At 38.6% G+C, this 72,089-nt stretch overlaps 1 protein-coding gene across 2 annotated transcripts; it reads right to left on the bottom strand.

The window, feature by feature from the left end:
* Window positions 1-34,781: 34,781 nt before the first annotated feature.
* On the bottom strand, window positions 34,782-71,318 carry LOC127635836 (protein turtle homolog A-like). 2 transcript variants are annotated; one of them, XM_052116079.1, is made up of 22 exons: window positions 71,071-71,318; window positions 63,591-63,683; window positions 62,910-63,104; window positions 53,427-53,576; window positions 52,297-52,448; window positions 51,709-51,826; window positions 51,302-51,443; window positions 51,068-51,213; window positions 49,716-49,858; window positions 49,360-49,500; window positions 48,297-48,413; window positions 44,476-44,626; window positions 44,276-44,387; window positions 43,751-43,935; window positions 43,142-43,359; window positions 42,879-42,963; window positions 42,056-42,223; window positions 41,848-41,884; window positions 39,506-41,737; window positions 38,559-38,740; window positions 37,735-37,898; window positions 34,782-37,149 (listed from the first exon to the last, which is right to left on the bottom strand). In XM_052116079.1, exons 2-21 carry the CDS (start codon window positions 63,655-63,657, stop codon window positions 37,741-37,743), a joined length of 4,899 nt encoding a protein of 1,632 aa, XP_051972039.1. In that variant the 5' UTR covers window positions 63,658-63,683; window positions 71,071-71,318; the 3' UTR covers window positions 34,782-37,149; window positions 37,735-37,740. The 2 variants fall into 2 exon arrangements, with proteins under 2 accessions (XP_051972039.1, XP_051972038.1); XM_052116078.1 differs by having other exon boundaries at window positions 34,783-37,200.
* Window positions 71,319-72,089: the final 771 nt, after the last annotated feature.

The raw sequence follows: 72,089 nt of genomic DNA, 5'->3' as shown, positions 1-72,089 counted from the left end.
GGTGAGAGGCATTTAAGGTTGATCTAGTGATGGTGGCCGTAAATCTGCAGGAAATTGGCTTGGCTGCTTCTTTTACTGTGAGACAGTTTAAGATGGTGTGCATTTTTGTACAGTAAATTACAGTAGATCCCATTCTTTTTCTGCATCCATGAGAATAAGCTCATCATATGCACTCTCCATAAACATTTTAATCTCTAATGGTGTCAGTTCTTTAAATCCATTCTTAGATTAACACATAAATGTAAAACATGTAGAGCTAAAAAGATTTTCTCACCAATACCAGGAGCAGCTTGTTATCCTTTCTCTTTAAAATAAAGCAACGGTAACCACCCACATTTTAAGCAGCCCAGTTTCCTGAAGTATTTTTCCCATTAATTTTCTATAAAGGTTTTCAAAAATGCCTTAAACCAAACAAACCAGCTCCAAGATGAATTACAACAATGCAAAATTTGATTCAAAGCAAAAAAAATAATAATACAAATTCAGTGTAATCGGAAAATACATCACAATTTAGAACTAAAGCTTTGATTATACATTTTAAGTATCTTATATTTGAAGCTTATATTGAAAGCACTGCAACTACACATTATATGATGTTCCCCTTCTGTCACTCACTCGACATTGTGTCAATGTAGTGACACTAGGGGACACTCTTGAGAGCCCCAAAACACCTCAGATCTTTGAGAAAAGACCAATGAGAATTGGTGAGTGGAATTTGCATGCTACTCCCCCAGACATACGGGTATAAAAGGAGCTGGAATGCCCACTCTAATTCTGATTTTTTTCTTTGAAGCCGAGCCGTTTTGTATCAGTGAGCTGAATCCCACTGCTGTTTCATTCACCTCTGAAAGAAGCGTATGCTGTTGTATATATGCCTCATTGCAGCAGCTTACGCCACGCGGCTAGATGATTGGTTCCTGTGTTCGGGGCGCCGTTCATGGCCACGCCTGACTGACGAGGTCGTGGAGGGCACCTTTTGCTGCCCGAAACCGACTTTGCGGTTCATCCGCTCTCACTACCCTCGATGGCGGGACGGCCCAGAGGTACACGAAGATCCATCAGGTGGATAAGGCGGTTGCGGTGCGCTGGATGATCCTGCCGCCACCTGGCAGGATCATCCAGCGCTCCCCTCCAAGGGCTATAGGACTACGTCATCTCTGGTGACCAAAGCCTGAAGTGCTGCTTGACAGGCCGCCTCCGCCCTGTATGTCATGGCCCTCCTGCAAGTACACCAGGCCATGGCACTGAAAGAGCTGCATGAGGGTAGTCCTGATCCCGATGTGCTGCAGGAGCTGCGCTTGGTGACTGACCTTGGAAGGCTCCTAAGCATCCCTGAGATGGACGACCGCATACTAGCACACACTCAAGAGTTGTTGTGCACACACAGGGACCTGGTGCTCACGCACCTCAGCCATCTAGGGCTTTGGGTTAACTGGGAAAAGAGCAAGCTCTCCTGGGTTCAGAGCATCTCTTTTCTCGGCATGGAGTTAGACAGTCTCAATGATAGCGTGCCTCACAAGCGAACGTGCGCAGTCGGTGCTGAACTTGCCTGCCATCTAATCCTCTGGAGTCAGCAGCAGCTGAGGTCGCTGCGAGCCACTCACATCCCGGGTAGCCTCAACACCACAGCGGGCATGCTGTCGCAGAAGGCGGCTCTCAGGGGAGAGTAGAGACTCCACACCCAATACCGAATACCTTTATGAGATTTTACAATCTCCAGGTTGAGCCAGTTTCATCCCGTATATTACCAGGTACGAACAGGTAAATTGGTAATACGGAACAGCTGGCCAGGTGTATCAATAGCATATAGCACCTTTCCATGAGGCGAAGATGGGCTCTGCTTCTCCCATGCGAGTTCATGAACCCGAGAACCCTGGATATCCTTCATCCCTAGCCCTGTGGCTTGCGAATTCGGTGGAGGAATTTGCAGCCAGAGCCACTATGGGTGCTAATATGCCCTGTAATGGGATAGGTGCTCCACAGGTGCCAGATACTCCGGTACCCCCTGTAATGTATTTTCCACAGTATGGTCTCCCTTTTTGTAGACCCGCGTCTCCCTTGGGCAGCGCCCTCTCTTTCAGTCACTATTTGAAAAAAGTAATTTTTTATCAAATCTAGAGAGGTCCCATTTCCAGCAGCCAGCACTCCAGCACCTTATCCTTGATTAATCATATAATTGCTAATTTGGTACTAGAAAATCACTTGCCATTAAATCAAACACAGTTGAAAGTTATTGGGTTTGTTAAATGAAGCTTAACATTGTCTTTGTGTTTTGTTTTTGAGTTGCCACATTATGCAATAGACTGGCATGTCTTATGGTCAAAATTAGGTCAAAATAGCAAAAAAGAAACAGCTTTCTCTAGAAACTCATCAGTCAATCATTGTTTTGAGGAATTAATGCTATACAATGCTTGTAATCAACCCCCCAAAAAAAAAAAAATAAAGATTTCATACAAAGGTGTACACTACAGTCTTCGAAGACAAAGTACATCAGAGTCTCTAGTTTGAGAAATAGATGCCTCAAATGTCCTGTCATTGAAATCCATCCATCAACACCAGTTTCATGTACAACAGTAAAGAGAAGACTCAGAGGTGCAGGCCTTATGGGAAGAATTGCAAAGAAAAAGCCACTTTTGAACAAGAAAAGCAAAGAACATTTTAGAGTGGGCAAGACAATGGACAACAGACAATGGACAACAGATAATTGGAAAAGAGTGTTATGGATCTTAACCCCATTGAGCTTTTAAAAAATAATAATAAAAAAGCTTTTTTTGAAATGGATGACTTGGACCGAATAATAAAGAAAAGTAGCCAATATGTGCCCAGCAAGGGAACTCCTTTAATCCTGATTTAAAAGCTTCCCAGGGTGATACCTCAAGACCTTGGTTAAGAAAATGCCAAGAGTACATTTCTGCAAATTCTAAGCTTAGGGTGGCTACTTTGAAGATGCTAAAATATAACATATTCTTTATTTGTTTTGCAACAACATAATTCCCATAATTCCATTTCTGGTAGCATAAACCTTTGCTTAACAACCTCAAAGCTCATAGTATATCTGGCTCAAATGGTTTAATATCACACAAGATCAATTTCACCATGGAGAAATTGAATTTTACTTCTGGAAGCCTCCTGTTTGTGCTCTGTAAATTAGAAATGTTTAGACATCTGAGCATTGTAGGAGAGTTGTGGAGTCAGGTTGACTCCATGAAACTGCCTCTTGTCAAGAGGGTGCAATCAAATATAAGTGAAGTCAGATATAATGTTGACTTTTGTAGACTTGAACAAACAAATGTTCATTGAACAATAACTGCATGTGGTTCTGAGATATAATCAATAGCTTTGGGAACTATTAGGGAATTAGTTAATATAACAACAAGGTTTGATGGATAATCATTTTCATCAAAACCACATGTTTGTGGTGCACAGTAGCATAATTGCACTACAGTGAGAAATGTCAATAACACAAATTTGCTGTCCATATAGCTCATTTGACAGTAGAGTTTAGCTTATTTAATGTTTTTATTTAGACCAGACCAGTTAAATGGTCGGTGACTCAGCTCATTCAGTCATTATTGTGACATTTATTTTTGTTTATCTGCAATTCTGTGATAATCTCTCATATTGATTTCACAATGGTTTTGTTTAAAAACCTAGTCAGCTGCTATGCTTCCTTTTGCCTACATAGGCAGCTGTCTTCTATGGCAGTATCCTAAAAGAGACGGAACCTCAAAAGTGACTGATTTAGAATGCATAGGCAGCAATGTGCACTTTGCACAGGAAATTTCATTGATTCCTATGAAATTTCCTATTAGCATGTTGCTAACAATTAGACTGTCTGGCACAAAGCAAGGCACCTTTCTGGAAATTGTACAATTCCTTAATAAGCATAAAACTACATAGCTTAAATATAGGATAAATTGCTTGATTGTTTAATTAAATTATTTTCAATGTTTAGGGATTGAAAGAATTATAACAATATTTATAATCAAAATGTATTTTAGTTCCTTTGACATCTTGTAATTGCTGTTTTTACTGAGCTCATAGAATACATTCTCTCAATGATTGAAGCATCCATGCAATGCAGTTTTAAGGGCTGTTCACACTGAAAATGTTTTTTGCATGTAAACATGCGCTGGACAGATGTTTTCAGCATTTATGCCACTCCTTGCTGTTTTTTCAGCATCTCGCCCCGTGTTAGGAATTCCTTGTCGTGTTTCACTGTTGCCCTCTGTCTGCCATTTTTGTCACCTTTCCATTCCTTAGTTTTCACTTTTGTCCCTTGTGTAGCCCCTTAGTCTCTTTGTTAGCCTTCGTGTTCACTTGTCATTGTTAAAGAACTACACTTCCCAGAATCCACCTGCCATCATCACTGCCATTTTGTTCATTGTTCTCACCTGTGTCTTATTCAGTCATCACTCACTGTGTATTTAAGCCCTGCTTTTTGTTCACTCCTTGTCGTTCGTTGAATGTTTGTTGTTAGCCTGGTTTGTGTTCCCTGCCCGAGTTCTCTGTCTTGTTCCTTCATGTTTAGTTTTTAGTTTTCAGTTTTCAGTTCTATTTTCCCCATTGAGGGTTGTTCCTTTGTGTTTTTCTTGCTTGTTTATTTAATAAAGTGAAACTGCATTTAGATCCGCATCTCCTCGTCTGCCTTGCTGCTCAAGCGTTACACCCAGAAGTGCCAAATATTTTAGATGCTGGTCAATTTTATGATGTCAAGTTTCAAAGAACTTCAACATTTAAAAAAGACTGCATTTTGCTGTACCCTTTGCACTGAATCTAGTTTTTTTAGCACAAGTACGCATTCTGTTTGAATGGTGAGAATCAGAGGGGTTACCAGGATATCATGTTTGGGGGGGCAACATAAACAATTGAAAAAATCGGCGCAAAATTAAGCTATACTACACACAATTTGTTTTAGTGCATATCTTTTTCTAAGCCAGGAACCCAGAGATAGGCACAGGGCCCCTATTAGACTATAGGGCTTAAACTGGATTTTTGTTGTGTCAGACCTCACTCATCTGCTAGCGATGGAATAATATGCACAAAACAATCCACTTTTAAATTGTAATTTATCATCAGATGCAAAGGCGTTTCCAGCATTGAAGGACATCCGGGGCTTAGCCCAGACAATTTTATTTTCACACTAGCAACCACTTCTCTGTAGTCCAAAGCTGGTGAGAGGGTATTCTTTGAGTTTTGCTCTGGCTGGGCCTGTTTCTACAGTTCCTAAACCTTCCACTCTAGTACTATCCTCAACATCCTCTCTCCTCCCTAAATCATCTGTGATGCAAAAGAACAGATACAGCACATAACTTATTGTAAATCAGCTTCAAACAACTAATTCATCAAGTGCTACATATGTCAAATTGTAGACCAATACCATTGAAGAAAATGTATTTGGAAGAGCAGATCAGTGGGATTGCCCTTAGATCTATCATGATTCTTGAATTTTCATGTACATTAACATAAAGTCATCACAAAAGAGTTATATTATAGTGAGTAAAGTGAGGTAAAAAAAATATTGAATATAAATAATTTATATTTTTTGACATAAATAGTCAAAATGATGTATAAGATCCTAAGTTAAAGCAATACATGAATGACTTTAGTCTAAGTTCATTGACACACTATGGCATCGAACTGTGTATAATTCTCATCTCTATGAGAATAATTCATCTGTCAAAATCCTTTCATTAGGATCATTGAGATAAACAATGTTTCACTTTGAACTTTCTCTAAAGTAAAGTGACTTATTAATTGTTACCAGTTTCCATGCCTGATTCTGGCACAGCTGCTGCTCCTCAGTCTGTTGCTCATCTTTGCTACACTCTGCAAAACCATTTAATCAAATCAAAGTGTATATTTCCTACAAACTAATATCACAAAACAAGTCACAGATACATTTTATGTTAATGCTTATTGGTTATCTTTAGCGAAAACAACACCTGATAAACAAGAAAAGAACGCTTCGGATGGGGCTTGAACAATGGTTTCCAGCGTGAGAGGCAACTGCGTTAACTCAGAGCTACCAAGCTGCATCAATCTAATCAAGCAGGTTAGAGGCTACAACTCTTAAGATTTAGCCTACTGTGGGTGAAAGCCAGCTAGATGATGATCTTAAGACTTTAAGGACAAAAACAAATGTGAATTCTTACCCACTGACTTCTTTTGGAAAAATCCCCAAAGCCTCATTTGCTTAATTTATGCTGTCTTTCCTGCTAATTGCCGTTAACTCGCCACTAAGTAACGTTAGTTGATGTCAACGACTGTGCAAGCTCCTCCTCTACCTGCTGCATATTCAACAGAGAGGAAGAAACGGAGTCGCCCATAGGCTACCGACAGCAAAGGAACTTATTCTATAGGCTAGATTATGCGTATGTCTATTTTTACAGGCTGTATGCAGTATGTGCAAAGCCAAAGCACAATGAAATAAGGCAATTTATGATTTCGGGGGTTTACATAGGCTTTTGTCCGGTTGCATATTTGTCAGTGAACTATTCAAAATACATTCGGGGCTACACTCAAAACAACAGATGGACAGATTATTTCTCAAATTCTCAGGGGAGGCAGATCTTATCCTAGGGGAGGCACTGCCTCCCCAGACCCACCCCCAGACATGCCCCTGGTGAGAATTTTTCCTAAATTAGGCATTTTAGGAGAAAGAGTAATTTAAGTTGGAACAGCCTATCTTTTGGAACAGTGTCACCTTTTATTAGCTTTCACATTGCTCTAAACAGAAATGTCATCAATATATATATATTTTTTTTTTATATATATTATATATTTTTATATATATATTTTTTTTTTTTCAATTCAAGAGGTATGCCCTCTGAGTTACCATAGTGTCATAGACCTGAGCTTTAATGCACTACCCAACATTAGTGGTGCAGTGGTGGCTCAATGGTTGAGGCTCAGGGTTACAGACAAGAAGGTTGGGGGTTCAAGCCCCAGCACCACCAAGATGTCACTGTTGGGCCCTTGAGCAAGGCACTTAACTCCAGGTTGCTCTGGGGGGGATTGTCCCTGTAATAAGTGCACTGTAAGTTGCTTTGGATAAAAGTGTCTGCCAAATGCATAAATGTAAACATAAGAATTAATAATAATTATTTAAATGTGTTGGGTCTAAATTGTGTTTCAAAATATGACGACTGCATGCTGTTACTAATCACCTTTACTGAACAGGGATTGTAGGATATGTGGTCTTTTTCTTTTCTTTTTTTTTCTTAAATATTAGATTTATTAGATATTAGAAAAAATGGCCTATTGTCTTTTGCAACTATTGTAATTGTATGATTATACACACAAAATATATGGGGTCATGCAAGGTAAGCAGATGTGAAAGAGTCATTGACATGGAGCAGCCCATCATGTGTCTCTGTGGTTCTAATTACTGCAGGATAACACTCGACGTTGTGTCAAATGAAGTGACACAAGGGGTCTTCCTTGGAAGCCTCGTGTACCTCTGAACTTGAGAAAAGGCCAATGAAAAATTGACAGACACAATTTGCATGTACCACCCTCGAACGTACAGGTATAAAGGGAAGCGGGCATGTGTCTGTCAGTCAGATTTGTTCTTCGGAGCCAAGCGGTTGTGTATCAGCAAGCTGAGTCTCACTAATGTTCCACTCACCTCTGTGGCAGAGCACTGCTGTTGGATCTACGGCGCATTTCCAGCTTGCTTCCGTCTGAGCTCGGGATGAGTTCGGCTGGCCTCATGGCTATTCTCCCTTGAGGCCCTGGAATTGGATGACGTCATCGGCGCTGCATCAGAGATCATCACAGCTGCGTCTGATGCTGATGACTCATCTGGGCTGCCACCTTCGGTTCTGCTTGCCCAGTCTGAGGCTGACGCGCGGATGTCCGCTATGCTTGGACTGAAAACTCAAAAATCCTACTGTCCCGGCTCCCCTGATGCAGTCAACTCGCCTCCGGACCCATGACTGCTCAGCCCTGGCAGGCCAGCTCTGACGAGTTCCAAAAACACCTTCCCAGGACCTCTTCCTCAGTCTCTAACCCGCCCCCTGCCGGGTGCATGGAGCAAGGTATGTGCATTGAGTCTTTTCTGAGCACCCAAGCCTCGGTACGTGTTTTTGCTTCCCAACACGGCATTACCTGCTCCCCCACCGTGAAGCCCCACCCAGTACTTCAAAAGCGATCGTCCCTCTAGTGCCACTTTCGCGGAGTCTGGACACATGGTTTTTGCTGTCCAACCCGTCGCGTTGGTTGTCCAGGACCATCCGACCATCAGTTAAGCGCCTGGCTCCCTCCTCGTTTCAGCGGTATTCACTCCACTTCCATACGCGGCAAAAAAGCCAGTGCTTTACGGGCAGAGATCACGACTCTGCTTCTCAAGGATGCGATAGGGCCCATCCCTCCAGCCGAGATGAAGAAGGGTTTCTACAGCCCTTACTTCATCATACCCAAGAAAGGCTGTGGGTTACCAATCGTGGACTTGCGAGTTCTCAACCGGGCCATGCACAAACTCCCATTCAAAATGCTCACGCAGATACAGATTCTAAACTGCGTTCGACAGCTAGATTGGTTCGCAGCAGTAGAACTGAAGGACGCGTACTTCCACGTCTCCATCTTGCCTCAACACCGACCCTTCCTATGGTTCGCATTCGACATCCAGGCATATCAGTACAAGGTCCTCCCCTTCAGCCTGTCCCTGTCCCCTCGCATCTACACCAAGTTTGGAGAGGCAGCCCTTGCCCTGCTAAGGGAAGTGGGCATCCGCATACTTAATTACCTTAAATATACTTAATTCTGGCTCACTCTCGAGACTTACTATGCGCTCATAGGGACCAGGTGCTCAGGCTCTCTAGGGCTTCAGGTCAACTGGGAAAAGAGCAAGCTCGTCCCGCTTCAGAGCATCTCTTTTCTCGGCATGGAGTTAGAGTCATTCTAAATGACAATGCGCCTCACGAACGAGCACAAACAGTCATTGCTCAGGTGCCACGCTCTATTCGAGCCCAGCACAGTGGTTCCTCTAAAACAATTCCAGAGGCTCCTGGGGCACATGACACCCTCAGCCATGGTCGCGCCGCTTGGGTTGATGCATATGAGACCGCTTCAGCACTGGCTTCAGACTCGAGTCCTGAGATTTGCATGGCACCACGGCACATACCGTGTGGTAATCACCCGCTCCTGCATCAGAATTTCAACCCTTGGACAGACCTCTGTTTTCTGCGGACCGGAGTCCCCCTGCAGCAGGTGTCCAGATGTGTCGTGGTCACCACAGATTCCTCTCAACAGGGTTGGGGCACCGTGTGCAATGGGCATGCTGCCGCTAGCTCCTGGACAGGACCCTGGCTGCGTTAGCACCTCAACTGCCTAGAGTTGCTGGCTGTATTCCATGACACTAGACCTACCACTGTAAACAGCTGTGCCTTATTCTCGGCTCCTCAGTGCAAAAACCTGAATGACAGACACATGACCACTTCCCTTTATACCCATATGTCCGGGGGCGGGACATGCAAATTCTGTCCGCCAATTTCTCATTGGCCTTTTCTCAAGTTCAAAGGTACGCAAGGCTCCCAAGGAAGAGCCCTTGTGTCACTTTATTCGACACAATGTCTCATTCCCTCCCTCAGGGAACAGAGGTTACATCAGTAACATGACATTTGCACCAAGCTCAGTATTACTAATGCCTAATTAACATTTAAAAGGAAACATCACTTTTTTGTGAGCACTGCTAAACTGACATAGAATTAATAACTCCCATCAACTAATTTGTAATTACAGTTTTAACTGCATTTCAATTTTGTTGTTATGTTTATTATTTTTCAATCAGTGAACACGCAGGAATAAAATGTGGCTCCTGGCACAAAAAGGCATTGTTGATTTTGCTTTGATTTCTAAGCTGGTTTTCTGTAGATGAAGCATTCAGCATCTCTATGCTTACATTTTACTGTACTCTGTAAAAAGTGTTGTTACTCATGAGTGAAAAGTGTCTGGAATGTTTCAATCAATGTGAAAGATAATTTAAGGGCGAGACAGCAAAATGTTGTTGGTTCTATTTAATAGGAGGGGCCTCTGTCACTTTGGTTTAAAAGGATATCTTTTATTGTGTAAAGTGTTTTATTTTTAGTCTAATTAATAGTTAATGTTGGTGTCCATGCCCAAAATATGAAAGATCTGATAATAAATAATATCAAGGATCAAAATAAAGCCATGACCATGAAATTGAATTAATATATTAAATAAATGTTCAAGTTTCAGAGAATTTGACACAATATTCCACAAAATAATGTGAAGTTCAATTTAATGTACTAATGTTAATTTTAATACTATTTTACTTAAGGCAGGATCAGTCCCTAATCCCAAGAGGTAGATCATATTATCGGTAGTAATCCTCCCTAAAACCATTTGATTCACTGGCTTTATTTAGTTCAAAAACATTTAGCTTTTACCCCTTTCTTGAAATATGTATTAAAGATCGCAGGCACTTACTCACTGAAGTACAAAAATAGACAGTTTTGTTTTTCTGCAACCTAGATGGCTATTTCCCCTGGTCTACCACCAGTAGGCCTACTACTGATAATAGTATAGTTGATACTAGGGATGTGCCCAAAGCCAAATACCTACTTCAGAAATGCACAAATAATTACTTCAAAACTAATAAAATGAGCTGGCTCACAACCACTCATTCAGGTTTTGTGCTGAGGAGCCGAGACAAGGTCCCGGCCATTTCAGCGTGTAGTTAAGTGTTGTGGCAGGAGGGACACAAAGTCTTGTTCCTTCCATCAGGGAACGGAGGTTATGAAAGTAACCAAGGTGTTCCCTATCTGTCACTCACTCAACGTTGCATCGATGTAGTTACACTATGGGTCCCTAAACAAAACGCCACAACTAGCTGAACTCTGTTACGTGGACTGGCGGTACGAGATGGGCAAACTGTTGCATGCCTCGTAGCCAGCACACCCGTCCATCACGTAAACTCCCTAAATGCTCTTACGATCGTCGTACGCTCCCCGCACCTCGGGGACAAGTTGACTGCCCAAAAATAGGGACAGGCTTCTCCAGCCGTGGCCTCTTCTCATTTTTCTCCCCAAAACAGAATTTAAATCATTCAGATGGGGGCCATTAGTGTCTGCATCGGGGAGGTGTCCCTTCTTACAGAGATCACACCCTGTCCAAAGGGGAGGTAATTATGTGGAAATACATCACATGGTCTTTCTGAGTTTTGTTGGCAGTGTCGCATGTGGCGAAGTCCCCGTGGTAGGTCCTACCCAGAGGGGAGGAGCTCTACAAACATGGCGACCAGTGGCAGAGGGGACTCTGCCCAAGGAAGACAAAGGTTTACCAATGGGGAAACCGTCTCAAGGAAGATATATCACACAGGGTTACATACAGGCAACAAGTGCATGTGGAGCACCTACCCCAGTACAGGGCATAGTTAGCACATGTATTGGACCAGCATCGAGGTTCTCGGCAAACTGACCTGCCACAGGGCTAAGGAGGAAGGACATCCAGGGTCCACGACTTCATGAACACGGCTGGGGGATAATAAAATACACGTCTCCCCCCCAAGAGGAGCATGTACAATACAGTGCAAAAGTCTAAGGTGCATTATGTTTTTCAAAAAACATTTGTCCTAAAATGGTTATTTTATATATTCTGCTTTTAGTGTATCTGATGGAAAAATTAATTTTAGGATTGTGGAGGGTATGGTCGAGCATTCGTATAGGGAGAGAGGAAGCAGTAAGGGTTTTCACCTGAGATTAATTGCTGTTTCCTTGTTTGCAGTGAGAGACGGTGAAATAAAAGGGGCCAGACCTCATAGTGAGGGAGAGAGAGCCCAGCTGAAGTTACAAGTGTGTTGGCCGGGGCTAGTCCCACTGTATTTAGCGTATTGAGTGTTGTATGAAGCTTTACTGTTATGCAGTCAAGCTACCGTGTGTGAAGAATAAAATTACCTTTGAGTTGGATTTGCCGTCTCCCACTTCCTCATTCTGCGAACTTGTTACAACAATGTTTTCAGACCTGTAGCTTGTTTATTTGTTCTGAAAAAGAAGCTAAAATTGCTGCATTGTTTGCAGTTTGCTCTTCTTGGTTCAGTTCGCTTTCACAAGACAACATTTCAAAACCAACCAAAACTGTATCAATATAGTCATGTGTGAGCAAACTGTCCACTCATTGGTCACTGTTTGTGTGCTGTTCTGGGATTTAGAGCTTCCACTGATATACAGCCTGGAGCTGACTCTTGCGTGGCTGTGACATGGCCTGGAGCTGACTCTGGCATGGCTGTGACATGGCCTGGAGCTGACTTTGGCGTGGCTGTGACATGGCCTGGAGCCGACTCTGGCATGGCGGCCATGATGTGGAAATCGGGCTTGGTTTGTTTTTGTTTAATCTTTGTGTTCCAAAGGTATAGATCAAAAAGTAGGCTACATATTAAAAGTTAAAAAATGTATGTTTATCGAAAAATTTAAATGGAGAAAAAATACACATATATACTTCGTTCTTGGGCCCCTGATAAATTTAGATAAACTACTCAATCTCACTCATAGACTTGGTGGGGAATGACAAGTCAACCATTGTGACCCATCCCTATAGCTCTTGCCTCTTGATTTTGCTGAACTGACAGTGCAGCACATCCCAAACTCTTTGAACAGCTGCCCTTATCATTGTTTCCTAGTCTAAAATTGAACGTCCTTTGTGTAATTCTTGGGCATTTGCAAAAGAGCTTTGTTTAAGTGCTCAGATATGACTGGAACAAGTCAAAAGAGGATGTTTGGAACACAATGGCAAATAAAAACCACTCACTCAAAGGACCTAATCAAACACATCTTATCCAATATCCACTTTAGCTAAGTACACCATACGTTTCCTCATCACATCAAATGTTTTTGTTTTGCCAGTGAAAGAGACATGGTAGGGACAGTAATCATGAAGAGGGTTTAGTTATGTCACTCCAATGTTTTGGTTTTCAGTACATGCAATTCAGAGTGTATCACATTGCAATCCATAGGGCCAAATGAGATGTAGAACTGAAAGGAAGTTTACCCAAAAATGAAAATGCTGTCATCACTTCAATGCAAATAATAATAGTATTAGAATAGAGTATTTTTTGTTTTGTTTTAAAAGAGCCTAGTAAACTTGTTTCCCTGAAAAATATTACAAAATTCTTAAAACATGATACATTTACCTGAGAAGCAAAATTACAGGATCATGTATTCAGATAAATGTAACAAAATTTAGTAAAGTTTATGCTTAAAACAAGAAAACAACAAATATTTGTCATGGAGTAAGACTGAAAAATGTATTCTAAGGAAAAACAAGTTTATCTTTCTTATCTCAATGCAGTCACTCCAATAATAAAAAATAAATAAAAATAAATATATGTTGAAATTAATATTAAACAAGATTAATAAATGCAGTAAAAGTATTGTTCATTGTTAGTTATTGTAAAGTGTTACCAAATTTCTTTACATTGAGGGTGTCATGTCTTTTGAAAACCATTTATCTTTCATTCTGGCAAGGAACACAAAAGAAAATTTTGAAGAATATCCTGGTCGCACTTTTCCCATGTTGTAACCATACTGAGGACTAAAGCTTGCAAGCTTAAAAAATTATGCGAAAGCTCCATAAAAGTATCATAGAAGTGGTGAGAGCTTTGTGTGAGAAAAAATATATCAAAATTTAAGCAATTATTCAATGATAATTCTTCCCTTACTGAAAACCCTAATAAGTTAATTGCACTCATTTGATTGAGTAAACTCATTCCCACAATTCCATTTGAGTAATGGGGTCCCCAAATCTTGAGTATTTAAATTAAATTAACTTAACAATTTAAGTTGAGATAACTACATGCAAGTAGACTTAACTCAGGTTTGAATTTAAATATTGTTGTTTCTATTGTTTACATTTTGATTCAATTTTATATCAAACAACAGCACAGCTCAAATCAAGATGAGAACTGATTCTAGGTCAGTTATTAAATATATTTTTACAGAAATGCATATATGCACTTCAGCTGCACATGCACAAAGAGAACTAAGATAGTGTTATTAGTTCTAACTCATAGATTGAGTTATTAACACTACAAATCGTAAGTCTATGGATTTGTAAGAAAAATAACATTGAGGTTACATATGTAACCTCCGTTACCCAATGGAAGGAAATGAGACATTGTGTTGAAGTGACACTTGGGGACTCTCTTGAGCACCGAATATACCTCTGATCTATGAAAAAAGGCCAATGAGAAGTTGGCAGAGAGTATTTGCATACACCGCCCCCCGGACATTACGTGTATAAAGGCGGGGAAATACGTCTAGTTCATTCAGGATTTTTCTGAGGAGCCGGAAATGGTTGGCCACAACTCGTCATGCATGTCTGGGAAGAAAGGAACCAGGGGGGGCACGCTGTGAGTGGCGCACATGCCCACGGAACCAATCAAGTAGCCGTGATGGGGGGGGCGTGGTTTTCTGGTCCAGCATCGCACTCGCGGTAGCCCGGGAAAGCATAGCGGACCTCTGTGCGTCAGGCTCACACTGGGCGAGCAGACCCGAAGGTGGCGTCCCAAGCGAGTCATCAGCATCAGCTGTATCGCTCTCCAATGCAGCAGCGATGTCGTCATCCAATTCTGGGTGCTCAAGGGACCGGCCGGCCCGTCATATCCCCAAATCGCCTTCATCGCCTGTGGCACCTGCCCCAATCCCGTAGGAAGGAGGCGAGGCGCAGGGTGGTGGCTGAAGTGGCTTTCTCTCATGACAAAAGAAAGCCGCAACTGAAATGCTGTCATTGCTATGTTCTCGCACTGAGAACATGAACCATTCATAAAACGCTGCCTGCGTGTGATCGCAGCCCAGGCACGCGAGGCAGTTTTTATGACTGTCAGAGGTGGTGAGAAATCAAGCGCATCAAGAAACTACACAGAGGCGGAAAGACGTCTTTAAAAAGACGCGCCCTGAAAAGGACGTTCATGCCTGCTGTGTATTTGCTCTTTTAGAGATACTAACTCTTTTAGAGAAAATAACTATTTTAACTGCGCTGTCGAAGCACCCAGGGGCAAACTCCACTGCCGTAAGAGAAGGAAAAAGCCGCTGATATTTGCCATAGATCCAACAGCAATCGCACTCAGAGGTGGAAGAGCAGTGTGTGACTCGCAGCTCGCTGAAAACACGACCATCGGCTCCGAAGAAAATTCTGAATGAACTAGACGTATTTCCCCACCTTTATACCTGTATGTCCAGGGGCGGTGTATGCAAATACTGTCTGCCAACTTTTCATTGGCCTTTTTTCATAGATCAGAGGTATATTTTGCACACAAGAGAGACCCCAAGTGTCCCATAGTGTCGCTTCTTCCACAACGTCGAAGTGAGCGACAGACGGGGAACTTAAATATTTGAGTTATGGGTCCAAAACTTGACATTTCAATAATACTTAAGACAACTTTAATTTTTACAGTAATGACAACTTTAGCATTTACAGTGCTCCAGTGAGATCTTAAAGGAATAGTTAGCTGAAAAATATACAAATTCTGTCATAATTTAACTACCCTCATGAAATTTGAAACCATATGAATTTCTTTCTTTTGCAGAACATAAAAGTAATAAATAAAGTGTTTAGCACAATTGTCAATTGAACATGCATGCCATTGTGAACACGTAACAGAAATCAAGATTTTTACTAAAAAATAACATCGTTTTTGGGTAGTTTTTCACTGAAACCCACCATATGCCTTAAAAAGTTTTGGAAAATGACACTATCCACTACTATTGTTTGAAAAGATTGACCAGATTATTTTTCATTCAGTTTGTATTCTTCTTTCGTATTACACATAAGAGAAAGTTAAATGGGTTTGGAACAAATGAGAGTAATTAAATGATGAAAGACTTTTACATTTTTCTGTGGACTATCCCTTTAAGACAGTATATCAACAGGTTTCTTTAAATTGAGGCAAGTGACTCCTCTTTGTGGAGGAGTAGACACTGTCAAGCTTCAGAAAATAATAACTGCAGGTGTATGACATGTACAAAATTTTTACAATTTGAGCAGAACTTTTCAGGGCTAACTTGATAGTGAGTGAGTTAAAATTCCACAAAATGTTCTGCAAAGATTTCGAAACACAAACCCTGAGGTAAGATAGTCACTTAGGTTAGTGAAAAATTGCCTTAAAATCTGTGGGAACTTCAATCACTTCAAACCATTACAGGAATCAGCCCAGATAGAGCAAGCAAACCAAACATCCCATGGTTTTGACTTATTAATTGGCAGTGAAAATTTCTTTCCCTGACATTTTTTCCCAATTATGAACCAACAATGATCCACTCCCTGAGGTTTTCTCCTCTGTACTGAAGCCCCATGGGAACCTGAGAAGGCAATGAACCTTACAGGATTTTCAAAAAGTGTGAAACTAATCATCACATCTTTTCTTTGTGTAATAGCATGACAACATTAGGTGAGAAAAAACCCACTTGAAGCAATATGTTTATTAGTGTTTTGGCAACTTCTAAGATTATTGTAGAGGGACTAGAATGGAAAAGGTGTCAAGATCTATATCACTGGCATTGGCAGACAACACTTTCACTCTGCATGGCCTATTAAATTTAATGTCTAATAATGAACTAAGTGATTTGTCAATTAAGATCTACAAATACACACTGATTTTATGAAGCCTAAAGCCAGATGCTAAACACTGTTTTAAGTGTAAAATGTTAATCAATATGTATATTAAAACCTTGTAGTGCTATAGGTAAAATCTATTCTTATATATACACTGGCGGCAAAAAGTTTGTAATAATGTACAGATTTTGCTTTATGGAAATAAATTGGTACTTTTATTCATAAAAGTGGCATTCAACTGATCACAATTTATAGTCAGGACATTAATAATATGAAAAAAAAAATTAAGAACTTCTTAAACTACTTCAAAGAGTTCTCATAAAACAAATCCTCCATGTGCAGCAATGACAGCTTTGCAGATCTTTGGCATTCTAGCTGTCAGTTTGTCCAGATACTCAGGTGACATTTCACCCCACGCTTCCTGTAGCACGTGCCATAGCACTTGCCCGACAAGTCAGGCTGACTTGTCGGGCACTTCTGATGCACCTTACAGTCTAGCTGATCCCACAAAAGCTCAATGGGGTTAAGATCCATAACACTCTTTTCCAATTATCTGTTGTCCAATGTCTGTGTTTTTTGTACACTTTTCTTTTTGTTTTTCTGTTTCAAAAGTGGCTTTTTCTTTGCAAGTCTTCCCATAATCTCTGCACCCCTGAGTCTTCTCTTTACTGTTGTACATGACACTGGTGTTGAGCGGGTAGAATTCAATGAAGCTGTCAGATGAGGATATGTGTGGCATCTATTTCTTAAACTAGAGACTCTGATGTACTTATCCTCTTGTTTAGTTATACATATGTCCTACCACATCTCTTTCTGTCCTTGTTAGAGCCTCCATTCGTCAAGACAATTATTGACTGATGAGTTTCTTTTTTGCCATGTTTTACCTAATATTGACTTTAAGACATGCCAGTCTACTGCATATTGTGGCAACTCAAAAACAAACACAAAGACAATGTTAATAGCTTTCTAAACTAAATGAGCAATTTAGCATGATTACTCAAGTATAATGTGTTGGAGTGACAGCCAGAAATGTGGCCTGTCTAGATTTGATCAAAAATAACTTTTTTCTAATAGTGATGGTACTGTTTTTTACATCAGTAATGTCCTGACTATACGTTGTGATCAGTTGAATGCCACTTTGGTGAATTGAAGTACCAATTTCCTTCTGAAACTTCCAAACTTTTGGCTGCCAGTATATCATTTTTATATTTAAAAGCCTCTCAAGTGGCTCGTCATTTGGATGCGAGAATGCCCAGTGTGTGTAGAGCTGTAATCTAGGGTGGCTCCTTTTAAAAAGCTAAAATAGAAGATAGATTTGATTTGTTTAAAAAAAAAAAAAAACACTTCATTTTGTGTCACTTCTTTGACACTTTGGTAACACATATCAGCTAACAGGAGGAACTGGGATTGAACCTCCTACAGAGACCCGCAGGTGAGTTACCGTGGATGCTAATTACATTGGAATAAGTGTGTAAATGTAGAGTCTGTTATACAATCATAAAAAAAAAGAATGGCAAAAATGTAGTTATAGAAACGTTCATTCTCTGAGACCAGGTTGTCCATGCAGCTCATACATCATTTTTGAAGTTACAGGTTTGGAATGACATGAGGTTGAGTAAATGATGAAAGTATTTTCATTTTTTCACAAATTATTCCATTAAGTTGAGCAAGTTAAATTTGCCTGGCATTTTGATGCCTTTTGCTCACTGATAAATACTACTTTGCTATGGCACTCACTTGGAGTAGGCCTACAGGCCTAATGTTAACAAGATTGGCTATTATAATGGGGTAATAATATAAAAATATATATAAAAAATTAAATGAAAGGTTTTCTTAATTTTTGCTAATTTCTTTCTAGATGAAAAACAAGTAAATGGTCAGTTTATTTATTATTTCATTTTGAAGACAAAAAAAATAGAAAATATAAACAGACCCCAAAATACTATTGCACTTAAAAACTTTTTAAATATAATTTTAGTACTGAAAATAGTCTTTTGATGAATAGAAACAAATAAAATTATACAGACAATTACAGTAAAAATTATAGTCTAGATTTGTGTAATTGTATGTAGCCCCCATTTACTCATTTGTCATTCCAATTTATTTATTTTAACATGGATAACAAAGTTGCAAAAAAGCAAAATGTCCAGGCTGCTCTTTTCCATAAAAGGAACATGAGTGGATAGATACGGTGACTGTCAAAATCTAATAATACTATGTGCCAATAATACATTAAAAGCCATACATTAGCTGAAGCCATACATTAGCTGAAGCCATACATTAAGCCATACATTGCTTTTTTGTTTTTTTTGTCCTTTATCATTTGTGCCTTCTGTCTACTTCAGGCTGTAACCACAGTGTAAGCAGTGTTGGAACCTTCCTATTTCATTGTATCTAAAAGCATGGCCATTAGACAGTGTGGTTTTGCACAAGTCAAAAATGTCAGAATTTCTCCCCTAAATCTTGAACGAGACAGACAGTATGATCCCTTTTAATGCCACAGAGTCTCTTGGAACTTCAGTTGGACAAGCCTCAAGCTTTCACAGGTGCTTAAAGAATGATGAGAAGTGAGTGCATTGTATTGTTTTTATATGGATCATTTAAAGCAAACAACTGACTGCTTTCCTTTTTGTTTACTTCAAGACAAACAGTGATCCATGGTACAGACAGAAAGCTCATATTATATATTTCAAAGGAGACAGGAACTGTCTTCAAGCTGTCCAAATGACTTTTTAGTACTAATTACGATTTTGTTTTACATGTATGCCGTGAGAGGCATCGGATTTCATCAAAATATGTGAGATGAGATTTTTGTATTAAGTACTACTGAACAAGAGATTGTATGCAAACGAACACAATCTCCCACAACAACAATGTGAAAAGTCTTTATATATAAAGAAACAGGATGCACTCACCCCATAATTGATAATGCTGTAATATTCCAGTTTCATGTGATTTATTGCCTCTAGAAATGTTTTTCATTATTCATCTCACTGCTATAGAGGTTTCTTTCAGTCTATTTTAATTTCAGGTTAGATTGAAAACTCTAATTATAGAAAAGAAAAAGGCTAATTAGGCGAGATATGTCAAACATATCAATCGGGTACTGTAATTGATCATGTGAGTGTGTGGGCAGTTTCTAAATAAATCAAACTAAATATGTGACAGAACTCTATTGAACTCTATATGCCAGCCTGGATAGACATTCATACTTTCATTTCTCCATTTCAAAATGTTCATTAGGTCATAACAAATGTATTTGCATTCAGAATATGCCAATATAGATGTAAATAAATACAAGTGACTATGTGGAAATAGCATCTGCCACAGAGTGCATCTATTTGCACCCTAATAGTCTTGAGGAACCACAGAAATATTCAACAAATGATGCGCTTCCTGACTCCTCCTCCGCGTGACCTTACCAACAAGCTTACGTCATCCCTCTCATCTTGTTGATATGACATTATTTTACCACTTATACAGTATATTATCCATTTAGTCAAACCCTGCCACCTTTGTTTAGAGGATATGCTAACTAGCAAGATACAACTTACCATTCAAGGCATCTTGCCACTGACTCCCGAGCAACCTTGTCCTCAGTTACTTTCTCTTGTACATTGTGCACATGTTTTATTGATCAGTTTTGTGTCACTGTAATACACTGGGTCTTACGAGCCTTGAGCAGCACTGCAGAGCCATGACTGCAGTTGAAATGAGTATAAATGGCTGGGCTAAATCGATGCATTTTCACCTGAGCTCAATCACAGTGTGGAATGTTGCATTAAAAATTCAATAACCTATTGCCCTTTTGTTTCAAAAGGAAAATTATTTTCATATTACAAATAATCTAAAATTACAAGCATTCAGTATTACCCTAAAAATAAATAAAGATATTGTAAAAGACACATGCCTGTTACTAAGCACTATGGTGCCTAATTAACAACATTTGTAGAGGTTATAAGAGTTGGTAGCATGGCTTACCTGCTGTTCTAATGCAATCCTTGTGCCCTTGTTGAGAAACGTACATTTTAGCTAGACTTGCCACAATATCATCATTTTAACACTGATGCGGTGTTCATGTTCAAACCAACTAACACCAGTATGACCGCGAGTGCAATTCAAATGCGTGTTGTTCAAATTTTTTTAAAGATGGCTTTTCAACAGTTGTGAAGGGCAACATCTCTTTGCAATGAAATGACTTCATCCGTGCATTCTCTCCATCATGGGCTACTGGTCGGATATTTTGTTGTCCAGGCAAATACATAACTTATTGTGGGTTGTTGCGGGTTTAATGTTGGTGTTTTATTACCTTACATCCCAGGACCCAGTAAAGCTGCTTCAGAAGGGTAATGACATTGACTGTGTGAATTAGTTGTGTTCCATCCTAGGGCTGGGTGATGTGTAAGAAATCTGTTCACAATAACTTTATTTAAAGAAAAAAGTATCACAATATCCAATTACATTATCAACCCCCCAGCAGAGGGATCGGTGCATATTCTTGCTTTAGTTATTTTGCATTGAAAATTACAAAAAACTTAAAACCAAAGACATTTCTAAATTCAAAATGTACTTCAAACAAAATGAAAAAGCAATTAAAATAATGAAGTAGTAAAAAAAATAGATAACAATCTTTCCATTTACCATCATGCAAGTCTCTGTCTATGACAACAGGCAGAAAAATTATTAATACAAATTAAGATATAAAAACAATTATATATGTAAACATAATAATTATAATGATGATAATAATCACTGAAATATAAATCATGATTCGAAGTGAACGTGTTTTTGTATAGGGGTTCACTCTTGGGAGCCCTGACCTCTCTGATCTTTGAGAAAAGGCCAATGAGAATTGGCGTGTGGAAATTGCATGCCACTCCCCAGGATATACGGGTATAAAAGGAGTGCCACTTGGAAACTCACAATCAGGTTTCGCACTGAGGAGCCGAGACAAAAAACAACACACCGTCTTACCGGGTCAGAGCGGGAGCACGTCGTGCGGTGCGGTGCCATGGTAGGTCCTACCCGAGGAGGGGAGGAGTTACTACAAACATGGTGACCAAGGACAGACGGCCCTCTGCCCAAGAAAGACGCGGTTTACCAGCAGGCAAACTATTTTGAGGAATTTACATCACACGGGGTTACCTAAGGAGACAACCAGCACATGTGGAGCACTTACCTCAGTACGGGGGCCTAGAAGACGCACGTACTGGGGTGGTGGCGAGCCTCTCCGAAGACTCGCCAGCCACTGGACTAAGGAGGAAGAATGTCCAGGGTTCACTTTTTTTGTGTGTGCACATCTTCACCTCAAGGGAGAGGAAAGGCACTATGCGCAAGCGGTACATCTGGCCAGCTGACCTGAACTTACCTGTTTGTGTCACCTGATAACATACGGGATGATACTGGCTCAACCCTGAGGTTATAGAAGTTTGCAAATGTGTTGCCCAGCTGTACTGATGTATGCTAGAGACACGCTGTGGGACAACGGCCAAGAAGCCGCTACGCCCCTGGTATAATGGGCTAGCAGGCCAGCAGGGAGCGGCATAAGCTGGGCATGGTATGCCATAGTAATGGCATCCACGACCCAGTGAGCTATCCTCTATTTGAAGACAGCACTTCCTTTCTGCTGTCCACAAAGAGCTGCTTGGCGCTTCTAAGGCTCTGCGTTCAATACATGTAGATGCGAAGAGCAGGCAACGGACACAGCAATGCCAAGGCTGGGTCTGCCTCCTCCTGGGGCAGCGCTTGCAGATTCACCACTTGATCTCTAAAAAGGGGTTTTGGGAACCTCAGGCAGTGAGAGTAAGCCAGACCAAACTCCAGGCATGGTTCACTGACAGAGTATGCCTGCAGGTCCCCTACCCTCTTGATGGAAGTGAGCACTGTCAGGAGGGCAGTCTTTAAGGAGAGCACCTTTACATTACATTTACATTAACATTTACATTTATGCATTTGGCATTATACAAAGCGACTTACAGTGCAATTATTACAGGGACAATTTCCCCGGAGCAACCTGGATTTAAGTGCCTTGCTCAAGGACACAATGGTGGTTGCCGTGGGGATCGAACCAGCAACCTTCTGATTAACAGTTATGTGCTTTAGTCCACTATGCCACCACCACTCCACCTTTAACTCAGCTTACTCAAGGTGCTCGAAAGTAGCTCCCCGAAGGCCCCAAATGAGGAGTGGCCTGGGGGGGTTTAACCCCCCCTTGCCTCTCAGGAACCTGAGGATCAAGTCATGCTTCCCCAAATACTTAACTTCTACTGCATTGTGATGTGCTGATATAGCGGCTACACACATTCAAGGTGGACGGGGACAGCCGTCCTTCCAACCTCTCCTGCAGAAAGGAAAAGCACTGATCCAACTGCTCATCTCAGGAGTCTTTGCATAGGGAAGTACACAACTTAGCAAACAGACGGCTCTTCAGGTCAACAGGTGCCTCATTAAGGGGACCCTGGCCTGAGTGACCGTGTCTACTACTGCGAGTGGTAGGCCACAGTAGTAGATTCCCATATTAGCCTCTACCATCTCTAACTAACTCTTACCGTCTTGATTAAGCACTCACACTCGGGAGTCCATGAAATCTTTATCCTTGTTTATTACTTAACAGATTCATATTTCTTCCATCTTCACAGTATCCACTTTGTTTTTCAACATCTTATTAGTTGACTTACTTTTACAACTTTCGACTTTACTTTGCAGAGGATTATGGTCAAAAGCTTTTATTATTCCACACTTCATCTCTTCACTATGTAAACCAGCACCTACGCTCTGCACGTCCTACTGGCTGACCTTAATGAACATGCACAGAATAACCAAAACACATTATCCAATAAGCAAATGAAACATATACAGTTGTATAGAATAAATAAATAAACAACATTAAATGTCTAAAGAACACAAATAATTATAATAATACATTTAAATAATACTAATCAGAAATATGGCTCCTACAACTGCCATTGACCTTTTCCATGCTTAATTTCTTGTGCATTGTTTGGTTTTTGTGGGGATGGTTTGTTTGTAATGTAAATTTTTCTTTTGGGCTCCTACTCAAATTCTTAATAAATAACTATGCTACCCATTCATCTGGCAGTCATACTTTCTATATGTTTAAATGACAATGAAAAATGCTGTAGAACCCCCTTTTTATTCAGTAGCTGATTTTGAGTTTAAAATACACAAGAACAGTTATAGATTATTTATAGATCTCCCCCCTGATGGGACCTTGCATTCATTGTTTGTTGTTTATTACATAGTGAGTGATATGGCAAGCAGTGTTGTGTAACGTTACTTTTACTTGTTAGAATGTTGTGTTACTCCTTAAAAAGTAACTTAAACAACTAAAGAGTTATTTTTATGGAAAGTAAAGCATTATTTTACTTTTGCGTTACTTTTTTCTCACAGCCACTTTCTCTTCTGCTATGCTATGCATTCCATACAAATAAGCCATGCATTGCATACAAGAGACATTACAGGTCATGCTAGCTACTGTACAACACTCATGTCAAAACAACATAGTAAAACAAACAGATATTTAGAAAGTATGTCTTCACGTCATATTTATAATAAAGAATCAATGTCATGAATATGCATATGATTTGTTTTTCCATCAACATGGCAGCAAATATGAATAATGAATAATAACTACTGTATTACTTAAAGCAGGAAAGTCCATCACTTGAACCTACATCCTGTCTGTCATCATGTGCTGTGCCCCTCGACAATGCCAGAAACCACTTAAGATGTTCTTCAGAAGTCAGGATACAATTCAGTGGGGAATGCCAGTCTAACATGTTCAAGGAATAAGTCTGATGAATAAATGAATATTTTTCACTCAGTGCACGCTTGTTTTGAGTTGATCCACGGTGCATACAGATGCCACAACTTCAAAGGTGCATTTTGATACAACTTGAATGGAATAGGTTTTATGCTTCCAAAATGTCATAAAAATAGTTTTTTTCATTAATCAAACTACTTGTTTATTATAAAACAAAAATGTAGAATACTTTAATAAACTTAAGACATTTTCTTTGCATACACCATCGATGTAGAACATTGCATGGAGCCACTGATCTCATCCCAGATTCCTAGTTACAGGGAGCTGTAACACAGAGCAGTTTGGCTGCATAAGTCCAGTATTTCACATGTGTATCATGTCATGGCCAGTGGAAGACTAGTCTTTTAATCCCTCTGCCTAAACTTGTTTACTGATTTTTCAATACAGTGTGTATTAACACACGAATCGCATTTCACTCAGCCGAATGTTGACCTCATATTACTTTAAAACACTAAATGCGTATGCACGTTAGCGAGTTGATTGACAGGCGATGTCTGCATGTAAAAGAAGATTGGCTCTTTTACATGCAAGTCGGGACTTCCTTTCTACATCCGTTGAGTGTTGAGGTCAATCTCTGTCTCTCTCTGCTAAACTACAATGCCCATCATGCACTATGTTTCCTCCCCGAAGTTTGCACACTTTTACTCCTGATTTCTCGCAATACAGGTACAGTAGAGATTTATTTCTTAAGTTATTATACATAAATTTATTTAAAAAGTAACTCAGATATTATTGTGTAAAATAAACAATACTTTATTCGTTACTCTTGAAATGTAATCCGATTATGTGCGTTACTTTTAACACATTGACACCCAACACCGATGGCAGTCCAACATACCGTGGGGAGGATGAGTGCGGACCCAATCTTGATTTTACAACTGGCTCTACAGCATAAAACCTCTCTAACGGTGCAGTTTTCAATATGCGTCGTCCGGTGTCAAGTTTCAACACATTCAAAATATGTAGGATATTAAAATGAATAAATGTCCATTTTTCCAGCCTGTTGTATTAGTATCCCCCCTTAAATCATTTTAGATACATTTCCTGTATATTGTTATTTACACAGGGCAAATATATTATTTATCAAATCTGTTTATTCTTTATAAATCTTTACAAATCTTTATTATGATTAGTATTTCAATGGGGATATAATTTATTACAGCTGACGGTTACGTAAGAAAACATGGTTTGAACATCAACCATAACAAGATAAAATTGAAGTTCACAGCATTTTAACACTTCTGTGTATACATTTTAAGGCTGTTAATTGGATCAATACAAGTAAACGTCATATTATGCAACTACGCATTACTTTACAGAGAGCTTACGACCTAGTTAAGTCTTGCCTTAATAACTGGTGTAACCAAATAAAGCACTGACTTATTTACAAACTAACTAATAGTTACTAAGCCATTAGTGTGAACTTTCATCCCAACTTAAGCAGGGCTTACGCACAGCTGGTGAAACCCTACCCAGGAGAGAACTTGTTCATCTGGCAGTCATACTTTCTGTTTAAATGACAACGCAAAATGCTGTAGAATCATCTTTTTATTCCGTAGCTGATTTTGAGTTTAAAAATACACAAGAATAATTAGGATATTATACTCATAGAGTGTTTGACGCTCAAACATATAACGACGTTAATTGAGGCATAGCACACAAGTATTTACTAGCAATTACACTTTAATGGTCACTTAGCCTGAACTAAATAATTTCCACAGAAATACAGTGGGTGCAAATATGGATAATTTTATGGCTAAGCACATTTCGTGTAGCAACAGCACAAGTAAATGAAGAAAACTAATTCTAAAACCCCATGAGGTTTCCATGAGTTTTTAAATTAGGCATCAGATTTTGTCTGGTATATACACATATGCACATGTTGAACTCCCAGATAAAAGAACATTTTAGGTGTTTATATAGGGTTATGCATAATTGTGGAAAGATTGAGCATGTAAAAGCACTTAATGAACCTGTTTTCATGCACACCTACATGCTGATAACTCCCAAAAATCAGCTTATTTAAAAACTCTGACAAAGCAAGAAAATTGTGTTTGAAATAATCGAGTTATTCTCTGCTTTTGATGTCAAACTGTGAAGTGGAATGTTGACAACACTTGAGTACATTGGATAAGCCGGTAAGAATGCCGGTTATGGTGCTTACGTTACGCAATATCAAATTAATGGGCAAAACTCATGTCCATCATTTTTTCTTAAGCCATTTATGGCCATACTTTGATAAATGAAAGCCGTTTATTGCGTTTACATGAACACACACATTGCTGGCATATTAAGCATAAATTATATAAGAACATGCATGTAAACACATTTAATGACTCATTGTAAGTCATTGTAAAGCAGTTCAATGGAAAGGAGGAGGCAAGAACCGGCCTGGCGATATAAACAATATGTTAATGATTAACTTAAACAAAAGACAAACACACACACGACGGACATGTCCGTAAACGATCTCTCTCTCGTCGCACCATTGTCCGCAATCGGCCTTTATCCCTCTCTGAGGCTTAATTAGCCTGATAAGGGACCGGGTGTGTATAATCACGACCTGGCCCCGCCCTCTGCACTGTCACAGTCATATTTTTACAGACACCAGAAAGCCATTTATGCTGAGAAAGCTGCTTAAGATACAAAAGCAGCAAATGCGTTTACATGCGCAGAGTAAGCAGCATATTCTGTACATCCTTATACATGCGACTCAGTCAGAAAGCCACTTTCTCCACAGCAACCTAATATCCCCATGATGCTGGAGTAAATAATAAACATGGCATCTGAGGTAGACTTCACTACTTTTTTGTCCTTGTTGCTTTGCTTTATGTCTAGAAATTTCAGAGCTGTTGCTGTGCAAACGGAATTGCACTGCAATAGTGTGGCGTAACACAGTTCAATGGAAAGGAGAAGGCAAGAACCGGCCTAACAATATAAATAATATTTAATGATTAACTAAAACAAACATTTTTAGTGCCTTCTGCCCTATCTGCCGGCAGGTCATCCCCGTCTAGGGGATGGAAACAACAACAAAATAATGCGGCACTTGTATGCTGCAATGGCGATGGTACCAAATGAAAACAATATTTAAAAAGAGAGGGAAAAGGCCAACACAGAGCGGCAGCGAGAGAGAGAGAGAGAGAGAGAGAGAGAGAGGAGAGAGAGTGAAGAAAAATAAATAAATAATTTACACACCGATTCTCCAATACACCGTAGCCTGGTCCTCGGCCAATCCTCCACCCTCTAGTGGACAACAGCCATGCATCCTCGGGTGGATCGGAAGCAATCATCCAGCCCCGGTGGACGGAAGCGGTGTCCCCCACCCCTTGCAGCAGTCCTCCCACTCCAGGCAGTCGGCTAGGAGCCCATCCCCGCTCAAGTTCGGTGGTCTCACACCCCACAACGTTTCAGTGGCTGGTAGGGGTCTCCTCAGCCCCTGGCGGTGGCCCTGACCACTCCAGGCAGTCGGTTAGGATTCCTTCTCCCCTCATGGTCGGCGCCTGTTCTTCCACTCTCAGGCGCCCGGGCTCCTCCGTACCCAGGCGGATGGCCGTAGCTGCTCCATTGGGGTGGATGGTAGATGCGAGGACTCAGTGCTACGGTGCATCCATCCTCCTTCCCGGGTTTCAACACCAGTGAAACACAGTTCAATGGAAAGGAGGAGGCGAGAACCAGCTTAACACAATAAATCATATTTAATGGTTATCTAAAACAAAAAGACCCAACCAAACACATACAGGTAAGCTGCCTGTAATTCTCTCTCTCTGTAGCACTGCCGTCTTCGGTCGCCTTTATCCCTCTTGTGATTAATTAGCCTAATTAGGGGCCATGTGTGCGGAATCACGACCAGGCCCCTCCCTCCGCCCGGCCACAGAATAAAATTCTGGCATTCCCCAATGTACTTGATCGCAAAAGTGGACGTGAGGGACAGTAGTCAATATTTTAAATTGATAGTTTGTGTTTGTGGTTTTCACTTTTCTCACTCTACTCCCACAAATGTTTAATTCTTTAAGCAGAAATGTGAAGCTTATAATTTTATAAAGCCACTTACATGAATTCTTTGATTATTTGTATTATTTGAGCTGAAAAGTTTGTTTAAATCATTGTATTTTAGGGTTTAGAGCATTAAATTGTTACATTGTCATAGCAACCAGTCAATTTAAGTTGTTAAATTGCATTCAATTTTAGTCAAAGAATTTTAGAAAGCAATTTTATCATATCCAAATTATGTTTATTAACATGCATATTGTTTTTGTCTTGTGGTTATACTTTTGAAACAGTGAGTATTTTAACAATTACAGATTGGCCCCAACCGGCTAACTGTACATTATTCCGCTTATTCCACGTCTACTAAACAAATAAACAAATACATGGACAAAATATATTGATTTGTCTTGAAAACCTATTATTATGTGAGAGGAAATAACTACAGCTGAAATCTACTTCTGGTTTGCGTCAGTTTTGTTGCCATTTATTCTGTGCAAATGACCGTCAGATTCCTATTATCCAGCCTATTGAAAGACTAATTGCCAAATAAATAAATAAATTCACATGAAACAGTAATTTGAGTTCAAATTATTTTATTAGCTTACTTTTAGTGATCACACAGTGACCCAAGAAATAGCAAAGATGGCTCGTGGATGGTTGTTACTCCAAAATATCAGACCTCTAGATGGATCCACTGACCAATTTGAATAGAGTATTCCAGAGAGCCATGTAATAAACATAGTTACCGTAATATAAAATGATGATACTACATTATGATGTTACCACATACCACATTAGTTGCCTCACTAATTTAAAATAATAATTATAAAATAGGACTGTGGCACTTCAGGCTAAAGAGATCCTGCTTTGTGGCCCCTAAGCTTTCTTAAAGCTGAGTATCCTGGAATACATGTCAAATTCAATCTAATTCCTTCTCTCTATTCAAAACAATCCTTAGTGAAGCTTGCAGACTGAACCTTATTCTTGTCATGATAAAGAATGTTTAGTGCTATCTCCACAGTTTCAGGAAGCACTAAAAGTGCAGTGTTGGGATTTCCTTTCCATTAGCATAACTACTGATTTTATTTATGATATGATGGAGTCAGTTTATCTTATAAGAACTTGTGACGTGAAAAATTACCAGTGATAAAATTGGCCCTTAGAGGAGGAATTTCACTTAATTAATAGCTTAACAAAATAGCTAAAAAGTGTTCACAGCTATCTATTAAGAATGTAGCACACATTGCCTCAAGCAGTTCTTTTCGCCCAAAATGAAGCCATTTAGAATTGCACTCCAAATTACAGGTATGCATTTAGTGTTTAAAATCGATCCCGTCATTCAAACTCTTAAATTAACAGCCATGAAGACACTAGCAGCATCAATTCAAGCATCCCTCATGCAAATGCCTCTGATTATGTAAATGCTCCTAAACATTTCAGCTGTTCTGTGAGGAGACAATTAAAGTAGCATCACTCTGTGGAATCAAGCTCAATGCAACTAGAGCCAAACCACAAAGGTGTTTTTACTGTGGGTGGGTCTTTATTTGAGCACCGTTTACTATATGAGACAAGGTATATGTTATTTCACACACAATATATATATAACGTAGTTCCGAAGGATATCTGTGAAAAAGAATACAGAAAGGGTCAGCCAATTGCATTTAAAAGTTGGAAAAAGTCAAACATTTGCATGGCATGAGGCCCCCTCTATTTCAACTCCTTGGATCGCTCTTGGAAATATATGCATGTAATAATATAATCATAGGCATATTTTGGATATTTTGAAATTGTTAAGATTTAGTAACTAAGGCCTGGGGGTAGTCAAGAGGTATTTTGCCAACACGTGTAGTACGAAGACTTTTTTTTAATTAAAAGTAGGAAACTTCTCTATCTATTTGAATGAAAATGTGTTGCGAAGTCTCACTAGAGGCAAAATTTGCTGCTGCCAATGAGCTGCTGAGGTTACTGTGGTAACAAGAGTGAGTGTAACTTCCCTGGAAACCAGCTGTAAAGGCACGCTCATAATCCAGAATTACCATGCATTTGGGTTAACCATCAGCATGTTTGGCTGCATGGCTTCTTTGTCTAATGTGTGGATTTCAAAGTGGACAGCGATTATGCAGCAGACAGCTCATGACCGCCCTTTTGCGCCTAATTTTTCAGAATTGTTAGAGCATGTTGTCACATTTGTTTTATACATTGTAATTTTACACATATGATTAGATACATTTCAGTGGTTTTGGGTCAATTTGTGAACTTTCTTTCCAGGCAATAAAGCCTTTAAGGTATGTACTGTATGTATTCATCAGTCTTGGGTAAGTTACTCAAAGAAAGTAATACACTACAAATTGCTAAATGCTTCTCTAAAACTTGTAATAAGATTACTTTTCTGATTACTTATTCTAAACTAAATAACATTTCTAATTACTTTAATTTTAGGATACTTTTAAAAACACTTTTAACAAAAGGTTTTGTTTTTTTGCTCAAAGCAAATAAAAAACAACATCCGTTTTCATTGTTCCACGGAAGTCATTATCTCTTATATATATATTTTCCCTTGCTATATTTATCTTAATCATCTAGTTAATTTTTTATTATTTTAGAAATATGTGTAATCTGGAAATGTACTTAAAATTAATTAAAGGTGCTGTAAGCGATTTTATTCTTGGAAAAGTATGCAAAAATATGTTCCTACTCCTTTAAAGATATTAATGAAATAAGTGTCCTGCGATATCTCACCAGTCTCTCAGAGTCCGCAGAGCACATTTTGCTTGTTTTGCTCGTTCTCATAGTGTTATATTTGAAGTGTGTCATAGAGGCTATGATTCAAAAAATCAGCTGAGGGCGCTATTGTGCCATTGTTGAATTTGACATCCACAGGAACAAACAATGCTGCTATTTTGCTCAGTTTTGGTCTCAAAATGATCTGTTGAGGCCAGGGTTTTGGAATGAGGAGGCATGGTTAATTCAACGGCTCAGTTATGTGAAAGCTTCAGAATTTCTGAAATGAAAGTCAGTAACTATAGTCTTATTACATTAATTTAAAATATAATGAGCTACACTACTTTTTGAATAAAAAGTAATTAGATTACTGTAATTACTTTGCAATCAGATTACACCCATCATTGATATCCTGACAGAAACTGACTTTTGAAAAATAAACCTATGAAACCTATACATTTTCACTGACGTAAAAATTGTGTCAACTAGACCCTTCTCATCTTTAAACATACAGTAGATGTAACATAAGTGTATTCAGTTGTGCAACCTTTCTATGACTTTTAAAAGTTGTAGATGATAAAGATATAAAGTAAGAAGATATGATGTGAATTTCCTCAGCAACATTCACTTTATACTGTAGGTCACACATAGTATGCTTTATAAAGACAACTCGAGGCACGCTAATTATGTCTCTGTAATCCATTCCTAATTTATTTACTGTAGATTGTATGCATAAAAGTTGTTGACACAAACACAGTAAATGCATAAAGTGAGGTTCGACCTGTGGGAGTCCGGGCACACAGGCACCCAGGAGGCGCAGTTCTGTGAATTAACATACATAACTCCAGGAACAAGGTCACTCGTCATAAAATCAATCACTGTGCATGCACTCTGACTACTTTAAAGGGGCCCTCTACATGGAGATCCCATGGTGACAGGGTACCACCCACTGAAGTGAGCTGGGTGTGAGGCCGAAAGAGAGCGGCAGGAGACAGGCACCAAAACAAGAGAAAATATAGTACACCCACAGGATGATACTGTCGCTTACATTTTTGTCTGGCATGTATGCCATTCCCCTTGTTTTGGACAAGTGATGGGAGAAGAACAGGGGTGTCAGAATGGTCTAACCTGTTATGCAATATCCATCCGTCGTGTACAGTGGTAGATCTGACATGCAGTGGAGAAATCATGGACACAATCAGATTGACAGACCAAGAAAACAACAGCAATAATGAGATCTCACTGTTCAGCGACAGGCTGGGTCTGTGTGGGAGTATAGGCTACTTATTACCAGTAGCCATATCTCAATAATGTATTTAAATCATCTGTAAACCATAAGATTTCATATAGTTGGCCCATGGAGAAAAACAAACAACGCAATGATCAATGTTTAAACGAGCATTGTTATGATTTTTACTAAATTTAACCTCTAACACAAAACAAAGCATAAGCCTTACCATGAAGTCTAACCCTTCGCCAAACCTAACCATGATTTTTAAAGGAAATATCTTTTGTGTACCAGGAAAGAAAGAAAAACGTCTTTGAAACGAGACGAGGGAAGCATATGTATTACAGGTTACTGACATAATTTAGTCATTTGTATTTAATAAATAAATATGGAATAAGAAACCAGATTTGCTCACTGATGTTTCTTATCTCAAAATAAAGTGTTGGAGCCATTGCTGGGTCTAAGGGAAGGGTGTGGGGGGCAATATTTTCTATGACTGTGCATAGCAATCTAGTACACCGTAATTCATCACTTGTCAATTGAGTTAGTCAATCAGAAACCTTTGACCTTTATGGTGGGCAATAAGTTTATTTGTTCATCTGACTATGAGGGATTCCCTGGGTCCTTTTGCCATCCAGGAATTATTATTATTTTTTTAATATGTAACTCAATATGTACCTGATCTAGCTGAAACTAAGGTCAACATAAAATGCATTAAACAGCCTTTGAATTGAAAGAAAAAAGCCTCTTTTCTCAGTTTTGAGAGATATAATATACAGAAAAAGAAACCTTTTGAATCATTGCTTCGTGCAGATTCTTAGCACAAACAAAATGACCTTGATCCTCAAATATATTCACAAACCGTACTTTCTTAAAAGTAAAATAAAAAGTCTTCATTACTTCGGAATGGTGGTGGTGTAGTGGGCTAAAGCACATAACTGTTAATCAGAAGGTCCCTGGTTCAATCCCCACAGCCACCACCATTGTGTCCTTGAGCAAGGCACTTAACTCCAGGTTGCTCCGGGGGGGATTGTCACTGTAATAAGTGCACTGTAAGTTGCTTTGGATAAAAGCGTCTGCCAAATGCATAAATAATAATGTAAATGTAATTTTCAATGCTAAAATCCTTGAAGGCAGAGAGGATCTCCATAAGCTATCAGAGGAGGGTCTGCTTGTGCTAATATGCAATTTAGCTTCTGTACATTTATGAATCAAATAGTCATCGAATGAGGTTTGCTATCATCAAAAACAGACAGAATGTCACTCTCCAACTCAATTTAATCAGCAAAACCACAGGACACAAGGGACAAGGAAGCCCCATGGTGAGAGCCAATCTTTAGCAGCTTGTGGCTCCATCAGAACTGGAAAAGAGAGTATTGACATGCAAGTCACTATATTTGTATTACAGAGACGGTTACACAGACTTACATCAAGCCTGGCTCTTGACCAAAGCAACACGATCTTAAAAAGGAAACGTCACTCTTGTTACGTTTTCAAACGACATTCAAATGCCATCATACAAAACGTGCCATATTCAACTTGTTTACCCCAGCTGCTATTTTACAATTATAATGAACACCTATTTCTCCCATCAGGCTCCAAAAATGACAAATGCACTATAAAAGTAGTCCATTCTACTTCTATATATTCATGGTCATCTAAAGTCAAGGACACGTCAAGCACTAGCAAGTGTAATCGAGCTTGAGATGATCATGGCTAGAGATTGCATAGTAACATGTACAGTGAAAAAGGCATTACATTTTGGTCTGTTCTCACCCAAAACTGGCTGGATCACTTCAGAAGACATTAATCAAACCACTGGAGTTGAATGTATTACTTTAATGTTGACTTAATTAGCTTTTAGGACCTTCTGAGTTTGGTCAACAACCACTTGCATAGTATGAACCTACAAACCAGAGATATTCTTCTAAAAACGTAATTTGTGTTCTGCATAAGAAAGAAATGTCATGCACATCTGGGTTGGCATGAGGGTGAGTAAATTATAAGAGTATTTTAAGTTTTGGGTGAATTATCCCTCTAAATATTCTGGTATGGTGAAATGGCATGTATTTCAGATTTACCCACCCCTAAACAGTACGTAAAAACAAAAACTATGCCTGCCTCTTCCTGGATAAGTGGCCGTTTTCTGGCCAGAATAAGCATCAAAATGGACCAGACTTTATGCTGATATCAAAACCTGGCTATGTGAGACTATATTGGATATGACCCAATACAAAGTTGGCAATACACTTTGATTTATTTTATATTGGATCGATATGTATACAAGCCAAAGAGGGGAAAAAACTACTTACCAAACACCTCAAGTGGATTCCATTTTTTCTAAGAATGTGCACATAATAACACTCCCTGGTCCAAGCTGGTTTTTGCTGGTCAAAGCTGGTTTGGCACTGGTCTAGCTAGTGGACGAATAAAGTATGGAGTATGTGAATGCCAGGTATTGTTATTCATGAGAAAGCTTTTTAGATAGTGTTTCAAGTGCCCGTTAAGGAGTGTTTGTTTTATCAATTGGTTTATTGTTAATTATTTATGTTACCATTGTTACAGTTACAATGCATGCATAAATTAACAGCGCAATATTACACTGCATTTGGAAAGAGGACAACTCAAAGTGGAAAACCAACAAAATGTTTGAGGGAAATGCAGTGTGGATGTTTTTTTTCTTCTTTTCTTGCCATTCACATCAACTGTGAGTAATGTAGCATGTGGTAGTGCAGAGAGACTCAGATAATGATGGAGTCTATGCTCCTTATGTTCAGCTCTCACGCTATAGTGTGCATCTGTAACCTGTCAGGACTTCACACTCCAATCACTAAAAGAGAATTATCTGTCAGTGTCACAAATTAAATGGGGAGAAAAGCGCATATTTTGCTGCTTGACAGAAAAAGAGAGATGGGAATGGCTCCCACTGATGTTCACATGAAACGGTGTTGTAAGAAAAAATGACAATATTTTCAGATTTCTTCTAGAATATATGAGAATGTCCTTCATGGGCTTATTTTGGCAGGAAAAAGTGTATAATAATAAAAAACATTTTTAGAGAATGCTTTCATTGCTTCAGGGATTTTTTTTTTCTAAATCTTTCATTTGTGAAGAGCAGCACATCCTAGTGGAAAATACTGTATAAAGCATCTCAACAGTTTTTGTCTGTAGCATCTCTACAAAAACACAAATCAACGTACTGTTGCCTTTAAACAATATATAAATCTACTATACAAGAAATAGAATTCAGAGTTTGATAAAAGTAACAAAAATGTAGGTACAAATTGTATGCAAAAAAAAACAAAATAAAACAGTTATTGACACAATGCATGCATGCAACAATTCTCAATTTTAACTAACAAACAAATATTTTTAAAGTCTTGTTTCACATTTCAACTAAAAGTTTAAAATACAACAATTAATTTCATAAAGACATATTTGCAAACTGAGATAAATTCATTGAGTTGCCTTGTCGGCAATAGCTACAATGAAACATTTCATGTAGGCAGAGAGAAAATAATGGTGGATTTTCTGTCACAGTGTATTAATAAATGTCATAATATTCTTCAAACACTCCGAAGCAGTGATATAATTAGGCTATATACTGCATAAATTTGCATTTATCGTATGAAAATAGTCTCTAAAATGTGTCTTTTAAAAATTGTAATTAAAAGCAAGTCTGAATTGAAATGTTACTTTAAACTGTATAAAAAGTTTATAACGGTAAAGCTCAATTATTTTTTAGGTAACATGGTAATGTCAGTGTAAGCAGAAGGATGTAATTAACTCATGTGACTGGCAGTGAATTCTAATCGTTTCCTTTCAGTCGCACTTGAAATTATTAGGTTTCACCTAAAAAAGACACTGATGCAAATAATCACACTAATTTAACACTTGATTTCTCATTAAATGGCTCAAACTTAACATCGGACACCAGTAAATAAAAACAGATCTCTATGATAAAATGTCAAAATAAACAAACAAACAAACCCACAAACCATCTGAGAAACAAAAAATGGGGAGATTTCAAGATTAAACAGAAAGCAATGGGTCTCTGGAGGATATGGAACAATGGAGGTTATTTATCCTTATAGGGTTAAAAGTTCAAAGGCTTCAATCGATTGTCAGTGCTGTCAAGGACTGGATGGTGCATGACCACAAACTGATCAATGCAGTGCTTTACTCCACAAGAATGGTATTGTACTGTTAAAAATGTGTGGAATTCATATAAATTGTGATTGTGCTTTGCATGAGGTAGGTACGAGTATAGGTGATGAGGAACAATGATTGTCAAGAAGGTCTTCAATCAAACTTTTCAGTGAAATGTTCCACGGAGGCATTCAAGTGCATGTCCAATTTGCTGGATATCTTAAAAAAAAAAATTCAATTTTGTGTAATAAAATATTTCTAAACCAGTTTATAAAGTTTAACTTTAATTGTGGTTTCTGAAATATATTTTGCTCTTATTGTCAAAATAGAAAATATAGAACAATCTAATGCTGCTGCAAAAATCTAATTTGAAAGGGGCTTATTAAAAATGTGTCCTTTATTAATTATTCATCCTTTAACTTGCAACTCCAGTGCATAATGTTTGATTTTTAAAAGAGAGTTTTGGTTTTGTCCACCCATCAGATAATTCCCAGTAGTTGGGGAGAGGAGTGCTTGATCTAGGGTTCAGTTCTGCTGCTTGAGTGGTCCTCAGATGTCCAATTAATGGTGACATCCTGTGACCCTTCTCATCTTTACCATATGGGTGTGTGTTGAGGTGAACCATGTTGTGTTCAATCTAACTTCTCTGCTGTAGAAGATAATGCATAAAATATGAAGATAACTTGCTGTAGAGGCAAAGCTGGAGATAAAAAACAGAATATTAAGCTTATTTTCTCAACATTACAAACAAATCTAATCATCATAAGGATGGGCAATATCAATAAATTGTTTCGTCGGGTACACAACCCCCCAAAATATCAGGTACGTACATAAAATTTATATTTTGTTCTGTTCACAAACGTTACAAAGAGCAGTTTCGAAATAAGCAAGCTTTAACAAATTTTTAGTTTCTTTTGGACAAAATAAAATGAAACAATTGCAAAAATTCAGTTCTCGTTACATTTCCTAACAATTCTCCATGGATTATTTGCTCAATTGCAAGAAAAGGGAGTTTGGAATGTGGGTGAGTAAATAACAAATTCAGATTTTTGGGTAAACTATTTTTTTTTAGAGTATAAAGCACCAAATATTACAGTCCATGGGAACATACATTAAATGCTGATATTAAGACATGGAACTAAGTAATTTCTCATGTATTTCATAAGTGGCAAAGACAAGACAAAAATAGACATAGCTACTGAGCAGCATGAATGGGGCACCTAGCGTAGTGTACCTGCAATCAGAAGAGAACAGTGTCATCCTCTGGGTTTGGAAATACTATGGAGCTCTTTTGGATCTCGATAGCAAGGAGTGATTCTTGCTCACAGCGAGGAGAAAGACTAGTGGGAGCCACACAGAGTGGAACAGATATCTTCAATCCAGCTGGAGGGAAAAGACCTTGGGTCACAAAGACAGACACAGATGAATGAAACCAGAAAGAGCAACATGATTTGAATCTGATTTATTTGAAATCCTTTGAAATAACTACATGAATACTTGAGAGCTAAGAAGAACTGATACCATATTTCCATATTTGATAATATAGTTAACTTCCATCAAAATTGGATTCCCACACCCCTTAAAAAAAGTACCATGGTACAGTGATGGTGACAGATCGAAATACATAGTAACTTTGATATTTAGGCCTGCCATGTTCAAGAATGAATACAATTTACATTTATTCGTGAAGCAGATGCTTTTATCTAAAGTGATTGACAATAATCATATATTGTATTTGCATGGAAATTTAACATAGAAAACCATGTTAGTACATGTCCAAAAACCCATGATAGCATGATACATGTTCAAAATCCATGGTAATACCATGGTACTTCTTAGTATGAATTTGTTAATGAACCAAATGGTTTCCCTGAATACTCGCAGTGTTAGATTTATTTTTTTTATGTTTACAAGACTTTGGATGATGTTAGTTGAAAAACAAAAACTAATTATGCCACTATTTTTGAAGCAATCCTCACTATGCAACATTTTTCACAAATGCCTAAAACGTTTGTACAGTACTGTATGTGCTGTGTGTACCTAATAATTTTGACTTACCTTTTGGTTTCAGGTCTAAATCTGGCCTGTAGTCAAGCTTAGTAGTGCTGCTTTGCTTTTCTTGATTAAGGAGCTCTCCGTGTAGGCCTGATTTGCTTATTGATGCTTTAGGGTGCACAGAATGCATAGGGACATATGCAGAGTCCCACTCATAGCTCTCATCCACAGAGGCTGTCCTAGGTCTGTGATAAAAGAAGTTTAAAATGTATAAAGTGATGCTGAAGTACAGTAAATTCTGGCACTACACTGTGCTTGGATTAAGGTGCAAATGGACAGAGAGAATATTTTAAGACGTCATCGCTTATTAAAAATATGTTTCATAGAATAACAATTTATTGTTCTGGATACAGAATTAGAAATACATGTAATAGAACTCTGTGTAATAGAAAGTACTGTGGTGGTACCATGATACAGTCATAGTATCAGATGATAACACTATTGTAATTGGATACAGTATATGGTAATGGATGATGAACTATATTCACATACCATGGCATTTTAACCTGTTTTTTGCATTGAAAATAGCCATGGAGGCTGACATGTGATAGGGTTTAAATCACAAACAAACCAACCAACCAACCAACCAAGGTATGTGCCATCTTACTTCAAAGAACACCAATGTTTTAACAATGCATACAACATGTTTAAAACATGTTATTATCATGGCAACATTTTAAAAATAACATAGGTTTACCATTTAACATGGTCAAAAAGCAAGGTAATCAATGTCCAAGTTATCATTTACCATGGTATTACCATGCCATGGTAAATGTTCAAAAAACATGGTATTACCATGATATATGTCCAAAGAAATGGTATTGACATGGTAATGTGTCCTTTTTTGTAAGTGCATCAACTGTTAGAAGTGGTTTAAATAATAAAAATCAATGTAAGATAGGTGGATGGAGACAAAAGACAAAAAAAAGAGGCAAAAAGGTCAGTCTAACCTTTCTTGCCGTTCATGCTTTGGTAGGCCTGTGTCATCTCTGTCACTTTCCTCTGTGGTTTCGGGTGAGATGGTGAGAGGTGGGCTGAAAGAGAACTGCCTGCTGTTTGGGGCATCCATGCTGCCTCGGCCACTGCTTTGGCTTGCATAGCTCCTATAACTTCCTTCCGTCTCTGAACTTTTCCTGTATTGGTTAATTTCCACATCCACCTCTTGCCCATATTCGTCTTCCTCATCTCTTTCCCCATCTTGGCTTTGGCTCCGGCTTCCAGATGGTAGGACTGACCGAGAAGGGGTATAAGACATAGGCCAGCTTGAATCCCCTGGTGACAAGGCGTGAGTGTGATGTCCTGACACCAGGTTATTGCGGAACTCTGAGTCATTGGTAAAACCACCAGGGGGTTTAGAGGCCCAACATTCATGGTTTTGCAACTGACTTTCTGAAGGATTGAGTGAATCTGCTTGCATATTTGGACTACTTTTTGTTTTTTCTGCCACTGTGTTAGGCCTGCCTGCGAAGGGGGACACTGTAGGATCTCGACCAAGTGTCAGAGAGTCAATCCAGGCATCAGGGGGCAAAAACTGTTCCTTGTATTTTTTAGAGTCTAAACTATGGGTGCTCTTGTGCCGATTCCAAGTGTTTGACCCCAGACTTTTTGTCTTACGAAGCATTGTTCCAGACACATCCTTTGGAGACCCATTTCTGCTCGACCAACTGTCAAACCTTTCCTGGTTTTTCCTTGAAACTGCATTCCCGGACTCCAACTTTTGCCCTATAGATCTGTCCTGCTCAAGTTCTGATAACCTTGGTCTATCATACTCTAATGTCTCATAACTGTGGTCCAAGTCCATTATGGACCTTGAATATGGAGAGCACTGGCTTTCAAGCTCAGGTCCATCCACACTCATCTCTGATGAGTCACCAGGTTGGTTCATTTGTCTGGTGCTTTTTGCTATTTTCCACCCCTGCTGATTGTCAGAGGATGAATGTATATGTGGGTCAAAATGTTGTTGACTTTTACAGATGTTCTTCTGAATATGTCCTACACCAACTTGAGTCTTTTCCATTTTGTAGATTGAAGGCACATCTATCATTCTGCTGAGATTTGAATCAACAGGCGTTCTGCTTCGCCTTTGGTCCCATGTGTGTGATTTTTGGCATTCCCCTCTCTCTAGACTTCTGGACCTTTGGAAGTTTGATTTTTGGATTGTATGGCAACCATGAGGATTCATCCTATATTGGTTATCCTTTCCATAAGAGGTATGTAAAGGCACCAAGCTGGCAGAAGAAATCCTGTGTCTTGCTTCCCACGGAATACATGATGCAGCTCTTCCCTTCAAGACGGTAGAATTCTCAAATAAAAGACTTTGTCTCATGGCTTGGTAGTTGCTCTGAGTTTCTCCAGATGGCAACATTTCTCCATATTTGTCAGCTATTTTTCTGTTGATAGATGAATTTGGTTCAACAGTGTACTTACACAACTGCCGTTCAAGCTCCTCTCTCTCACGTGCCAAAGTCAAACAACGGTTCAAATTTCCTTGTTCCCTCTCATGCTCCATCTGCAAAACCAGGGTATTTGCTGCAGGGTGGCTATTACCTTGTTTCAGGGATTGGCAACCCAGAGTACTTTCTGAATGAGGATAGAGAAAAGAGTCACTACTATCTGAACAGATACTTGTCTGGTCTTGTCCATCAAAGAACTCTTGCTCCCGAATGGGCAGGTAATGTCCATTCAATGAGAGGTGTTTAGCCATAAAATGAGTTCTGCTGGAAGATGGAATATCTGATCCAAAAGGTGGAAGGTCCACAGAAAGGACAAATGGTGGCTTTCTTTCATTCCTGTAGGATCTCAAAGACTGGGATTTATGGATTGAAAAGCTCCTATTTCCATCTGATGACCAGTGAGAGTTTTGACTCAGGTTCCTTTTTATATTAGATCTAGCAACATTAACGTCTTTACAAGGCTGGACATTAAAGCGACCATCAGGCCCTCTGTCAATGAACTCAACCAAATTCATAGGTGCAAGCGATGCCCGTTGGAGGTGGCTCTCAGTGAGTGAATGATGGTATGGAGGGTTAGCTTGGGGCAGAAGATGTTGTCGCTGACCTTGAAAATCACTGCGATTAGACTTGTCAAGGGAGGAGTGATCGGAAGAGGAGGAAGTGTAGGAGTGTGGACGATCTGGTAAGAGCTGTTGTTTCAAGGTGTTGTCAGGGCTGCTTAGGTCAGCTCTGAGACACACAAGAGAGGGGGAGGGATAGGATAATAATTTACAACTAAATTAAAATGAATGGCAGCATTTTGGACAAAATGTATCATGAAGTAGGAATGGTTCACTTACTTCACAGGGGGGTTCTTATTAATTGCAGGAGGGAGATCTGAAGGAGGGAACACATTTTAAAATGGAATGAGGGAAAGTATAAAAGATCATGAATGATGGATAAACTTCTGACATGAAGAAAAAGTGTGAGAGCCTTCTCTAAGGAAAATACATTGTGGCAGATTGTAATAACAGTTCAAAGTGGTTGATCAAAGTGTTGTTTCTTTACCCTTCATATTCTGTCTGCACCTTTGGCCCCTTCTATGAAATATGAAACAAACTATTGCCAGGGCTAGGATAAGGGTGAGGCAAAGTAGTATCACTCCACCCATGACACCAGCCATTAGCTGATCAGGAAAATCCAGGAGGCGGGGGCTGGCTGGGGGTATTGCCATTCCTGTAGAATCCAGGAATGATTGGTTTAATGATTGGATGTGGGTTATAAGAGTTTAACATTAGACAAATAACAAAACCTAGAGAGCTGCCTTGCTGCCTACTTCCTTCATAGGCATGCCTTCCAAGGCTGCATTATAACCATAATGGAACCTAATAAGTGAGCAATCTTGAATGCTCTACATAGGCAGCGTCACACAAATAGCACTACAAACACTTTAATTACAATAGAGTTCCAAGTTAGCATGTTGCTAAGCTAACATCATAATACTCTAATAAGCATAAAAATACATAGCACATACAAATGTTGGGTAAAATAATAAATTTTAATGTCACAAAATATTTTTTCAATATTTAATTAAATAGATGTTTTTTTTTCACAAATCTCATGGGAGTGCATTCTGAGATTGCATTCTCTGCTAAGTATATGTGTGATGCTGACTTTGACCAAAACAAGAGGCTTAGGAGTCAGCATAATTAAGTAAATGCACCTAGGAAGTCTTAAAATGTTGCCTCACAGGCAGCTCACTAGGTTTTGGAATAGAGCAATCGTCTTCACAACTAGATTGTATTACTATTAAATAAATGATAATTTAAGAACTGAAAAAAAATTAAACAGGCAAAACAGTGCTAGCAATGTGTGTAACTAAAAAGCTGACCGATAGTGGAGACACTGATTGATGGACTGGGAATGCTCAGCTCATCTCCACGCCAAGACAAAAGCCTAAGCTCATACTTGCAGTCCTTCAGAGGAGATGAGTGATAGACAGTGAAAGGAAGACAATGACAAAATGAAACAAAACATAGGGAAAGGTTAGATCTATCAAACCTTCAGAAATGGCAAGCTGGCTGAATCTTACAAATTTAAGATGTGAAAATCAAACTCTCATTTCATGTCTGTGATCATGACAAGAACATGTACCTTACATAACCCCAAATGAAAGAACTGACTCTCATTTGGGCTAATGTGTTCTTTCAGATTAACCCATTCCCGCCCTTCAAGACGTGATTGGACAACAAAACCGTCAATTGGTGGAGACTTGGACTGGGGCACTGACCACCTCAAAAGAATTCCCTCTGAACTCTGATTAACTGAGAGACCTGTAGGTGGTTCCAGCTTGGTCACAACAGGAAGTGCATCTGTAAAGGAATATAATATTAAATCAGGGAACATTATTGAGGTAAACAGCTTGTATCAATTCAATACCCCTCAGCATGTAGCATACACACAAATTGTATGACATTAACTTGGGTCAGCATGAGGTAGCCAACACACAGGCTTAGTGTTTTAAAGACACTATGAAATCCAAAATTGTCCACAACTATTATCTTGGAGGCCATCTGTAAATCTGTGTGCACTTGTAAATTCTAAATGTTTCTCTTGTGGAAAAACAGACCATTAGCCCTTAATATTCCATCCCAACTTCCTATTTCAATAGGAAATACTGTATGTCAACACAGAAAAGAAAACTGTGCTCGTCAAGCCATTTCATGATATCTTTACAGTTTCTAATGCACAGCTAATGTTTACCCAAAGTTGTGATTATGACGATCTCACTGAAGGGTCCAGTGCCAACTTTATTTTGGGCCATGATGCTGAACTGGTACTCAGTGGCAGGAAGTAAGTTAGTGACCAACAAACTGTTCTCTGTAGACATGATTGGAAAAGACAACCACTCCTGCTTTTCCTCTGTCTTTTCTGCCGACTGCTTATACCTGGACAGGAAAAGATTATTTGTCATAATGGGGATGCACCATTGACAACATTTTTGTTTTTATAATAAACTAAGGATACCTCCTAACCCTACCCGTAAACCTCAAACAAACCTTTTCAAATTTGTACATTGCCATTAAGACATGTATAGTATGTAGTATATTTATTTAGCAGTTTTCCTCACGAGGACCACTATTCCCCACAATGTAGGTGATCTCAGGTTTTAATATGTTCGTGGTTGACATTTGGTCCTCACAAAGTTGGGAGAGGGCAACCTCACACAAAACCTGACCTACACCCACACAACAGAAATAGACACTATCTAACAAGACAGACAACTACCAGACTGTGAATTTCTGGGTGTATCCTCCATCAAAACCAGCTACCCAGGATACATTGGCTTGGTTTATTCCTGGGATCACAGACACTGAGGACACTGCATGAGGACTCGTACCTGTGATTCACAAAAGATTAACAGGAAATAAGATATGTACGTCATGTGACGTGTGACAGCAATATTAAATTAGATGTTACAGTCTTACTCAGCACAAGCACTGTTGTTCTGGCAGAGACAGTAGCCACTTGGTTGCTGGAGCTGCACTCCCACTCCCCCTGGTGGTCTTTACTGAGAGGGTGCAGAATGAGGGAGCCATTTCCTGCTAGAGTGAACAACGAGCGAGATGCTGTGCCAACCTAAGGGGAGCAGTGCATGAACGCATGAAGATGATTATGAGATTAAATGCAAATTTCTGATTTCCTGCTGTAAAGAGATGCTTCATAATATTCATAGGAACTGAAAATTCATGATCTTCATTATTGTGTTCAAGACTGGTACTGTTAATTATTTAATCAAATGTGAAATTCCATGTCAATAAGCACAGTTTTATATAAGCAGTTTTACTGTGTATATGTATTGCCACCAAAAATAAAAGGAATGTTCAAAGTAAAATACAGGTTAAGATCACTAAGAACGTTAATAACATTGATGGGGTAAGGCATTTCAGAGGGTTTGAAAGCCGAAATCTGAAGCCTGTTTTTCATGTTCCACATAATTTTGCTTCATGTCAACTGTATTTTGCTGATAGTTACATAAAGACCCTTCCCATATTCTTGCGTGTATCATGTGAAAATTAATACAGTAGGTCAGTGGTTCCCAAACTTTAGATGTCTAGCCTTCCCATCTCAATCGGTAAGCCATTTATTCAGTATGTATATTATTAATATAACATGTACAAAACATGTTGTTTTACAAAGATTATTGTGTTAAACAGACATATTTTCAAATTACCTTGTGTGAATTGTATCTATGCGTTAGAGAAGGGGGTAAGCGAAAGGATGTTGTATGTGTGAAGGGGTACGCCACTGTAAAAGGTTTGGGAACCACTGACCTACTGTATTCATTTTCACATGATACATGCATAACTTGAAAACTCCCCCCTCATCGTGTCGCGGTATACAAGAATAGCGTTAGGATCTGTGCCTGGAATTGCGCATCATTGCAGGTACGGAATTGCCGGCCAACTTCGAGCATTGCAGGTAAGTATCTGTGCAATTGTGCAGTCAGCTCAGGGTGCTATTTTATGTCACATTTGACACTGTTAGCAAGGTTGAGCTCTTTTGCTGAAAAAACATCATGCAACAATGTAAAAACAGGTCGCTACCATGCAAGCAAATTTGAGTGAAAATTACTGTGTGTGAATGTGGCAAACTATTTGGTGGTGCTGAAGGTCTGACACCTGTCATCAAAGTTTTGAAGTTATACCATCAGAATCAAATCTCCCTATGCAACTAACCATAAATACAAATTATGTTTTAAAGTGCGAAAAAATATTTCTTTTATTTATTAGAGCAATAAAAAAAATCGTGGATGACTGACAAGTCTAGTAAAACAGTGTTTAAGTATTTTACTTGCTATCACTAAGCTACGTCACCTAGCACTGGGCTTGGCTGGCGGAAAAATATATCTGTGTGAGATATTTGTGTGATGCACGACGCATGAGGAGATTTTTTTTAACTGCAAAAGATAGGGTTATTTCATTACATATTTTTCTGACCTGTTATGACACAACCATTTTGGTGTTTCTACACTAGAGGGCACACAAAAGAGAAGAGCAGTGGAGAGAGAATGCATCTATGAGGAGCACCAGTGCTAATATTGAGGGTCCAGGATGTGAGTTTCACCAGTCATACTAGCTGCTGCCTGTCTGTCATAAAGCTGGTGATCTACCAACAGATTTGGGTGGGCATGGAGAGCTGGGTCAGTTTGGTTGAGAGATCATCAGGCATGAAGGTATTGAAGGCTGAACTGATGTCCACAAATAGGATCCTTACATAAGTCCCATATCTGTCGAGGTGCTGCAGGATATAATACAGTCCCATGTTGACAGCATCATCCACAGACTTGTTTGCTCTGTAATAAAACTGAAGGGGGTCTAGCAGGAGTCCAGTGATGTCCTTCAGGTAGGCCAAAACCAGTCTCTCAAATGTCTTCATGACCACAGATGTGAGACAGGTCTGTAGTCATTAAGTCCTGTGATTTGGGGTTTTTGGTGACCAGAATGGTGGTGGAGCAGTTGAAGCACTATGGGACATCACGCTGCTCCAGTGATCTATTGAAAATCTGTGTGAAGATGGGGGCCAGTTGGTCAGTACAGACTTTCAGACAGGCAGGTGAAACACTGTCTGGCCTAAGGCTTTCCTAGTCTTCTGTTTCAAATATCCTCATCACAGACCATAAGTGCAGGTTGAGTAGCAGGAGGGAGGAGGAGGGGGGTTGCTGGAGGTGTAAGTGGGTGTGAAGTGGAGATCAGAACGGAGAGGGGTGTGAGAGTGGGCATTTCACACCAGCAGTATAACACATTCAGGTCATCAGCCAGTTGTTGATTCTCTACAGAGCAAGGGGGTGGTGTCTTTTACTGGTGATGTCGTTCAAGGCTCACCACGCAGATGCAGGATCATTGGCTTTTCAGAGTAGATTCTTTATCCACTCTGACCTCCTTAGTCAGTGTGTTTCTGGCCTGGTTGTACAATATTTTACCTTCACTTCTGTAAGCATCCTCTTTGGCATGACAAAGCTGTCGTTTTGCTGTATCATTCTTGAATTAATTTCCTCACTGAAACTGATATATAATGTCACAGTATCTGTGAGCTTGTCCAGGTCTGTGGCTGCACCTTCAAAAACACTCCAATCAGTGCATTCAAATCAGGTTAGTAGTTTCAGCTCTGCTTCATTGGTCCAATTCAATACAGTCCTTACTACAGGCTTAGCTGATTTTAGTTTCTGCATGTAAGTCGGGAGAAGATAAGTGCTAGATCTGCACGTGAGGAATATGCATCCTTTACAGTGGTGTAGCAGTGGTCCAGTATATTTCTGCCTCAGATGGGGCATGTCATGTGTTGTTTGTATTTTGACAGTTCACAGGTGAGGTTAGCTTTTTTAAATCACCCAGAATAATGATCAGAGTGATTGGGTGTTGTTGTTCCGTGTCTGTGATGTGATCAGCCAGCTGTTTCAGTGCTGCGTTCACGCATGCTTGTGGCGGGATGTAAATACTCACCAGTAGAAAGGCTTACAGTGGATGATAAGTGCTTCTAAATTAGGACAGCACATCTTCTTCAATGCTGTTACATCTGTACACAACTTTCTTTGATGTAAAAAAATGTCCCGCCACCTCTCAGTTTCCCTGATGATTCCGCAACGCGATCCGCTCTGAACAGCTGGAAGCCCAGCAGATGTAACGCACTGTCCGGGATGGCTTCATTCAACCAGCTTTCAGTGAAACACAGAGCAGCGTAGTTAGAAAATTCCTTCATTCGTTCATCCGTTTTGTTGGCGAGGGAGAGGACATTCGCCAGATGAATACTCCTAAAGCCGTGTTGACGGAGCTTCACAAGCGCACCGGTGCACTTCCCTCACTACACCTCCAACTAAGATGTCTAACAAAATGTCTGAATAATTAAACACTGGCCATAAGTGATAAGGTATGCTCTGCCGAATATTTAGCAGTTCATCCCTGGTGAAATTGATTGGGAAAGAGTGACAAAAAACATGACAAACAAACAAAAGTAACAAAAATGCTAGAGAGCTCCAAACCGAAGCAGTCATCCGCTGCACCATTTTGTTAATTTGATATTACTACTACAATCATTTTAATTAGGATTATGTATTTTGTGTCCTGACATGAGTGGTTGTCCCCTTTTTTTCATATCAGTGAACAGTGGAAAAATAAGGCTAGACTAAGTTATTGTAAATATTGTCATTTTTGTATGTTTTCAAGAACATTTTTAATATCTTCGCTCTGACAAGCAAACTAAGGGCAGTAGTTTGAGATGTGTGGAAGAGTAGAGTGACAATGACTATCACCTTTTTCCAGATAATTTTTGGAGCCGGATCACCATTCATCTGACATGGTATGACAAGCATCCTCCCCACTTCCTGTCTGTACTCCTTACGAGGTGACATTTTCAATGATGGAGGATCCTACAAGACAAAAAAAACTTTAAGGCTAAAGTTTGTAATTTGCTTTGTTAAAGCTGAAGTATGTAATTTCTGCACCATTAGTGCCACCAAATGGAATTTCAAAAATAAACTTTGTTTTCAGACCAGCTTTCTGAATACTACCTTGTCTGCCAGTGGTCAAACAAATAAATATTTCCACCCCCAACTCACATCATTGGTTAAGTATCATTGTTGTGGTGGGTCTAAGCAGGTGACTCAAAACAAACAGAGCCATTTTCAAAATGCCATAGAAACAAAGACCTTAGAGTTTTTGAGAAAATTAACCTATGAATGGCTTATTAATATTTGTCTCTGCATATTAGGCTCTGACAGAATACATTATTTTAACACCGAATAAGTTACATACTACAGCTTTAAATCATTAAAACCTTGAATTTATACAGGAGTCACAAAAAGGAATGACTAAAAATTAATTAGTTAAAGGAATTACAATTTTAAATAAAAAAGTTAGAACTGTAAAAGTATTAAAATAATAATAAAAAACATTCTCATGATTATTTTTTATACTATATTTATAAATGACTGTTTTTGGTTTAAAAACTATTTATAATAATGTTAACTATTAGATATTATAGATATTGCTAGATGACTATAACCATTAAAAAATTTGTTAAGAGGAACACATTTATGGCTTGGTATTGATGAAGGATAATTAAGCCTTACTAATGGGGCTGTGGGGGTATATACCACAAAAAGGTTTGGAAACATCTGTTTTAGAATAGATACTGACCATAACTATATTTGTATTTATTTAATTCACCATATCTAATTCTATAATTGTATCAACGACCATCTAAGCTATTACAACCTTTTACTTCTAAGAAGTCATATGTAAAAAAAATATATACTGTATATATAAAATAAAATCATTGCAATTAAAATGAATAAATACTCTATAAAGCCCAACCTGTAGTATAACATTGGTGGGCTCAGACTGGCCCATTGTCCCAAAGCTGTTGTAGGGAGTACATGTATATACACCCGCAGCATCGTCATTGGCGGTTGCTATGACAATAGAGCCTTCCAAGGTCAGAGTCCATCCAGGATACTGTTGAGAGAGTTTCATAGTGATTCATAGTTATTTTTGAAATTATGCTCTTTGGAGAGCTGCAAGGTTTATAGAGAGGTATAAATGTGCACAGCATGATGTCACAGTAAAATCAATGCCTTCAAGCAGAAGTAGTTTAAAGAATGTACTTGTAAAAGACTGAATAGTTTAATATAGTTGCAAAATAGTGGGGAAAGCAACAAGTGTTTACTCACCATGCCTAAATCCAGTGGGTTTCCATCTTTGGTCCAGTCAACATGTGATAGTGGAGGTTCAGCTGTGACAGGGCAGGAAATTATGCCCTTCATGCCTGTTGGGAGGAAGGTCAGCTTGGGCATCCGAATCACCTGAGCAGGGTCTGTTAAAAGAGGGCACATTTCAACTCATAAACAAGGACTAATTATGTAGGTCGAAAACAAGCACAGTTTTGAGTGTATTAATGTCATTGCATTAACACAATACCAAAACAAAGTGTTAATTATTTTAAAGAAAGATACCACAAGCAGACTTTAAGCAAAATGTTTCATAAAAGGTATTTGTTTGGTTCAAAATTAAACAAAAGATATACTGAAAACAACAAATATTGGGACACTTTCTGATCATCAAATATTACTGAAAGTTGACTAATACCAATAGTTAATAAATAAAAAATATGAAAAGGTCTGGCATTACAACTTATAAAGCAAATGTTTTTTTATAAAACGTATACAAATTATGCGGTAACACTTTAAAAAATATTGTATTTGTTAACATTAACTACATTAGTTAACATAAAACAACAATGGACAATATTTTTACAGCACTGATAAGTCGAGGCTAATGTTATTTTTTAACCATTTTAAAACATTTTATAAATATAGGTATGTTAAAACCTTAGCATTAACCTTGACTTTTCAGAGTTGTAAAAATATTGTTCATTGTTATTTCATGTTAACTATTGTAGTTAGTTAATGTTAAAAAATACAATCTTTTTGTACAGGGCTATCATGTTTTTTGCATCACACATCCCATCACACTCATACTAAACACACAATTGAATAAATATTAATCATTAAATGTATATGTAGTATGTATTCCTTTATATGAATTACAAATATTATACAAATATGAATGAATTACTGCATATGATAACAGTATGGAAGCATAATGCTGACAAAATTCAAATTGAGTAATATGTACAATTGTTATTTTGTTTGAATGTAGATTGCTCATACCGTGTGTGCAACATTTGAAGCAAAATTCAAATTCAATCATGCATTTTGGATTTGACATTCCTTAACATTCCTTAACATATGGTTTGGACAACATACACTCAAACAACATAACCATTGTATATATTACTCAAATTAAATTTGTCAGCGTTATGCATCCATACTTTAATCCAAAGCGTTTTTTAACACACTTATTTCAAGGACAGTCCCTCTTGTGTAAGCTGGGGTTAAATGTCTTTCTCATGTGAATAATACTGATAGTTTATGGATTGCATATTGCTGGATTTGAACCTACAACTTTGGTTAACAGCCCAGATCTTTAAGCACAACACTTCATTTCACACATAAACACTTACGCTGCACAGTGAGGACCGCTGAGGCAGACGGGGACAGAGGGAGTCCATTAGAGGGTGTGCAGGTGTAATTCCCAGAATCCCCTGGAGTCAAGCGTGATATGAGGAGTGTGCCGTCCACTATGACCTTTACACGAGACTTCAGAGACCTAAAATAATCAAACACATATAAATGCATACCCTTTTCTAAAACTGTAAATCTTAATTGAAAATTAATTGTTTCACAAAAGAACTCACTCAATGTGGTATATATCTTCTCCTTGTCTTTGCCATACATAAGTCATGTTGGGTGGGTCTGCTTCTGCCTGGCACTTCAGCTTGGCATCCTGGGACATGTTGCGAAAAGTGTCCGTTGGAGGAATTATGATCACCGGAGGGCCTGTTTTCAGAAAATAAACGTTATAAGTAATAATACAATAGATTGGTAAATACTTCTGATAAATTCAAGCCTGAATGACATGTCATATATGGATTACAAATGAGACTTCCACACTAATATCTTAGCGAAGTTTGTAAATGCTCCACTAGATGGCAGCATTCAATCATAAACACTTATAGCTGACTTTCACAAGACAAAAGCATGAACAATACTGTTTATCATTCTTAAATAAATAAATAAACTGGAGACAATAAAAATAACTTACCAATGACTTTGAGTTTTGTGATGTGAGTTACATTTCCTTCTTTATTGAAGGCGTGACACTGATACTGGCCTGATGTTTCTCTGCTTACAGCATGGAAAGATAGACTTCCATTCATGAACTACAGGATTAAGAATTAGAGATACAGAGTGTGTCAAAGAGAGAGAATTGAAAACAGGAGAGAAAAACTGTACTCTTAATTTGATCCTCTTATGCTGTTTTGATGATTAACTCTCTTTATTCTTTAGGCTATCTACTGTATATATAATTATAGTCCTAAAAGTTGACAAAATAAACTTTTAAAACAGAAATACACATTTAAATTTTAAAGGCTTTTTCTTCCAGGAAATTGGACCAAAATGCATACACCAATTCATGTCATACTTGTGATTTACATTTTGCAATAACTAAATGCTGTTGGCTATATGAAAAAAGGATGGACTATTTGATATGTTTCGCCAAAACTGCTTGTTTCAATAGGAAATATGTAAACACAGGAAATAAAATTGGATTTGACAACTATTTCTTGGGGTTATCAAGTACAAAAATAACAGCTTGAGTGATTTTCCCTAAATAGTGCAAAATGCCCACCTTCAGTATTTTTTGAGGTTTTATTGGCCCTCCGTCTTTAGTCCAGGTTATTGTGGGTCGTGGGTTTCCACGAGCAGCGCACCTCAGTGTTAGCGATCTACCCACAAATACTTCAATGACAGGAGGTGGAGTTTCGGTAAACATAGGTGGAGCTAGAAATAGACATAGAAATAAGAAAAAAAAAAATCAATCATAATATTTCAATGCATGTTCATACTGGTTCAAACATGATCAAAATGATATCCTTCATATGAAGAACAATATATGTATAAGTTGCCCCAAAAAAGTATTCGTACTCTCAAATAAACTTCCATCGCACTGAATGGCAAAATATCAAACCAAGTGACCCTTTTCATTGTGATTTTTGCAATAACTTTCATACAACTTTTCCCAAGGTGATTTTTAGTGGATGCAGTTTTGAGTGACAATTGTGCATGCATGTGCTACCTTTCTTTAAAATAAATGAAACTCAGTTTGATATTTTGTTACCTAATGCTGTGGCATTCAGAAATATTTAAGTGAGGCTGGAGTGTCCAAATATTTTTGGGGTCACTGTATAGATAGAAAACCAAGTCATGTCTTTCACATCACATCTTAAATTAGTCCTTCACTTGATCAGTTAACAGTTGGATTTAAGTAATTTTTCCAGTAATTTTCCTGTTGCTTTAAACATTGATTTCATGACATTGTTTGTTGTGATCTTTAGTAAAAGACACAGTTGAGGAGTCCAGCTAGGCCTGCAAGATGCTCTTTGCACTTGGTATCCTGTGACACAAATAATAGTACTGAAAACTGAACCTAGCACAGGCCTCAAATAGCTTCTATAATCCGTGTCTAAGTGACGCTACAGCGATCGGAGAACTGCATTTAAGGTGTGGCGGATAGAGCTTTCTCTCTTTCTAACAGGTGCATGTGAACAGGCTGGGCTATGTATTCAGTTCACTTAATGTTTGTATGAAGCCGTGTTTGAGTTGGGGACTGTGGGATGAACAATGGCATTGTGTTACTGATCAGACATCAAGTGAAATTTTGATGGCTTTGATTCAAGACAATGTTGATTACTGGTATAATTGGATATACTTTACATTAATTATTCAGGCCCTATCCACATGGGACAGGGTGAGTCTCACCTGTGATGGAGAGTAGAGTCCAGCTTCCACTGCTTTCAGTCTCATCTGTTGTTTTGTCCAGAGGGAGAATGCGGCATTCATACAAGCCTTCATCCTCCAGGAGAAGCCCCCTCACCTGCAGTGATGTGCCCTCGATGAGCGACACTCGACCTGGGCATGATCAGGAGAAGGGGAGGGGAGCTCAATAAGTAAAATTACATTTAACTGAATACAGATATTTTCATTTAAATAAAAGAAAAAAAAGGGCAGGAAATAGATAATACATGGTACTCATGAGTTGTGATATTAATATGCAGTATCATTATGATGATCTAATGATACATCATAATGAAATTATCGGCATCAACAACTGTGCCCATTTGGCTGATTAACATTAGTTATAGGTTCCCCATTGTGTCATTTCCGCAATATACAGACAGCTTTGTCCTTGTATAAGACAATTTTGTTTTTCAAATACTTTTGGTGGAATTCTTATTGAGTAAAATAAGTGCTATAAACAAAATGAAACCAAAATAGATGCAAAGATTACAAGTAACGTTAATGTTTTAGCAAACATTTAAAAATATTATGTAATTTAACTACAATTTGACTTCTGTAATCTGTTTATGTAATCCAGATTACATATTGTTCATTACTACCCAACACTGACCAGTAATTATGAAAATATTAGTAGATAGCAATAAGATAGTAGTATCGTGAATACACAATTTATTACAATAACTCAACAAGCTAATTTAATTTATTTATTTAAATAAAATAAAAAACAATTTAAAATGGACATTTAAAATATACATGGCACTTATGAAAAAGTGCATATTTGTTGTAGACTGATATTTTTCAAATATCAAATATACAATTTATTTCAATAGCTTAACAAGCAAATCTAAGAGTTGCATTTCATTTCTATTTGTAAATTTTTATGTTGAAATGCAAGTAATTATTTTAATTTAAAAAAGAAAAAAAAAAAAGGACACACTTGTTGCAGACTGAATATTTTAAGTATAAACTCAAATATATACAGCACAATTTATTTTGGTCATTCAGTATGCACTTAGTCTGAATGTTTAGTCTAGATCTTTTAGCTCTTGAAACTCTATCTCTCAGTTGCCAGGTGACTGCACCCTTTGGCCATGGTGTTTGCTGACTCACCCCTCCCTGCTCTTTCTTCTCTCTCTCTCTCTTTCTCTCTCTCTCTCTCTTTATCTCACACTCATTCAGTGAAACAACCTTTTCAAAGACTTTTTTGTTTCTGTAGCCATTTAAAGAATCCAGCGGTTGAAGTCTTTACCACAAGAGCCACATCAAAGATCAAATTGACTCGAATTGAGAATCCATCATACACAAAAACACATGTGGCATATAGCTACATGTGCTTATGTAAATGGGTGGTGTTAGCAATCATTAACTGGGATCCCAAGAGGAGAGGAGTGACTGTGGAAACACAGTCTGAGATAACAGCTGAAAGCATCACAGTCATTCACCCCTGTTTATTTTACCCATGTGGAAGCCAGAGGTCAGGAAAAAAAGGGACATGGACACGTTCCCATGGGATTTGGGCCATACAATGTCTTCCTGTCCAACCCAAACACACAGGGTATAAGCCGGCACTAAAATGTTGCCATGGTACCTGCTGCCAGTGGTGTGGATTTGAATTTAGTTGCTGTGGTGACAGAGATTAAAATCAGTTCGGGGGTGGGGTTTAAAAGGAGGTTGAACTCTCAAATTACTCGACACTCCTGAACACAGCTAAGGAAAACTAGGCTGTTATGAATGACATATAGTCATTTGAGTATAAAAGTCCATATATTTATAGGGAAAAAAAATTACATATGAAATCTTTTAAATATCTAAATTGTTTATTCTAAATAGCAATGAGATTAAATGAACAGCAAATTGAGACTTTTGCTGCAATTCTGATTTCCATATTTTTAGCTCTATACTCTTCAGTTAAGTAATGTATGTCAGTTTATGTTAGTTTATAATGCATTAACTACTGTTTAAGCATACAGGTTTTAATGTAAAAAATGTGTTTGTCGTAGTAGACAAAAACCAATATTAATAAATGCTGTAAAAGGATTGTGCATTGTTAGTTCATCTTAACTATTGCATATAAGTTAAGTTCTAAGTTGAATACAACTTAAGCTCAATTGAGATAAATAGCATAATGTTGATTACCATAAAAATTCATTTTGACATATTAATTTTCTTTTAAAAAAAGAAGCAATGATCGAGGTTACCATGAGGCACTTACAATTAAAGTGAATGGGGCCAATTTATGGAGGGTTATAAGGCAGAAATGTGAAACCTATATATTTTGTTAAAGCATTTATTTTCAATTACACTGTTAAAACAAATCAAATGTATTATTTGAACTGTACAGTTGTATAATTAGAAATGTTTTGTGTGATTACAGGGTTTAAAGCGTTACTTCATCATGGCAACTAAGTTGTAAAATTGGATATAACTTTACACAAAAAGGTTAGTATGTGATATTATCACACATACATATTGTTTACATCTTGGGGCTATACTTTTGAAACATTGAGTATGTTATTGTTAATGGACTGGCCCCATTAACTTCCACTGTATGTGCCTCACTGTTAACCAGATTTGTGCTTTTTTTAAAGAAAAGGAGGGACGAGTCAAAATAATTTTTGTGGTAATCAATATTATGCCACAAATGCTGTCAATTTAGCTTAATATGCACTGAATTTGGAATACTCCTTTAATGTTAGCAAATATACAACCTAGTCTTACCTATAATACTTACATGAAACATAACTGAAAGCTCCATTAAGTCAACTCAGCTCAGAAAAATCAACCTGAGCAATACAAATTTTATCTGGGTATAGTCTGAATATAAGTAAACTAACCCTAGAGGGCACAGAGTGTTTGCCTATTTATGAATGATAAAGGAAGGGTTGGGAAAATATCTCCTAACAAACATCAATACTTATTCTACTGTGTTAATGCATAAAAAACCTGTGTGTCCAGCAAAGATTTATTAATTTTTTTCACAAGCACACACTGACTCTTTTCATTTGTTTACTTGTGAGTGACTAACCATGTCTCACTGAGCAAATCCCGGTCGTACAAACAGATGCTCCCTCCGTTGCTTAGTAGACAGCAAGTTAAATCTCCAGAGAAGCTAATATTAGGCTCCTTAATATATAAAATTGAATTGACAAATGCTGTCAATTGTATCCAATACAACAGTTTAGATTGTTTCAGACTCTCTTTAGCAAAATTTAGATGTGATTTATTTTACAATTGGTGAATCATGTTTAAAGTCAGTATTAAAAACAAATAGTTCTTAATCTAAACTATGATTGGATGAGCCATACATATTCTTCAGATTATTATTAATAAATGCAAAACACTGGTATCTTTTATGGGACAGTGCATTTACACACTCAATCTTACATTATGCTTAATAACCTGGCAACATATAAGGTAATGTAAATGGCTGAATCGGTTCAATTTTTATTTAGTTTTTAGTTTTTTGCAGAAAAAAAAAGACTATTTACAACAAACAAAAAAATAAGCACACTTTTGTAAACACCTTTATCAGCCGGCCCCACACTAGTTGATTATTCCAGTGATTTTCAGGTGTGAGCTTCGTTATCAAAATCACCTTCCAGGCGGAGAGAGATGAAGCACGCATTAACGTATGCCAACTGGAGGTCACTTGACCATCTGGACTACCTGCTTAGTTAATGGCTTCAAAAACTGAAAATCACATCAGGCTTGCTTGAAAAAATCATTCTGTTGCTGGGGCGGGTTCTTTTGTTCTCGATAAGTGACCAATGAGCTTCTTCTTTTACTGAAGAACTGACAAGACGTCAAGCTGATCTGAACGTTATAATCATACTCAGCTGCATTTCATCACAAACACTTATAGTGATTCTGTCACCAAGCCTTTTACCTGCCTTTTTAATGACATCAGAGAATGGAGCCACAACAGTTTTTATTAAACTCAATTTATTTACTCACTAAGCTGCATATGGACATGCACATTCAACGACATGCTTCGAAGGGATAAATACACAATCAAGCACTTTCACAAGATAAAGTCCTTCTAAGGGCGATTTTTAGATAGTTAGCAGTGCATGTATCATTGGTGTCTTTGCATTTACCATTAGTAAAATCACTGCAATGCACTGATTGGCTTATTGCTTTAACTCTCATTAATAGAAATCAATCACTTACAATCATATCAGGATTATATTTATATGAAAACTTATATGAATTGCAATATGGTTATTTTAAGTCACCACTTCCGCTCTTCTAAATTTAAGGCTAGTGATTATAGGTCTGCAGTTCATATCGTATTCTATGAATCCAATGTCTTGAGGCTATGAAACCTAACATCTATCCTCTCTCTCTCTTGTATCCCAGAGACATTATGTCACCTCTTGACATAGGTTTCCCAAGTACTCTCCAATTTCAATTCAGGAAATCGAGGGTCAGGTTTCACTTCAAATTCGTCATCAGTATTCTTGTTATTGTGCTTCAAGACACTGTTATCTTTTAAAACTGAAATCACGATGGGCTGCTGGGAGGCTGATTGGTTTGATCAGTTGAATTGCGATTTTCGCTCAATGGCATTTTTAAATGGTGGTAGAGGAGGGGGAGGGGTGGTCATTTGGAATTATAGGGCTTTACAAAAAAGTATTCAGATGTCAATGTTCTTCAATAGAACACTACAGAAATCAGTATTTTTGTTGTACTCATTTTCTATATTGATTTAACTATTGTAACACAGTTAAAGGATGGGCAAGGAGGAGGCGAGAACCGGCTTGACGATATAAATAATATTTTAATGAGAAACTTAAAAGACAACATAAATACACATGACGGACATGTCCGCTAACGATCTCTCTCTCCCGCACGGCCCTCTGCAGTCAGCCTTTAAACCTCACGGATGCATAATTAGCCTAATACGGGACCGGGTGCGTAGGATCACGACCCGGCCCCACCCTCCGCCCTGCCACATTCCTCCCTCGTTCTCTCAGGCTGGGGAGCCCCCGGTCTGACGTACATACCCCCCCCCCCCCTCTTTCCCTGGGGGAGGGCACAACTATATTTAAAAAATATCAAAACATCATTAAAACTAGATAAATTAGAGTCAAAATTGTGAAAGATAATAAGATTTAATCTTACGTCTTAATAGTTTTTTCTCCTTGTTAGATAGACTTCACAAAATTTCACCCAATTTTCACCTCACTCAGATTTATGCTTAAAACAAGAAAACAAATGGGATAAGTAAATAAATATACACTCAAAATAATTATTTTAAGATTTGCACATTTAAATTTCAAAAACAAAATCCTAGTAATAATTAATAAAATATAAAAAACTAAATATTATACATTTATATAAGTTTTATAAATGTAATTTTGTTAAACATTAGGCTACACAATTCAGTATTATTTAGTTTTGTTATGAAACTGAAATGCATAAATCTTAAAAATAGACTTAAAAATATTTTTTGAGTGTAAAAACAGGTTTTAATATCCTATGTGATTTTGCTTCTCAAGTAAATGTATCTTGTTTTAATGATGTTTTGATATTTTACTGAAAAACAAGACAAAAATACTTATTTAGAAAAAGATGATTAGCAAATTGATTGGCATCTGTACTACTGTATTTTTCTGCCAGTGGCCAATCTATTTGAAGCTTCTACTAAAGTGGCATCTAAAATTAAGAATTAGCTGATCTGGTTACAATATACCACCATGCACCTTGTAACAAGAATGTGCTTTAAATTATGAAAGGTTTAACAATCTTTGCATCTTATATCTCACACCATAGTGAATTAACATGACTTTGAGCTCAACAACGGACACATTACACACTAATACTGTAGCCTGAGGGGATGAAATTCACACCAAGCTCACCCTTCACCTCTTCCCACGGTGCACCTGTCCCCCCATCCCTGTCACTGCAGTTTGATACAGCCAGGTATTAAATACACAGAAAGTCCCAGCTTTACACCATTTGTTTTCTTCTTTGTTTCACATCACATAGTTATGACGCCCTCTAACCTTTCTGCTGCTTTTGGTGAGCTCCTGCTTTGCATAAGGCCATTCTATTCCTCTTTTCTCAAGGAAAAGAAATGCTAAACCCTTGAGTTAAATCAATATTCAGTGGCATTCTGTCTCGTATGAACTAGAAAACACGAGCAAACACAAAACTGGTTTGGCACCATTATCAACCAAACCTTAAATATGTGAAAATAAAAGTGTGTACATTTTTCAATGTTAAAATGCTTTCTACAATCCTAGATTAATATGTAGAGACAACTGTCTATAAGTAAGCCATTTGTAGATTTATCCCCCTGAAAAGTGAAAACACTGTGGCTCTGTGATGCTAAACATCACTTTGTTTGAGTACCCTGAGCAGCCCAACACAGCAACATTGACTCAACCAATGGTGTGAGTTTGGGGCCAGACTATTGGTTTGTTTGTCCAATACAGAAGCGGGGAGTGTTCAGGAAACCCAATAGAAATGATCCCTATTTGCAATGTAATTTAATGGCAATAGTGGTGTAAATACTACAGACTTCAACTTTAACATTTGCTTATAAACCATTGCTTGTTGCTTGAATAAATGAATTAGCTTTTAAAGCATTGCTTGCTGCATTGATGTAAAGTTGAGTTATTGCTGATTCCCAATAAGAAGATTCCATCGTCCTGGCAACTTCACCACAGACAAGTGCACCATAGTCTTCCAGAATTTGTTTAACTGTAAAGGGACGCACTGTGGTCATGCATAAACTGTAGGGATGAAACTGTCTTCAAATTGCTGCCTTTGAGGTGAGGACTCGTCCATGCACAGAAACTTGCAGCATAACCCCAGGAGCTTGTTTCATTCTATTTCAAAGCCATTGTGTTTTTAAAGACAGGAGTGAAAAAAAAGGAATTTTCAGGCTATTCAAAGTGTCTTTTGCCCATAGACACCCTTTGTATTCTGGCTCCCAAACAGACAATAGGGACTTCTGCAATGAGAGGGGGAGAAACTAGCAGCTCTCGTAGCACACAAAAGAGCACAGTTACTGTAAGCTGAGACAAGCAATGAACAAATTAAGAAGGAGGTGGGAGATACGGCATTGTGAAGAGTAGGATGTGGGTTACAATAGGGGTAAAGGATGAAACCAAATGTTCATGGATGGGGGGTTACTGAAACAAAATATTAGTTTAAGAACCTGTCACTGAAAACGTCATGGTTACTGTTGTAACCTCTGTTCCCCAATGGAAGGAATGAGACGTTGTGTCGATTGTAGTGACACAAGGGGTCTCTTTTGCATGCCCCGCCCCGGACATACGGGTATAAAGGGAGTGGGCGAGCAAATGCCAGATAAGTTTTCACTGAGGAGCTGAGAATATGGTTACGGCGCATTACAGTGGCAGGGATAGTGACGTGGCAAGGGGAACACAACGTCTCTTTCCTTCCATCGGGGAACGGAGGTTACAACAGTAACGATGTTCCCCAATGTAACAAAGTCATGATGTTCCCCTTCTGTCACTCACTTGACGTTGTGTTGTTTGTAGTGACACAAGGGGTCCCGCTTAAAAACGGCATGCACTAACCCGTGTTACGTGGCTGCCGAGCCAGGTGCAAGCAGGCTGTTGCGTTCTAGAAGCAGCTGGGTCGGCTGCACGTAACTGTCCCCAACGCCCCCAATAAAAGGTGTCTTATACCGCTCTTAGGTTCCCTGTACCCGTACGGAAACAGGCGACATGACTTGCATGGGTGCCTTTTCTCGCTCTGTGTTTCTCGTCATAAGAGTTAAAAAGCGGCTGGGGCTATCTTACCGCTATAGATGCATCGGGGAAGGAGTCCTTTCCCTTTCCTATTCTTTCAGGGGTAAAAGGCCCTGCGGAGACCACGACCTGCCAAACTGGGGGGAGGTAACTTGTTGTTACACACAGGGTTTGTCTCAGACCTGTCAAAACACGGGGCGAGCCTTGCGTACCTCTGAACTTGAACTTGATAGGCTAGGAAAATAGCGTCAGCAACCCAATGAGCTAACCTCTGTTTCCCTTTCCGCCATCCGCCAAAGCAGACAAAGAGCTGCTCAGAACATCTAGAGCCCTGCGTGCGAACCACATGGATATGCAAAGCATGTACTGGACACAACAACAAAGAGGCTGGGTCTGCCTCCTTCCGGGGCAGCTTCGCTTGCAGGTTCACGACCTACACCCTGAAAGGTGGTCATAGAAACCTTGGGCACGTAGCCTGGTCATGGTCTTAGGATGAGGAGAGCATCTTGTGATTGAGTAGCCTTGTGAGGGGGTGATGGAGGTATCCGTGCGTCAGGCTCAGACTGGTACCCGAAAGTGGCAGCCAGGCAAGTCATCAGCATCAGACGCCGCTGTGATGCTCTCCGATGCAGCGGCGAAATCGTCATCCAATTCCGGGGGCTCAAAGGAGAATGCTGGTGCTCATCCCGAGCTCGGACGGAAGCAAGCAAGTGTGCCGGGGGGCAGGTGGTTCGTGGGGTTTTACCCGGCGAAACCGAGCCTGTCGTCATCCCCGAATTGCCTTCAACGACTGCCGGGTCGTCCTCAATACAGTGGGAAGAAGGAACGACGCGGGGGCGGCTGAAGTGGCTTTCTCTCGTGAGAAAAGAAAGCCGCGACCGCAATGTTGCCATTGCTATGTTCTTGCACTGAGAACATACAAAAATTCATAAAATGTTGCCTGCATGTGTTCGCAGCCCAGGCACACGAGACAGCTTTTATGACCATCAGAAGTGGAGAGAAATCAACCGCGGAAGGGCATCTTTAAAAAATCGCGTTCTGATCGTGTGTGTTGCTCTTTTACCAGAATCAAACTCTTTTAGAGGAGAATACACTCTTTCAGAGAAGTCAACTCTTTTATAAGAGAAGCACTGTCGAAGCGACCAGGGGCAGAGTCTGCTTGGCGTGCAGAGAGGAGAAAGCTGCTGGAATGCGCCATCAGATTTAACAGAAAGCTCTCTTGCAGAGGTGGGTGAAGCAGTCATGTGTCACACAGCTCACTGATCACACAACCGTTCGGCTCAGAAGAAAAAATCTGTCTAGCATTCGCTCGCCCACCCGCTCCCTTTATACCCGTATGTCCAGGGCGGGGCATGCAAATTCTGTCTGCCAACTTGACATTGGCCTTTTCTTAAGTTCAAGTTCAGAGGTACGTGCAGCTCTCAGAAGAGACCCCTTGTGTCACTACAATCGACACAACATCGAGTGAGTGACAGAAGGGGAACCCCATTTTAATTGACCACTAATATTAATGGGGACATGTCACCTTCATCTTCTATGGTGGTTTAGGCCCTAGTAGCATTGACTAGTTGAACTATCATGTGACATGAATCATTTAAAATGGTGTATTAAGTCTAAGGAACAGCTGGCAAGGTAAGCATTGGCTTGTGACTAATCAACTAGTCAACAACATGCGTAAGTCCTAGTTACAATATTTTCTAAGCATTGAGGAACTTACCATCAAAGTTGGGATGCACACGAGGGTCGTGCACTCCAAATTGGATGAGGATGGCGATATCATAGTCCTGACGCACCCACTCTATGACATGCTGCGGGGCTGAACTGCCCTGGTCAGGGGTTGGTAAACTGCATGTCAACACAGCATTGTCCCCTTTCTTGGCATGGACAACAGCCTCATCTGCATTTGTTAGATCTGAGGTAATGAGAAAACAAACCTGAAAAAGCAAAACTGCGTAGTTCACATATAACATGGACTTTCTCAACCTCATATTTGAATATGTGCAAACATGAAAGAGATTGGAAAGCTGCATCAGAAGGATTTTCAGTGAAAAATTACTTGAATTTGTATTTGTTCCTCACCCAAAGCTTTCGTAGAGCTTCAGAAGAATTAGCATTTAGTGTATGAGTCATATGGGCTAATTTTATGGTGGTTTAATAGTACTTTTTTGTCCTTTTTGGGGCTTGTGACCCCTGGTCACTGCATGTTTTCATTGTATGGAAAGAAAAGTGTGAACATACTGCTATATTTCTCCTTTTGTGTTCCACTGAAGAAAGAAAGTCATGCAGGTTTGGAACAACACAAGTGTGAGTAAATGATAACAAAGGCTCCAGTGTGATGTATGTGCCTTTGTATGCATGTGTCAGTTGTTAAAAAGGCTAGTTACTGTACAATACTCACTGAACAGGCACAAGGCTGCAACAATGACTTCCAAACGAGGAAGGATCTTCAGTGTCATGATGGGCATTCATACAGTCTCACATATCTCTGAACCTGCAGGACATCAAACATTAAGATCAAAACAACAGGCAGACAATCCATAAAAAAAAACTTATACAAAATGTCCAACCTCATTGGCTGATATTATCTGAATAATTTGATGTGTCACAAACACTTCCCCAAAATCCTTTGGTTTTTTTCTGTTTCAGTAATCTCTCAGCACACAGTGGGATTATGGGATTTTATGGATGTATCGTACCTCATATGTACACAGTAAACTCAACAAAAAATCTTGATTTAACTCACTCGTGTATAAATTTTGTGGTTAAGAACTCTAATGTATATTGAAAGGACTGTTGGACAATTAGCTCCATAAACTGCAATGTGCCAAAGGGATTACAATTTTGTCTGGCACATGATGCATTCAGATTGAGGTTGAAAGGTCCAGATGGATAGATGGATGGATGTTATAGTAATTTATACATATGTTTAGGGAAAATTTATATTATAGGTGCTGTAACCATTTTTCCACCATTTCACCATTTTAGTTCAATAGTATTGTGCCATGACAAATATTTTTTTAAAGTGGCAAAAATTTATTTAGCCTCTCAAATAATTTGAGGTATTAAAAAAGTGCATGTATGAAAATAATACAAATTTTGTTTGAATTAGCTTATTAATTCTAGAAATTGATTATATAACAACTCTTTAGATTAATTATGTTTCCAAACCTTTTTTGTTGTATTTACCACCACAGCCCCACCAGTAAGAGCCCCTAAATCAACACCAAACAGAAATGCTGTATGTTTCTTTAGTCATATTAAACTATATCGATCATCATTATATAGAGTATTAGTTAAGTCACTTTTAAATTGATAATGTGAGTGAAAATCACCAAGCAGCACATATTTTAGTTATGAGTTTGTGACGAGGAGGAGGGGGTGACTGGGCCATGATGATGCATGAATCAGCTGATCAGTGGGAGAGCGAGGTAAAGGGGAGCCGGAGACACCAGTGCGATAAAGAGTGAGATGCACGTGACCGCACTGCATGTGTGTCTGTGTTTGTTTATGTGCTTTAAGATAGGTTTGACATTAAAACTTTGTTTATTGTTCAGCCAGTTCCCGCCTCCTCCTTGCCCGTCCTTTATCTGTTACAGTGGTGCCTAAGCCCGGGAGGGAGGATGGATGCACTGTCGCAGGCAGAGACCTCGCTGCTGCCATCTGGCGGGGAGCAGCCATGGCTGTCTGCTTGGGGACAGAGGGGTCGCTGCCGGCCGCAGAGAGCTGTAGGATCTACACCATAGTGCGGAGGAGCGGTTGAGGGCCGGGCAATAGCGCGTCCGGGAGCCGGTGAGCAAGTACTTATCTCTCTCTCTCTCTCTCTCTCTCCCATGCGCCGGCCCTTGTCTCTCCCCCAGGTTCACAGGAGGCTGGGTGGACCACCGGCTGACATAACGGCAGGAACAGCAGCGTATCTCCTCCAGAGATGGGGTGGGAGGGCTGAATGAGCCTGAATTGGGCGGGAGAGGAGTGTGATGAGGAGGAGGGTGTGGTTGGGCCGTGATGATGCACAGCCGGCGCTGAATCAGGGGGAGAGCGAGATGAAGTGGAGCCAGAGGTACCAGTTCAAGAGAGGGAGAGACGCACCATGTTTGTCTGTGTTTGTTTATGTTTGTTTTAAGTTAACTTTGACATTAAATCTTTATGTTTACTGTCCAGCTGATTCCCACCTCCTTGCCCATCCTTGAACTGTTACAGAGTTACATCCACAAATTTTATAATGCTTGTACATTCCACATATTTTTTTCATTATATTACATAGTTATTTGAATCCATTGACATCTCTACTTTTAGGTCAAATTTCAGTTTAATACATTTAACAAAGTAAGGGAGTACAAGAAGGTGTACAGGTGAGGGAGTACAGGAAGTTGCGTGTTTAAATATCCAATGACCTCTATGAACTAAGACATTTACCACAGACAAATAGAAGTCATAGAGTTATCATTCTGCAGTCCATAGTAAATCATTAATACATCAGGATGCATTGTATGTAATCAGTATGTGAACATTAGATCTATTCTGGACTGTTGCCACACTGATTAAAAGTGTTGCTGTAAATACTAAAGTGTGGGGCGATTTGTGAGAAGGGCAAATCTAACGAGAAGCCAATGCTCCACTTAGCTCTTCAACTGCACACCCTGAGCCTGCATTATGCATCAGAGCACAATGCAAACTCTTGCTCATTAACACCCGAGCAATAAGGGTGAGAGCTATTCTTAAAGACTCCTGAAAGATGTCTTAAGCCAATCCCACAGGTCACAAGTTTCTCAAAGTGCATTCGGCTCCCAGTCTCTTTGTTTTGTTTTCATCTTGAGAGATCAAGGAAACAATTTGTGTTTTGATCTAAAAACCTAAGGAACTTTTAGATTTTTTAATTTTTTATTTACTTGGCATGTAAGGAGTTTTAAAAATACATTAAATCAGCTCTGTAGTATGCTGATAAACCGGTTTCCCATTGACAAAAGCTGGTGGGTATGCTCACTGTTTGCTGCCCGTAATGAGTTGACATCATCATCCCAGCTAGACCAAAGTCCCACATAAATTACAAAGCAAACAAAAGCTGTCGTTCAGATTTACAGTCGTAGTTTCAGTAAGTGACAGTAAAATTCAATTTATTAACCTTCAGGGGCAAGGGTTAGAGTATTTGGCCATTTCAATTAGCATCTAGCAAGGGAGCAAGCATTTACTTTTACATTATTTTCTCTCTGTCAGGAGTGTAACCACCAAACATATTCACCACAGTGTAATCACCAGACATATTCAGGTTAGTGGTTGACCAATATGGGTTTTCAGTGTTTGATCATTACAATTTTACTTTCTGTCCCTTGAATCCTGAATATGCCTTGCTTCAGTGACACCAAACTAAACTTGTAAGGTGGGGAAATAGCAACATGATCACACAGATAATCGACATGTTGCCACCGAATGATCCAGTGCCCTGAGATCGCCCATTCTGCTGAGTTCCGTTGCACAATCAGCCTCAGAAACATGGGTTCTGGTCCCAAAGAAACCAGGATGTAATTGCATTCATACAGTATAATCACTTATGAGCATTATTTGGAGGATACATTTTCCCTCTATAAGCTTCAATTTTTCCTCCACTGACAGTTATGTTAAGGTTGGGGTTTGGGTTAGGGCAAATGGTTAATAAAAGATGCATTCCTGTTGACAATATGACATTATTTTTAGAACTAAATTACAACTTGCTTTTGGCACCACTCTGTGGACATTTCACCTAGACAATAGAGCACACACACGCAGATATGTTTAACAACAATTTCAGCTATGGCCACTGGGGGCAGTGTTTTGAATTTAAGTTAGCACAGACCTATTTCAACTGAAGACCTTTTTAATTAATTTTTAAATCAGTTTGGACATGGGTCCATATTGAAGTTAATGCTATAATTCCAATTCAAGTCATTTAAATAATTTTTTTCACAACACTATTTCATTCGTTCATTCATTCTTGGGTTTAACAAATGATTAAATTAAACTTTTCACAAATCTGGCTGTGTTGAAAAGGAACTGACCCAAATTGAGCGTGAAATCTAAATATAGGCTAGATCAATCATTAAAAGCTTATAATTTTAAGCTTAATGCACAAGGATCACCAGCCATTTAATTATTCAGATTTGATCTCTTCTGCATCCAGACCAGACCAATGTTGAGTTAACAATGATGACAACTCCAAACAAAGACCAAAAACCTGACATGGATGATGAATCTATCACCACTTAGTCACTTCTTGATCATATTGCTAAAAACACACAAGTTGACCAATAAATAACATTTTTAAGATGCAATTGATCCATCAAGTTAGAACAACAAAGAAAACACCAAGGACGAAGGAAAGAAGAACAACGTTAACACCAGTATGTTTTTTTCACACAAGGAACCTTCAACCGTTATCACTATAGTAACAGAACTATCTACTTGTTTAAACCATAAACACAGTAGTCACCCCATAGTGAGAAAGCTAGTGTTACAGGCATTTGTTGACTAAAACAAATAAACAGACCAATCAATGGTAGCAGCTGGCCACAGAAACTATTTCAAGGCTCCGAGCAGAATCCCTGCTGACGTGACCATGGGAACACCAAAGCTTAATGGATTTAATCAGCTAAACGCACTAACAATTGATTTGTAGATGTCAGAAAACTTATTTTACAGAGAAGGCAACAATATCCTTGATGAACAGATGATATAACCAAATATTCTCCACACTCATTTCAGAACGATAATAGAGATACTATGGATGGATTGCTGGCTCCATTATGCTGATTCTATATATTACTGAACCAGTTTAAAAATGCTTAACAGCTCAGAGAATAAATGTTTGCCACATGATGAAATATTTTATGCGAAACCAAACGTTGACCACAAATTTGTGAGTCTTCACCCATATGCAAATTCCTGACATGGCAAGGAGCAAACTCAAACAAAGTGTTTACACATGACAAAGAGAAGGATGAACACATTCTTGAAGTGTCACATTCTCAATCAATAACCCCTTGCACTTCAGTTACCCGTGAAAACATATGCATTTTGTTGCTCTGTTTAAGAGACATATTGAATAGGCCACTGGTTGTCAACTGGTTTTGCTTCAGGATTCAGATTTAACATGACAGCAAGTGGTGATCCAAAACGATGCTAACATTTATCATTTGACAAAGTTGAATCTCAGTGTATTCATGCTCTCGGAAACCAATAATTCATTGCAAAATTAAAAACACTAATTTAGATAGATTCTATCAATTAGCATATCTATCAATCAATCTATCAATTTCCATCAAAACACTGATTAGACAGAAGGCAATTGACATTCTCTACAAAAGACATGGGAAGTGCCACTGCCTATTAAAATTGATTAGCTCTCCTAATAATGCACACATATTAATTTAGTTGCATTTCATTATTTGCATTCAGCATTATTCACTACAATCTGAGACTCTGTCAGAACATATCACCCAATTTTTGCAACTCACCATCTGAGATTTGGGATTACCATGTTAAAACAATTTGACAGTACTGCCTATGCAGGTGACATGTACATGTGTATAAAGTGCCTTAATCCATAAAGTTACATTGCATCACACTGCGGTGGATGACTGGTCACTGATTTATGACAGTTGCGGTCAGACAGTCAGTTATCTGTTTAATCCAGTATAATCCGGCCGCAGTGAAAGTAATGGAGCCAAAACAAACAAACAAACAAACAAAAAACAAAATGTGATGGGTTAATCTCACTGTAAATTAGAGTGAGATCTAGGGATGCACCGATCCGGTACCGCACCGATACTGAAGCTTTTAGACGGATCGTGTATCGGTCCGACAAGCCTGATCCAAATCCGATACTTTGTGTTAGTCATGTTTGTTACAGTCAAGCTCAAAAAACGACATAATAAAAACATAAAAACAAAATTAAAGTAGTTCATATGACTCGTGCATTTTATTCAAAGCCACTTGAAGACGTGCTCTGTGAATCACAAAAGCTATGTTTTATGAGTAAATATATCAAATGCACGCGCAGCTAAAGTGCGTCAGTGAATGGCAGCTATTTTAAGCCTTCATGTGGTGTGCAATATTTGAGCTCTGCTCACGAACAACATCTCAGATGTAGATGGTCAATAGTTTGGTTCACTTATAATATGCATTTAGAATGGCAATGGAGGTGCTTTTTATTTATTTATTTACCAGAATTAGAATAAGAAGCGAATTAAACTACTGTGAACTTGCCTACAAACTGACACACTTACAGGATTTCCTGGAGAGTTTAGAATGTCAAAATAAAAGTGTGAGGGTATAAAAGTTAAAGGTGCATGGTTCAGATTTATTACTATATATTACTATTATAAAGTATTATTATTTGTTTACAAATTATAATAATATATAAGTTGAATGGGTTCCAAAAAATAACTGTGTGAGTGAAAATTGAGCTGATATCTTATAACTAAATCTGAATCCTTTAAAGTCCAGATACAATATGACATTTTTTGGGGGGGGAAAAGAGAGAAAATAAAGGCAAAAATAAAACACTGGTTTCTTTTCTACTGAAGACTTGAAGACTTGAATTACTGTTAATTTTGCTAATTATAATAAATAATAATAAAGGGTTTCTTAACAAGCTATACATTTATATTGAGATAATGTGTAGTTAGAGGTTTGTGTTTCTTTACATATTAAAGAGAACCCCCAATTAGTTCCACACGATAATGTAAAGATATTCTAAAGTGATTTTGCAAAAAACGACACTGGTATCGGATCGGTATCGGTATAGGCCGATACTGAGATTTCCGATATCGGATCGGAAGAGAAAAAGTGGTATCGGTGCATCCCTAGTGAGAACTTGAGATAATGATGTCTAGAGTAGTCTCTATGAGCTAGCACTGCAGTATACTGAGAATTTGACTACATTAAGCATGTGAACTGGACTGAGTCTACACGTGAGTCACTGGGCTGACATTCAACAAAAAAGGAAAATTAATTGTCACAACCATTGTTTGCACTCAATAATAATTGTTTGCATTCAATTAGGTGTGTTTGAATAAACTTTAAAGAATGTACAACAAGAATAAAAACACAAGTAAAAAAAAAATAATAATATTTGGTTGCAAGAGACAAACTGGCCACTAAATCCAAGGTCATGAGCTATGATAACCCATACTGTTTTTTTTTAATGATTATTATTTTGTTGTTGTTGTTTTGATTGATTGTTTTTTGTTGTGGTTTTTTTGTTGTGGTTTTTTTGTTTGGGGTGGGTTGGGTGCACTATGATGGGCACCCTACAGGGGCAACAAAACCTTTTAATTCCTCCACGCTTTGCCGCAACTGAGAGTCAAATACTAAATAAATCCACCACATTTCAAACAAATGTACACACATTTTGCCATAATCTACCTTGGCACATTAGAGCCAAACGACCATAGAGGTTACATCCAATAAATACAATGTTGTTTTGGTAAATGAACATGATTCCCCTAATGTGTTATATAAATGATTTAGAAGAATACATCTATTGTCCCATTTTCTAGTCCCCATTTTTTCATTGCGAGACAGACAGACAGACAAACAGACAGACAGGTAGGTAGGTAGGTAGGTAGGTAGGTAGGTAGATAGATAGATAGATAGATAGATAGATAGATAGATAGATAGATAGATAGATAGATAGATAGATAGATAGATAAGCAATAAAACTTGTTATTACAGGTGTAGGATTATTATTTTATTTTTTTAAATGTTTAATTTCACTGAACAAGCCTGTCATATTAAATTAGATTAAAAGAGTGAAAAGTAGTAGGCTATTAGCAGTATAGTAGTAGACTTCAAAGTAGTCTATTTAATGAAATCATGTCAGAGTAAACTCTATTGCTTGTACGCACCTGTATCACGTCATTTATCGGCTGTAGACAGCAGCGTTGTTTTGCGTAAGAATAATTCCAAAAATAAGTATATTCAGTGTTATTTCGATACTAAAAGCTTCAGAAACTTCAGAAACTTTCCCAACAATCGCTCATTTTTCCTCAAATCGTTGTGCCCGTGGCAAAGAAAAGCCAAGGGCAAAACTTAGTCTATGGCAGGTTTGACTTCATCGCACCTCTCGCGCTCGGCTCACTCCTCCCCGCTTACTTCATCTGTTGCTGTCTCCATACTGATGCAAACACGGGCGCGCACGCGCAGAGAGCGCACAAGGCGCAACAAACTGACTCGTGCACAAAAAAACACAACTCTAAGTTTTTACAACAACGGAAACAGTTCTTTTTTAACAGTTAATATGTTTAAAGCTTTACAAAAAAAGCTAATACTTAGCACAGAAATAAAGGTAGGCATGTTGTTAAGAGGCTGTGTATATGCAAAACAAACCCCGTGCTACATTAAGACAGGCAGGTGGCAGATAAGTTTGACCTCAGAATTCAAAGGCGTGTCTAATGCGTATTTTGCACTTTAGTCAAGATTCTGATATTGTTTGTTATGGGCACAAGTGAACCACTCCTGTGATAACAAGCACAAAAGTAAACCAATATATGAGAAATAATGAGATAATGATTTGCCATTATTGTGTTGGTTCTTTAAATGTGGTTGGGCTACATTTCGAAGACACGTTCTAACTTCCGATGTACACTCCTAATAGGCGATCAAACATAATTATTTTGAATAATAATTATAATAATAGGCAATGTCAACTTTCTCATCTTATTCAAATATTTTAATCTCCTCCGTCTAGACGAGTTTTTACTGGTACTCAGCCTCGCTGGTGTTTTGACTATGAGCATGGCATCATCATCCGAGGCAACGAGGGCGGCAGCATGAGGTGAGACTGTGTCTGTGTGTCCCACACTTTCAACAAATTTGTATCTTCCACTAGAGGACAGTAAAGGTCTGTGTATTTCAAGGAGGTCTT

The sequence above is a fragment of the Xyrauchen texanus genome, chromosome 43, assembly GCF_025860055.1.
Source record: "Xyrauchen texanus isolate HMW12.3.18 chromosome 43, RBS_HiC_50CHRs, whole genome shotgun sequence".
In the NCBI taxonomy this organism is placed as follows: Eukaryota; Metazoa; Chordata; class Actinopteri; order Cypriniformes; family Catostomidae; genus Xyrauchen; species Xyrauchen texanus.
This window is presented reverse-complemented; position numbering and strand designations above follow the sequence as displayed.

What these genes read in the sequence shown, in the direction of transcription:
- LOC127635836 (XM_052116079.1), bottom strand. Translation starts at nt 63,657, where the DNA reads ATGCCCATCATGACACTGAAGATCCTTCCTCGTTTGGAAGTCATTGTT. An exon ending in AATAAGAACCCCCCTGTGAA is followed by an intron (nt 41,738 to 41,847) that starts GTAAGTGAACCA and finishes TGTGTGTCTCAG; the next exon opens with AGCTGACCTAAGCAGCCCTG. An exon ending in AAGCATGAACGGCAAGAAAG is followed by an intron (nt 38,741 to 39,505) that starts GTTAGACTGACC and finishes CTTTTATCACAG; the next exon opens with ACCTAGGACAGCCTCTGTGG.